At 38.0% G+C, this 72,089-nt stretch overlaps 1 protein-coding gene and 2 pseudogenes across 1 annotated transcript; 2 read left to right on the top strand and 1 right to left on the bottom strand.

Annotated features, from left to right (window-relative positions):
* Positions 1-13,828: 13,828 nt before the first annotated feature.
* On the bottom strand, positions 13,829-14,209 carry LOC138902195 (uncharacterized). The gene has a single exon (XM_070190034.1). The coding sequence runs from the start codon at positions 14,207-14,209 to the stop codon at positions 13,829-13,831; it is 381 nt and encodes a 126-aa protein (XP_070046135.1).
* A 10,359-nt stretch (positions 14,210-24,568) lies between these two features.
* LOC138902194 (uncharacterized) lies at positions 24,569-38,257 on the top strand (annotated as a pseudogene).
* Positions 38,258-52,870: 14,613 nt separating this feature from the next.
* LOC138903724 (viridiflorene synthase-like) lies at positions 52,871-55,702 on the top strand (annotated as a pseudogene).
* The last annotated feature ends 16,387 nt before the right edge of the window (positions 55,703-72,089 follow it).

Genomic DNA, 72,089 nt, shown 5'->3' with positions numbered 1-72,089 from the left:
TCGACTCCGAATCGATATCGAAATCTCAAAATTTCGTTTCTTTGAGATTTCTAATCGTTTTTCCAAATCTCTATTTCAAAACACTAATTAAATGGTGAAAACAATGATATATTCGTATAAATCCGAATTAGGATCACTTACCCCAATGTTTTTCCTTGATAATATATCAAATATCGCTTCTGCTCAAGCTCAAAATTGTTAAAATGGCGAAATGGACGAAGCCCCCCTGTTTTTATAACTTATAGATCTGTCGAGGGTGACCTCGATCGTGGGGGAGTCCGATCATGGTGAGTTCGATCATGGGTTGCCTCGATCTTGGGCTGCCATATCTTGGGCTACCTCGATCTTGGGCTGCCATATCTTGGGCCTCGAACGGGGCCTCGATCGTGACTTCGATCCTGGCCCTCGAGTCTAGGCCTCGATCGTGGCTTCGAGGCACAAACTCGAGCCTGGACCTCGGTCATGGCCTCAATTATGGCATCGAGCATGGTCATTCGATCATAGCCTCAATCATGGCATCGAGCTTGGTCCTTCAATAGTGACCCTCGATCTTGGGTCTCGATCCTGACCTTCGAGCCTTGCCTTCGATCATGGCCCTCGAGCTGGACCTTCGATCATGGCTTCGATACACAAGATCGAGCTTGAGCCTCGAGCCTGAACCTCGTCAACCCTGGGCTCGATACCTAGGCTCGATATCTGGACTCGATACCTGGGCTCGATCACAGGCCAAAATGTCCAAGAGAAGAGGAAAAATTGCAGCATCTTTTTAGTCCAACTTTTGATTCGTTAACCATCCGAAACTCACCCGAGGCCCTCGGGACCTCAACCAAATATACCAACAAGTCATAAAACATAATACGAACTTATTTTAAACCTCAAATCACATAAAACGACGCTAAAACCACGAATTATGCTCCCATTTAAGCTCAATGAAACATAAAATTTCCAACTCCTACATTCGATGTCGAAACCTATCAAATCAACTCCGATTGACCTCAAATTTTACACAAGTTATAAATGACATAACTGAGCTATAAATAATTTTGGAACTAAATTCCGACTCCGGTATCAAAAAGTGAACTCCTTGGTCAAACTTCCAAACTTAAATTCTTATTTTTAACCATTTCAAGCCTAATTTAACTATGGACTTCCAAATAAAATTTCAAACACGCTCCTAAGTCCAAAATCACCATACGGAGGTGTTGGAATCATCAAAATTCTATTCCGGGGTCATTTTTACATAATTAGACTTCCGGTCACTATTTGAACTTAAACATTTTTATTTTTATTCAAAATTCCATATCTCGGGCTAGGGACCTCGGAATTTGATTCCGGGCATACGCCCAAGTCCCAAATCAAGATACGGACCTACCGGAACTGTCGAAACACTGACCCAAGTCCGTTTGCTAAAAATGTTGACCAAAGTCAACTCAATTGAGTTTTAAAGCTCTAATCCATATTTTAATCCATTTTTTACATAAAAACTTTCCATAAATTTTTACGGATTGCGCGCAAGTCGAGGAATAATAAATAGTACTTTTCAAGGTCTTAGAACACATAATTAATTATTAAATTTAAAGATGCTATTTTGGGTCATCACATAAAATTTTGACCGCCATGACTACTATGACTCTCATTTTGGGATGGGCGTTTTTGGAGGTTAGGACAATGGTTCCTAATATAAAGGAACCCTCATTGACTTGATGAGCCTGAGAAGGTACCTTCTTTTTTTGAGCTTCTTTATATGGAGATCCCTTCATGTTGCATGGTGCAACCACTTTGGATTTCAAAGTAGGAGGTTTGTTCTCCTTGTTATTATCTTGAGGAGTGATCTCTAAAGGCACAATAGTGATTGGCCCAGCAAAAGTCACCAAAGATGCTAAATGATCTTCAAGAAAGCTCTCATGCACTCTTGTCCACCAGGATTTGTACTTTGACGAAAGTAGCTTTTTTGTCATACATATAGCTAGGGAAAGGTCGCCCTCGCGTTGGTGGAATTATGTGACACACAAATTTGCCAAAATCGGATTCCTTCTTATAATGAGTCACTACAAAGGTCAATTTCCAAAATACCAGGACTAGTCTTATATAACCCAAATTGACGGGTGAATTGATGTGGACTATATGGTTCAAGAATGAAAGAGTTTTCACACCTCAAAGGGAGATGATTAAAAAGGATACTCATAAAATAATTGACTTTCAGTTCCGATGCTTTATCATTATCCTCAAAATAGTAAGGTTCGGACCCCTCCGGCATGGTAGATGTCGAAGATGCATTATTTGCTTGATGGATGCATTTTCTTGCATTTGTATCATCCAAATACCTTGCAGTGTCTTCTCCGGAATACGCCACCATCAATGGAACATATGGTCCTTTTAGAATCCCATAGTGCGTCTTGAAGTAGTGAGCAAGCCAACCATATACATAATGAATAATGAATGGGAAAAGAGATTTTGATATGCTCGATCTACGAGGACTTGGAGATCTTGTTCAAACTATAGTAGATGCTCGCTGGAACTAGGATTGCAAGGATGAATTTACATCCATATGCCATCATGCTCGATTTTCTAAAGGTCTCAGGTCGAATGAAATCCCCATCTTGAGAGGGAAATACAAACGCACACAACCAACATGATAAGAATGCCGTCAGATACGTGCCTTTTCTCTTTTTATGTCGAACCCCAAGGTTAGAAAACATTGTCTCATCAACGCTAGACCATGGAACTACTTCTACTATAGCTCTAGTAGTATTGTGTGTTGACGTCAAACAAGTAGATCTTTTCTTCCTCCTTGCTGGAGCAATTTTATGTCTCAAGTATCTCTTGCACCAAAATTCAATACACTTGCTAAACGAGACCTTTGTATCATGAATCTCCCCTTCATGAAGATGATTAAAGGCGGTAAAAAGGTATCCACAAGCTCGAGAGGTAAATCTTTCATTCTTCTCATTGACATTTGTGAGCTCGATAACTTCGGGAACAACTTCTTCGTAGGGAGAACCTCCAATAGGTAAACCACCAATGGTATGTAAATCCCAAAGATATATTGATAGTTCTCCATTTGATGTAAGTAGGGTATTTGTTGTGGGACACCAAGCTTCAAGAAACACTTGCAAGATGTTTGAATTTCGATCATATGTAAATAAAGAAGCATATTCGGCATCATAAATTCTTGTTGTCTCCAAAGTCCGTTGACTTCTGCCAAGTATATCCTCAACCCATTCCCAATATCCTAGGATATGATGATATTCACCGTTAATTCTCAAAGTATCTCTTCAACATATCTCTCTTTGAATAATATGTCGTCCTAGGCAAGGAAGGGTACTTGCGATATTGAGTTTTCGCTGGTAAGGAATCTGAAGGGATCACAGTTTGGTTGGCTTTTGGTTGTGCTCTGAAGTCCAATATACCAATGGATGAAATTCTACAGAGTTCTCCACAAATTTGCATATCGACCAACTAGTGGAGGATAAGTCAATAGCTTGGTTATAACTCTTCCATGCTTAGCTTCAATTATGAGATACTTGCACTTAGAGGATGGAGATGTGTAGTCTCTGAAGTGAACCATCTCTTAAAACTGCATAAGCAAAAAAAAGAGATTGCTAGATATTAAGTCAATGACAATTGACAAAAGAAGGAGAAGATTCTAGTCCTTTGTGCTTTAGGAAAATTTCTATTTGCGATTAAGAATTTTTTCTTCTATAAGCTGTCATGGGTTTAATATTCTATGTGGTGATGTGAATTTGTTTGTCTATATGTTGATGTAGATTTTTTCGTCTATATATTGATATGGATTTGTCCGTCTATATAGTGATGTGGATTTATTCGTCTATATGGTGATGTAGATTTGTCCGTCTGTATGTTGATGTGAATTTTTTCGTCTATATATTGATGTGAATTTGTCTGTCTATATAGTGATGTGGATTTATCCGTCTATATGTTGATGTGAATTTGTTCGTATATATGGTGATGTGGATTTGTCCATCTATATGGTGATGTGGATTTGCTCGTCTATATAGTGATGTAGATTTATCCGTTTATATGGTGATGTAGATTTGTCCGTCTATATGGTGATGTGTATTTGTCCGTCTATATGTTGATGTGGATTTGTCCGTCTATATGATGATGTGGATTTGTCGTCTATGTATTGAAATGTATTTGTCTATCTATATGTTGAGAGGGATTTGGCCTTCTATATGTTGTTGATGATTTGATCATCTATATGACGTGGCGGACCCAGGATTTTGTGCAAGCGGGTTCAATCTTAAAAGTATATAAATTTAGTAGTAAAATAGTAGTTGTCAAGTGGATTCAAATAAAATATTTATGCAAAATTTACACAATTTTAATCCTAATTTATACATATACACAATATTATTTTTTTGTGAAGCGGGTTCAGTTGAACCCGCTAGCCGCTACTTGGGTCCGCCACTGTCTATATGCCATGATGAATTTATCCTTCTATGGTACGTCATGAAGTTGCCCGTCAACTTGGCACTCAACGACTCTTCTCTTCTTGACTTACAAAAAAAAGGAGACATAAACAACAACAAAAAATGTAAAAAAATAAAATAAAACAATATTCGCCTTCAGTGGTGCTCCACAATCGTCAAAACACCGTGAATTGGTGTTCAACGAAGGAAAAAAAATACACCACCTTATATAAATGATTAAGGATGGCTATGGGGAAGGCTTTTTCCATGTGGGACATTGCTACATATTGTTTCCTACAAGGATTTGGCTAGTGGAGGCGACGACAGTAAGTTAATTCAATGTAGGAGATCGCTATCAAAGATGTAACTATCTTGGAGTCTAAAGCAAATTAAATTATCAAAGTAGATGTCACGCGAATGCATTAAGGATACAACATGTGAATTTGACTTTTTCTAGCCTAACCACTACTTTTATACTATTTTGCTAATAAAGGAAAAAATGTAGATTTTTGGCACTGGTGGTTCAAGTGCCAAGAATTATTTGCCTAAGTAATTGGCATTTTTCTCATACTAATATGGATTTATATTCAAAGTCTCAAGGAATAAATTGTGGGCACGACCTCTAATTGACTTGAACCCCAAATTTAATGCTTCATTAATATTTCAAGTCTAGTCTTAAAAAAAAGGGTTTTAAAACTTCGACAAGGCTTGAAGTAGGGGGCATTTATAGACATGCAAAATTTATTAAATTTAAATTCAATAAAAAATTTGGACTATACTTTAAATATATTTTAGTCCAAGTAAATATTATTGGCCAATATGATTAGACTAATTATATTAGTCCAATATACATGGAATAAATAAATAAATTCAAATTTATTGGGCTAGCCAATTTAATTCGGCTAAGAGTGATAAGCCCACTTCATTAGGCCCAAGAGGTCCATCTTGGTGTCACATGTCAAATGACGTGGCACGTCCAGTAAAACTAAAGAGTCAATGGGTTCATGCTACGCGTTAAAATGATAAGGCATGACAAGTCAAATTGAAGGGCAAATGAAATTGCTCCACATGTGCAAGTGACATGTTCTGGCCAATCAAATGTGGCATTGTCACGCTTCAATCTGATTGATCGAAAAGAGTTTGTTCTAATCACAACTCTTCTATTCCACAACTATAAATAGGGGTCTTCATAATCCATAAAATGGATCATAAGTTATAACAAGAAGACGCAAGGGAGCTCGTGGATCAAATGCCACAATTCTTTGCAAACTGCAAGTGTTCAAGCATTCAAACACTTTAACATAAAGTTCAAGTATTCAAGATCAAGAACGAAGTCAAATTAAATACAAGGCATTCAAGATCAAGGCTACTTGTTCGCGATACAATTCGTGGCAACAATCAAAGGGTTCGCGACGGATAATCAAATTCAAATTCAAGATCAAGATCAATGGATCTTGAATTTATATTGGAAGAGTACCATCAGAGGAATCATAGAGATTGTAACACTCTAATTACTCGAAATCAAATACTACGATTGTTGCAATATGTTTTCGGTCTCGATTATTTTCTTGATAGCAATTTATTCTCTACAGTTGTATTTAAAGAATTTGAAGAGTACTTTGAGTAGCTAATGCACTAAATTCAGTAAATAATACATATATGAACTGTATTTATCTATTAAATGCATATATATATATATATATATATATATATGGTAAAATCCGGATATATATATATTATGGTAAAATCCGGAGATAAAATGACGTTTAGAGAGACCTTTTTTTACCATTACTTTCTTCCATCCAGTCCCCCTTAAATTCTTCTATAAAGTTTATGTTACATTCTTTAGCTTAATTAATTGTCATTTTTCTATTTAATATCCATCTTTACAGGAAATAATACTACACAAATCTCCAGAAACAAAAGAGAGGGTTTTGGGTGATTTCCTTCGAAAGAGAAGTCGAGATGGCGATGACATTAGTCTCAATTGCATCTCGCCTAATGTCTCTTAGATCTGCAGAAGTTTTCTACCGTTTTTCCTCATCAAATTATAGTACTTTATAAATTACATCTTTGTTGATTTATTTTTGTTCCGTTAATAGATATGTAAAGCAAAATCCGAGAAACCAATATTTATCATATGGTCGTTTTTCTTTCATAATATATGTTGGTTTCTTTACCTATAATATCTTATGGATTTTATTGCTTGTAATCTATCTTCGACAAGTTGCTACAACAAGAAAGTTGTCATGACCCAAAATCACACATGTCGTGATGGCGCATATCTCAATATTATTCAAGACAACAATCTCAATACACCACAATTTCTATAAGTTTGAAAACATCATACTTACATTCAATATAAAAATCTCACAAATACTAATATAAAATACTCCCAAAACCCGGTGTCACTGAGTACATGAATAATAACAAAGTCCGACTGATAAGAACAATGTCTGAAATATATAACATTACAATAACTGAAAGGAAAGAGAGTCAAGGTCTGCGAACGCCAAGCAACTACCTTGATAGTCTCTAACAGATAAATCTTCAAATCTGGCAACCACCGCATCCGGGAGTACCTGGATCTGCAGACGAGGTGCATGGTGTAGTATGAGTACAACCAACTCAATAAGTAACAAGTCTAACCTTTGGGATGAAAGTAGTGACGAGCTCAACATGTACAGTCTAATACAGAAATAACAGTATAAAAATGTAGGCATGCTTTCTAGTTCAACAGTTAAACTCAATACATGTAAAATAGATAAATTCTGCATGATATGAGTAATATAATATCTCTATATCTATATGCCAAAATATATGTTGTATGTGATGTACCACAATGGAAAACTCGTGTTCTCACACTCTCAAAATACTCAATCACTCCGTATTATATATGGCCAATCTATCCCAAGGAACTCCATCCCACATATATATGTATCAACTGGCAATCAGTCACTCAGTACTGTACAAGGCCAATCTAGTCTAGGGAACTGCATCACAAGTATAAGTAAAATTAAGGCATCTACATGCCGAGGGAATGCCATCCCAAATGTAAATAAATAACGCAACTTCGTGCCTAGGGAACTCCTTACCTAATATAAATAAATAAGGAAACTCCATGTCTAGGGAACTCCATCCCTAATATAAATAAATTGCGCTCACTGTGGGGGGGAGGGGTGCAGACTTCGGAGGGACTCTTTCAGCTCAAGCGTCATAATAAGCCATATCCAGGCATACATAAATAAAATATGCTGCGGCGTGCAACCCGATCCCATAAATATCACTCAAAATCTCTAGTCTCTCGGGGTCTCAATGACCATGAAAATCAACCCGACATGATGATATGATGTATCATTGAATGACAACAGAGACTGAGATATGATATGCAAATGATAGATGTGACTAAGTACACAATTACAATTTTAACAAATAATTTCACAGCAACACGATCCGTATGGGTCCCAAAAATATCAGCACGTAGCCTGAACATGATCTTCAATATTAGTCTCAGCTCAATTTCTCTAACACGTGGAGGATATGTGGATAATGATATTTATTTAATTATACAACTCCACAAATTCAATTAAACCATAATTCCTATGATGCACGCCCACATGTCCGTCAATTAACGTGTGTGTCGCCTCTAAACAATTGATATAACACAAAATTCAGGGATTCATACCCTAATCATCAAGTTTAGAAATGTTACTTACCTCAAACCGTATAATTCTTTATTCTAATATGCCCTTACCTTGCGAATTGTCCTTTGAACGCCTCTAATCTAGTCACAATTAATTTGATTCAGTCAATATCAATTATAGAAATTAATTCCATATGAAAATACTAATTTTCCAACAAAATCCGAAATTTCACTCAAAACTTTCCAATGGGGCCCACATCTCGGAACGCGATAAAAGTTATAAAATATGAACGTACATTCAACCACGAGTCCAACCATACAAAATTTATTAAATTTTGACATCAACTAGACCATCAAATCTTCAATTTAAATTTAAGGGTTTACACAATTTTTCAAACTTAAAACACCAATTAAATGCTAAAAATAGCAATAGATTCGGGTAATTTGACCAAACTCCCAAAAATCGCCTCTCCCCGAGCTCCAAATCGTTAAAATGGTAAATGGGATGAAGTCCCCTTTCATATTTTAAATCTGCTGCCGAGGGGTATGTTCTTCACGTTCGCGACTATCCTCCCGCATTCGCGATGAACAAATTCCTCAACGGCCATTTCCAAACTCAGACAGTCTCTAGTATAATGGTCATAACATTTTTTACAGAACTCCAAATGAAAAATGGTTTAACTTTATGAAAAATAGACATCAAGGTCCACAACTTTCATGTTTCGCTCATCTTCCAATTTCTTATAGATTTCGAGATATAAGCTTCCAAAGTCAGCCCTTCGCAGCAGAAATTTCTTTTTCGCGATTTCCAAACTCTTTAAATACAGCCTGTAGTTTATCCACTACAACATTTTGTACACAACTCCAAATGCCAAACGATTTGTTTTTCTGAATACTAGACACAAAGGACTATAACTTTTATTTTTGGATCATCTCCAAATTCCTTATAGATTGCAAGATATAAGCTTTCGAAGTCTGGTGACGGATAGTAAGAATTCGTTTTTCGCGAACGCGAAGAACAAAATCCCAGGAGCCAAATCCTTCTTCGCGAACGCGAGAGGCTCCCCGCGAACGCGAAGGACAATACTAGACATCATAAAACTAGCACCCAAGTAGCCCAAAATGATCCGATAACACCCAAAACATACCCGAAACACACCTGAGGCCTCCGGGACCCCAACCAAATTTATGAACAAGTCCTAAAATACGATACAAACTTAGTTGAGGCCTCAAATCACATCAAACAATGCTAAAACCACGAATCGCATCACAATTCAAGCCTAGTGAAAACTAACAAATTCCAACTTTTACATTCGATGCCGAAACCTATCGAAACAAGTCTGATTGACCTCAAATTTTGCACACAAGTCATAAATGACATAACAGACCTATGAAAATTTTCAGAACTGAATTCTGACTCCGATATCAAAAAGTCAACTCCCCGGACAAACTTCCAAATTTAAACTTCCTAATTTCGCCATTTCAAGCTTAATTTAACTACGGGCTTCCAAATAATTTTTCGGACATACTCCTAAGTCCAAAATCACTATACGGAGATATTGGAATCATCAAAACTCTATTCCGGGGTCGTTTTCACATAAATCAATATTTGACCAACAATTTTACACTTAACCTTTAATTCTTGGAACTAAGTGTTCCAATTCATTCTGAAATTTCCTCGACAAGTCACATAATTATAATTTGCAATAAATGAAGTAACGGGTTACAAAATTGTAATACTCGAAACGATCGCCGAGTCGTTAGAAAAGTGTCTTTGATTATGCGTTATATGCATGACTTTTCGCGGGTTGTTTCCTAGATTGTGTTGGTAGCTCGTATTAGTCAATTTTGGTAAATATTTGATATAATTGCTTGACTTTTCGTTCTTTTTTTAAAAGTGAAAGAAATTTAATACTGTTAGAAGAAAAATGTTCAAAGGACTGAGATGTGCCTTCCAAGAAGTTCAGTGAGCCAAAGCTACTGCAAAATGTGTGACCTTCTAGATTTTGCTTCAATAACTATGTGTTGATTTGTACAAAATATTTTTTGTTGTTGTCAAACTTTGCACTAGATAAGTGTTGAATGTCCGTAGTGTACGAATGAATGCAATTTATTTAATTTGGCATTTGAACAAGTTATATTAAAATTATGATATGGGAATTAATCAAAGAAGAAATAAAACCAATCATGATCGACTTTACAAATATAGTGATTATTAATTTACGTGTTTCGAGATTCAGTATTCACCAAAGATAACAACTTAACTACTTATTTCGTCCAAAAAAGTCAAATAATGAGTTTAGTTTTAATATATTAACATAAGATTTTTGCTATTTCATAATACTCTTAACAAACTACATGCAATTTTCTAAAATATATATATAGATAGGAATGGTAGAAAAGCGGCTATGTAAATAATAAAGAGTAGATAACGAATATTTAAATATCTTTGTCAGAAAATGAACCATATTTTTGTATTTTGCAACATTTTGTGACAATTCACGGGATACAGAGGCTAGTAGAACAAAATAGTGCACACATCAATTTCATAGTACTTCCTTTATGACCAAAAAAGAAAAATCATAGTACTAAGATTTTCTGTCATATATTGTCTTTTTTTAAGTTGAAACTTGAAAAGTTGGCCAAGGAAGCATTGGATCAAGACAGACGCCACTGAAGGAAATAAGACGGCAATAGGAATAGAAAGGGAAAAAGGCACGTTGCATCTATATATATATATATATATATATAAAGTTGGAACAATAGAAGATGACTTGACACATCTATTTGACCAAAGATCTTATTTATCTATTTTTCCTTTTTTGGACTTTTATTCATTTTGTCACGATCCAATTTCACCTATAAGTCGTGATGACGCTCAACGCTACAGCTAGGCAAGCCAACTAATAAATTAAGCATATATTGTTAAAAATTTAAACCCGAAAAATATAATAAAACCCAAACCAACCAATGTGTGTGCTAAGACCTGGTGTCACAAATGTATGAGCATTTAGTAGATTATACAAAATCTCAAATACTGTCTGAAATAAAAATAGACATAATAAAAAATACAAAGAGAGACACTAGTAGCTGCAGAACGGATCAGAGGAACAACTCACCACTATGCCTCGGGATGACGTGGATATGTGATGATAGGTCCTCCACTAGTACCTGTCTCAGATCCTGCACAAAAGCGCAGCAAGTGTAGTATGAGTACGTAAACAACGTGTACTCAGTAAGTATCAAGCCTAATCTCGAAGTGGTAGAGACGAGATGACCGACTTTGATACTCACTATAAGTCAATAATAATAATAATAATTGAAATAAAGCTAGAATATTTAAATCAACATGATTCATAGAATATAACAATAATTTATTTAACCAGTAGAAAATAATTAAATTCCTTCAAAATGCGACGATTCTCTCTCTCTCTCTCTCTCTCTCTCTATATATATATATATATATATATATATATTAAATCCTTCAATTTCAATAAAAATTCCAATTTATAGAATAGTTTTACAAAACTACAATTCAATTTCAATGAATTTCCAATTTATCAAATAGTTTTACAAGCTGCAACAAACCGTCAAAGTATCTTGTATTTATTATTATTATTATGCACGATTTCTGCTCAAGCTCCAAGTTGTTAAAAATGGCGAAATGGACGAACCCCCCAATTTTTATAACTTACAGATCTGTCCGGGGTGACCTTGATCATGGGGGAGTCCAATCATGGGGAGTCTGATCATGGTGAGTCCGATCATGGGTTGTCTCGATCTTGGGCTACCTCGATCTTGGGTTGGCTCATCTTGGGCCTCGAACGGGGCCTCGATCGTGACTTCGATCCTGGCCCTCGAGCCTAGGCCTCGATCTTGGCTTCGAGGCATAGGCTCGAGCCTGGACCTCGGTCATGGCCTCGATTATGCCATCGAGCATGGTCATTCGATCATAGCCTCAATCATGGCATCGAGCTTGGTCCTTCGATAGTGACCCTCGATCTTGGGTCTCGATCCTGGCCCTCGAGCCTTGCCTTCGATCATGGCCCTCGAGTTGTACCTTTGATCATCGCTTCGATACACAAGCTCGAGCCTGAGCCTTGTCAACCCTGGGCTCGATACTTGGGCTCGATCACAGCCCGAAATGTCCAAGAGAAGAGGAAAACTTACAGCAACCTTTTAGTCCAACTTTTGATCTGTTAACCATCCGAAACTCACCCGAGGCCCTCGGGACCTCAACCAAATATACCAACAAGTCCTAAAACATAATACGAGCTTATTTCAAACCTCAAATCACATAAAACGACGCTAAAACCACGAATTATGCTCCCATTCAAGTTCAATGAAACTTAAAATTTCCAACTCATACATTCGATGTCGAAACCTATCAAATCAACTCCGATTGACCTAACATTTTACACACAAGTCATAAATGACATAACGGAGCTATAAAAATTTTCGGAACTGGAATCCGACTCCGGTATCAAAAAGTCAACCCCTTGGTCAAACTTCCAAACTTAAATTCTTGTTTTAAACAATTTCAAGCGTAATTTAACTACGGACTTCCAAATAAAAATCCAAACACGCTCCTAAGTCCAAAATCACCATACAGAGGTGTTGGAATCATTAAAATTCTATTCCGGGATCGTTTTTATATAATTAGACATCCGATCATTATTTGAACTTAAACATTTTTATTTTTATTCAAAATTCTATATATTGGGCTAGGGACCTCGGAATTTGATTCCGGATATATGCCCAAGTCCCAAATCAAGATACGGACCTACCAGAACTGTCGAAATACTGATCCGAGTCTGTTTGCTAAAAATATTGACCAAAGTCAACTCAATTGAGTTTTAAAGCTCTAATCCATATTTTAATCCATTTTTTACATAAAAACTTTCCATAATTTTTTACGGATTACGCACGCAAGTCGAGGAATGATAAATAGTACTTTTTAAGGTCTTAGAACACATAATTAATTATTAAATTTAAATATGCCATTTTGGGTCATCATATTCTTCACCTCTTAAACAAACGTTCTTCCTCGAAAGGGTTGAGAATTATACCTGAAGTGCTGAATAAGTGTTGATATCTACTCCGAATGTTTTTCTCGGCCTCCCAAGTCGCTTCCTCGACTGGTTGGCCCCTCCATTGGACTTTTACTGCAGAAACCCTCTTGAACCTCAATTGGCAAACTTGTTTTTGAATAATGTCAATTGGCTCCTCTTCATAACCCAAGCTATTATCTAGTTGAACAGTGTTGAAGTCTAACATATGTGATAGGTCGGCATGATACTTTCGGAGCATAGATACATGAAAAACTGGATGAACTCACGATGGATTGGGTGGCAATGCAAGCTCATAAGCAACCTCCCCAACTTGTCTCAACACCTCAAATGGGCCTATAAACCTTGGGCTCAATTTCCCCTTTTCCCCAAATCTCATGATTCCCTTCATCGGCGAAACCTTCAAGAGAACTTTTTCACCTACCATAAATGATAAATCACGCGCTCTCTTATCCTCGTAACTTTTCTGCCCGGACTATGCTGTACGAAGTCGTTCCTGAATTAACTTTACCTTTTCCAAGGCATCCTTTACCAAATCAGTACCATATATCTTAACCTTACCGGGCTCAAACTTTTTCACCTACCATAAATAATGCTGCCTCAAGTCACGATACATCTTCGTAGCACCTGGATGAATAGAATATCGAGAACTGTGTGCCTCCTCCAAGATCTCTTTTCTTAGTTCATCCACAATAGGAACACACAGAGAAATCCTGGAGTAGCAGAACACCATCTGCACCAATAGTGACTTCCTTGGCACCACCTCGTAGTACCGTTTCACGAAGAACCTTCAGGTGTGGGTCATCATACTGGCGAGCCTTGATCTGCTTAAATAGTGAATATTGGGCCACAACACATGCAAGAACACGGCTGGGCTCGGAAATATCCAGCCTCACAAGTTTGTTAGCCAAGGACTGAATATCTGAGGCTAATGGCCTTTCCTCTGCTGACATGAAAGACAAATTACCCATAATCTCTGCCTTTCTGCTCAAGGCTGCTGCAACCACATTTACTTTACCTGGATGATACAGGATAGTAATATCATAATCTTTTAGTAACTCCATCCTTCTGCGCTGTGAACACCTAATTTTTGACCGCACCCAAATTCGATACTATTTTAGTGTAAAATATTTCTTTTAAGTCTAATCTTAATATTTTAAACTTTTATCTTACTCTTAATAGGTTTTATTTGAAAAAAAAAAAAAATATTAAAAACTAAAAAAAAAAATATTCACATTCTTAGGGTCTTAGAGAAAAGAAAATTTACAAAAAATAAATGGTTTCTTTTAATTAGAATTTGAATAAGTTGTGGTATTTATTTTAGTGTAATTAAATTATATATATATATATATATATATATATATATCTTTTGTTGTTAATCAGACTTAGTTAATTAATATTTTAATTGAATTTTAGTTCTAAAAGAAACAAAAAAGAAAAAGAAAAAATGAAGAAGAAGCAATTAAGTTCACGTAACTTTGCCAAAAGTTTAGTAATAAACTTTAACTTAAAAGAGATTTCACTCACCCCATGACTCTCATATACACCTCCATATTCACGTGATTTGCTCTCACAAAGATAAAAATATAACTAACTCCCTAATTCCCTCCCCCTTCACGTCAATCTACTCCAGCCCACACCTCACGTCTCAATTCTTTTCTGAACCTCAATCCCACGTCTTCACTTCAAATCCTTGGCAAAAGACTTGATAACTACAATTGTTCTTCTTTATAAAAGAAAAAACTGACGAAGAAAAAAAAGAGAAGATTGGAGAGGAATCGGATAAAAAAGAATCATCCATTAAAATACCAAACAGAAGGAACTCACTTTCTTCATGGGTGAGAGGACGAAAACAGTTAAGGAAATAGGTCTCCGATCGCGGTTCGGTTCTGCAATCACTGCTCAAGTTTCATACTGGCGATATTTTGAATTCTACGTTAAAGGTTCATTACTTGCTTTGCCTTTTAAATTTTGTCTCTTATACTCTTTTGAATATTGGATCCATATCTTAATCATTTCTATTCCATTTTCATGTGTTCGATTTGGATTATGTTATAAAGCATGAAATGAATTTGGCTTTATAATTCGGTTTATTTGTTTATATTGAAGGATAAGTTTTTGGAGATGAATTACTAAATGGGTTTAGAATGCATAATATTAAGGGGAATAATGATTGTCTATTTGCATGGTGGCATCTTTTGGTTTATAAAATATTGAATCTACTTCATGACCCATTATATTTGGGGTTTGAATTTTTTAGTTATTTTAAACCAATGAAAATATCTGTGATTTGATCTATCTGCTCTCATGTTGGTATTTAGATTACCATACGGTTTGAAATTTTGAAAAATTGGTGAACAAACAAGATGGGATGTTGGGGGTTTTAGCAAGATCTGGAACGAATTTGACCTTTGAAGTATTCTGTCATATGCATATTATTTGAGTGAGCTCATATCAAACTACTGTTTGTTTCATTACCATGTCTGTCGTTTAACTTCAAGAAAAGTATGATTTATTTTGTTAGATCATCTAATAAACTTTTAAATAATTCAAATTTAGATAATTTTTGTAGAGCTAAGAGGAATTTTGAGAGTTTAGATTTAATTTTTTGGGCCTCATACGAGCCCACCATTTCGGTATTAGATTGATTCTTATCATGTTACTTTGCTGCAATAGAGAGCAGACGAACTTTTCCTAACCCATTTCCTCTAGTATCCATATGGCGGCCCAATAGTGAATAAATAATGCTAACCCATTTTTTTTCATAGATAATAAATGTTCATACTTGCTCTAAACTATTAGTCCACTTAACCCCCTCAAAAGTACTTCATTCATCAAACTAATTCCATATGCGTTCGTGTGACATAATTATGATTCCCAAAATTAAAACTAAGGTATGCGTTCGCGGAACTTTGGGCAAAATAATCTTAAAAATAATAAAGTGTTATTAATTATGTACACGTACGCGTGACATGATTCATGACACACCAAACAAAACGAGTACATGTACGCGTGACTCATTTCAAGATAATTCCACAATTATGAATAATCAAGCAATCTAAAAGCGGTAAAACGTAAAATGCACATAGGTTCTAAAATAAGTAATTAAAATAATTAATTAGGCCATGTATGATTAAAGCGACCATGCTAAAACCACGGAATTCGAGAGTGCCTCACACCTTCTCTCGGGTTAAGAGAATTCCTTATCCGGTCTTCTGTGTTCACGGACCGTAAAACAGAGTCAAATTTCCTCGATTTGGGGTTTAAAATAAACCGGTGACTTGGGACACCAAATTTATCCCAAGTGGCGACTCTTTAAAATATAATAAATTCTATTTTTGATTAATGTCACTTAAATTGGAAAAACTTCCTATCCCCTAGGGGAAAAGGGGAGGTGTGACAGCTCTGGCGACTCTGCTGGGGAGAAGAACCCAGAACTTCTGGTTCGGGGTTCAGAATTCGATCTTATAAGATGATTTATACTTGGCTTTATTGATTTGATGTTATTAATGTATTTTTGGGTCTAATGTGCTAATTGTCACTTATTTACCACTTTGATATTATTTGAACGGTATTAAATTGTCTTCTTATGCCTCCCTTCTGAGTCTTCTGAATTTATGGTGCACACGTGCGCGTGGCCCAATTTTCTGTTAGAAGTCATACCAATTAGAACGAGGTTGGGTCAGTAACTAGGCCGGGTAGACTTTTGTGCTCCCGGTACATTACCCCCACGTCGGCTCGAGCTGTCCGCTTGGGTAAGCCAGGTCTAAAACACTCCCCTTAGGATTTAAACCTAGAATAACATAGCCTCATGTCGGATCCCTAGTAGGAACGCTTGTTTGCATCATGTGCATTTGACTTTGGGGACTCACACAGGGGTTGGGTCCGTCTAGGACAGGTGTACCCCAAATTACAAGACCATCCTGATGCATCTTATGTCCTACTTGTGCATTATGTTTGATTTGGCTTGTGCATGTTGACCGGTTTTTAAAATAAAATAAAAATATAAAAATATTGAGGGAAAACCAGAAAGAAGAAAATATGAGGGAGAAAATTTACCCGATTTTCGAAAATTTCAGTATTTACAACACCCCCCCCCCCAAAAAAAAGCCAGATTTTTAAAAAAAAAAAGTGTCATCCTATTCCTGAAATTTTTACGAACTACGCGGGTCTGATTCTCATTGGATGTGAGATACGTAGGCAACCTTCATAGGGTTCGGCCCCATTTTTATAAAATAACTAAAAAAAAGAAATGTGTCTAGTGTTTTTTTTTTAAATAAAAAAAAAACAAATAAACAGACCCATCTTCGGTTAATCCCAAATCGTTCCTGTCAGAATAGACTTAGAACATCTTCAAAATTGTTGAAGGGCTGTTCTCGCAAGAACGGACGTGTCTGTCAATTGGGAATCACTTTGACCATAATGCCCTTCCCCGACCCTAAAGCTATCCTTGAAAGTAAGAAGGGGCCATAGTTGCAAAAATAGCCACCCTTTCTTCGGTCACAATTGCAAAAATAGCCCCCCTTCTCGTTAATTTTTCTTAAAATTGAGTTATTTACAAAAGATTGTTTGCAAAATGAGTGCATTGGTTCTGTCTCTTGAGACTAGTGTCAACCCTAACCTTAACCACCCACAAGTACAAAATGAGCACTGTCCAGAACACACCGTTCACAGTTGTAGACGAGGCTCCACTTCAGCTTCAGATGTGGTGGTATGATTTAGGAGAAGATGGTCAGAAATGGGTCACCAAGCACCTGGGAGCCCTCACAGATATTATGAAAATTAAACCACGGGACGATTTGATTAAGGCACTAGTGCTTTTTTGGGACCATGTTCACAATGTTTTTTGCTTCTCCGATTTTGAGCTAACTCCCACTTTAGAAGAGATAGCTGGATATTCCGGGTTTGGCAGGGATTTGAGAAACCAGGAGCTCATATTCCCAAGGGCTCTTTCTGTACACCGATTCTTTGATCTTCTGAAGATCAGTAAGCAAATTAGAAAGACCAACGTAGTCGAAGGGTGTTTTCTTTCTACTTCTTGTATTCTAGGTTCGGGCAGCCAAATGGGTTTGAAATGTATGAAAAGGGCCTTAACAACAAGCAGAACAATGACACATGGCACATTCATCGTCGCTTCGCCTTCATAGTGGCGTTTCGGGAAATTATGGTCTTCCCAAACGAGAAGCGGACAATTGATACCCTCATAGCCAGGGTTGTACAGGTCCTCACTACCAAAGAACATCACACTCTTGCCCCGATCATTCTATCAGACATTTATCGGGGGTTGACTTTGTGCAAGTCTGGGGCAAAATTCTTCGAAGGGTGCAATATTTTGTTACAAATGTGGTTGATTAAGCATCTCCGACATCACCCCAAGTTCATGAGCTATGGTCCGAACAAGGACAATTTCATTGAGAGTTACGAAGAAAGAGTAAAATATTACAACGCTCCAGAAGGGGTGAAAGCCTGGATATCCCACCTAAGATCTTTAAATGCAAGTCAAATTGAGTGGACTTTGGGATGGCTCCCGCTAAGAGAGGTGATACACATGTCGGCCCTAAAAAGTTATTTTCTATTGTTGGGTTTGAGAAGTGTCCAGCCGTATGCACCACACAGAGTTCTAAGACACCTAGGAAGGTACCAAGTAGTACCTAAGGATGAAGATTTGAGTGTGCAAGTTATTGAGCTACACCCCAAAGCCCCACTCCCCGAAGCTTTAATCCAACAAATTTGGAATGGTTGTTGCTACTTGAAATATGATACTCAGGTGCCAGATCCTGCGAGAGGTGAGGTAGATCTGGGTTATGCTATATGGTTTGGGAAGAGGTCTCACGTGGATGATGTGCCAGAGCCCAAAAGGCCCCTAAAAAGGCCGCATGTTCAAGCCTTTGATGATAAAATCCAAGAACGATTGGCTTGGGGTGAACGGGAAAAGGGATACAAAACAACTATTCATGCCTTAGAAGAAAGGCTAAGAAACCTCAATTTTGAGAAAGACTTGCAAGAACAAGAAGCCGAAGGGGAAAATAAGAGTCTAATCTGCAAAAATGAAGCCCTTCGTGTTCAACTTCAACAGATGAAGAAAGCCTTTGAAGTGCGATTGAGAAGTTGGAAAGACCAGAGAACCATTGCCAATCTGATGGAAAAAGTGCAAGATTATGATTCCCTCTTGGCAAAGACTGAAAAGTCGTTGGACAAAGCCAATGAAAAGATCGTACAGCTAAATGAGAAGGCCGAATCAAGTAAGGATCGCCAAGTAACACAATTTGAAGAAAATAGGGCTCAATTCGAGAGAGAGAAGGCCCATTGGGTACGTTCAGAAGCTCAGCTCCATGCACAGTTGGAAGAAATGAGAAGGTACAATAGAGAATACCGGCATGCAAATTTTGATAGGGAGATGGCTCAGGCGAAACTCGAGCAGGCTAGACTTCGGGCTCAGTTGGAGTCAGCCTTAGATCGTGAGGGCCACATAAGGGAGATAGCCACCACTCGCCAGCAGCAGTTACAAGATCGAGACCAAAATTTCCAGCACTTCAAAGAGCAAGTTCATAATTTGGCTGTTTACACCGCTCAAAGTTATGTGAACTGCCAAGGGATGGATTATGAGAAGTTTTTGGAGCATGCACCTACTCTTTCCCATCATCTTGCAGCAGAGTTAGAAAGGATGTACCGTACATTAGGGGGTCAACCAGGGCAAGCCCCACCATGAGCAGATGTTCCAGTGTTTGAAAGCCATAAGATTGTGGAGTTGAATTATAGTCGTAGTTGTTAGAACTTTTTATGTAGTAGTTATGTTTTAGTTTGAGTCATTGTTGAATCTTTAAAATCGCTGTCTTTTAGTCTTGTCAGAGTCTGGTAAGTCATTTTCAATATAATGTCCTTTCTGTTATTGTATTATTTCGTTTTGTTAAAAAAAAAAAACTATTATTGTTTTCCCCTGAACTACGTAATGGTCTGATTCATGCGGCGTCATGATACGTCGGCAATCCTCATCGGATGCGATCATAACCATAATTAATCTATAAAATATGATAAAAAAAAACCCGTTAAATTCAAGATGAAAATAAACCAATAAATCAATAAGCCGGGATGAAACATAAAGCCTTACAAGATCATTTTAGAAATGACAATGGCATTAGGTGCATAACATATAATGTGTGATTAATATCTGCAAAATGCCTAACTCTAACACGTTTGTTGTTTGTCATTTTAAAAGATAAAGTAAAATAGAGGTGGTTGGTTTGTGGTTTAAACTGGCGACTCACCCTTTCAACACGAGATTAAAAGGAAAAAGTAGAATGGCAAACAACAGTGAGAATGAGTCAGATAATGATGATGTCCATGGACAATTGGTTGAACAAAGTTCAGGACTGGTTGAAGAAGTAAGAGTGTTGAAGCAACAATTGGCAGAGATGTACCAAGCTTGGATGAATGGACAAGCACCGCCCTCATTACCCATAGGGCCTTCGGACAATCTTCATAATGTGTCAGTTTCCACTCAAGTGCCTATCTCCATAACAAGTAACCCATTGTACCAACCTGGATTCAGTCCGAGCTTTAACCTTCCCACTATCCCCAGTACCTCCATTCCACGTCCTCCAATCGCACCCCTCAGAAATGACCTACCTACTATACCCATTGTCCATACTTTCACTGTCCCTCAACCAGATCTTACTCAAAAGTCCAATAATGATCCACAGCTGGATGCTCATGATGCCCAACATTACTCTCCAGAATTGAATTTAAAGGTTCCAGATTCATACAAGCACACTCCTCATAACGTGTTCCCAATTGAGATCGAAAATCCAGAAAAGAATGTGGAACAAGAGGAAATGACCAGAAAAATGAAGAGCTTAGAACAAACCATGAGAAACATACAGGGTTTGGGGGGCCACAAGAGTGTTTCGTTTAACGATCTATGCATGTTTCCCCATGTTCATTTGCCACCTGGCTTTAAGACCCCCAAGTTTGACAAGTATGATGGGCATGGTGATCCCGTTGCCCATTTGAAGAGGTATTGTAACCAACTAAGGGGATCGGGAGGCAAAGAAGAATTGCTCATGGCTTATTTTGGGGAACGTTTGACAGGAATTGCTTTAGAGTGGTTCATAGATCAAGACATCTCTCACTGGCACATTTGGAATGACATGGCTCAAGATTTTGACCAGCAGTTTCAGTACAATATTGATATAGTACCAGACCGCTCCTCTCTCGTCAACGTAAAGAAGAAACCAACAGAAAGCTTCAGAGAATATGCAATCAAGTGGAGAGAGCAGGCTGCTAGGGTCAAACCACCAATGAAAGAGGCAGAAATGATTGACTATTTTCTCCAAGCTCAGGATCCAGATTACCTCCATTACATGTTGGCCGCCATCGGTAAACCTTTTGCTGAGGTGATTAAGATTGGTGAAATAGTTGAGAATGGCATGAAGTCAGGCAAAATTGTGAGTCAGGCAGCCCTTAAGGCAACCACACAAGCAATTCAAAGCGGGTCGGGCAATTTCGGAAATCGGAAAATGAAGGAGGAAGGATCCTTGATGGCATCTGGGTTCGGGGGAGTTCAAAGAGGAATAGCTCCTTCTTACGTGCAATTTCAACAAGGACTATCCAATTTTCTTCAACATTATTATCCGCCTCAAGGTCCCTGATACTCAGTTCCCCTGCAACAATACACAATGTTTAATGCTCAGGCTTATGCTACGCCATCTAATCACCAACAATGGCGGGCACCGATTCCACAAGGCTCCCGTCAACTCCGGCCGAATCTTTAGGCACCATATAATCCTCGTCCCCGACAAGAATATGTGAGAGAACAGGAGCCAAAGAAAGAGTTCACCCCAATTGGAGAATCGTATACAAGCCTATTTCAAAAGTTGATGCAGTTGAAGTTGATTGAACCTATTATGCCGCTTATGTGAATCCAAATTCAAAAGGTTTTGACTCAAATGCAAGATGTGAGTATCACTCTAACACCCAAGGGCATAGTACTGAAAACTGTTGGACATTAAAGAAAGCCATTGAAAATTTGATTGAAGAAAAGGCAATTGTGGTAACAAACAATAAGGATACTCCTAATATCACAAACAATCCGCTCCCAACTCATGATAATACACATTTTATTGGGATGATTTGTGATGATCGGGATTATAAGCAGTCTGGCAAGACAGAGATGGTTGTTAGAACCATAGGACCAGAACCAAAAGTGATAGTGAGCCCGCCGCAATTGGCACCATTGATGGTAAAAGGTGCGAATTCTAGTTTGAACTTGGCATGTTCTGAAAAAACGATTCTCTATGTTCCTGGAAGCACAAAAAAGGTTGAGGTTCAATTGGGTGGGCCAAAACTTTACATCCCTGGAGGCATTCAAAAGATCATTCCGAATAATGGTTTGAGGAATATAACAGAGCCAGTCGTGATCCGACCTGTTGCCCAACTTCTAGTGACAAACACAAAAGTTATTCCCTGGAATTATAACAAGACTGTCATGACATACAAAGGAAAAAAGATAGTTGAAGAAACAGGTTAAATAGGGGGCTTGACCCGCTCTGGAAGGTGTTATTCACCAGAGGAATTGAGAAAAGCTAAGCAAGCCAGGGAAAGTCACTTGCCAGTGAAAGAACCCATTGCAGAAAAAGAAGCGGAGGAATTCTTTAAGAAGATGAAATTGCAAAACTACTCAATCATTGACCAACTAAGGAAAACTCCGGCTCAGATATCTTTGTTATCTCTGCTTTTGCATTCAGAAGAGCATCATCGTGTGTTGATCAAAACTCTGAACGGGGCATATGTCTCAGAAAAGACAACGGTGAATCAGCTAGAAAAAATGGCTGAAAGATTCTTTGAAGTAAATAGAATTACTTTCAGCGATGATGATTTGCCTGAGGAAGGGTGTGGCCACAATAGAGCTTTTCATCTTATGGTCAAATGTGAAGGGCACTACGTAAAAGAAGTCATGATTGACGGAGGCTCAAGTGTAGATGTGTGTCCTCTTTCTACTCTACAATAGCTGAACATCGACAATAACAGAATTCGAACCAGTGATGTCAGCATCAAAGCTTTTGATGGTTCAAAAAGAGACACTATTTTTTTTAACATTGTCTTTCAAGTGTTAGATATGGAAACTTCCTATAATTTTTTTTTGGAAGGCCGTTGATACATATTGCCAGAGCTGTACCATCCACCCTACATCAAATGGTCAAATTTGAGTGTGACGGGCAAGAAATTATTGTTCATGGGGAGGACGACTCATCCGTCTATAAAGACCCGTCCATTCCATATATAGAGGCCAACGGAGGATGTGAATCCATCAAATATCAAGCATTTGAGGTGATTGAGGTGGACCAAGTGGAAGAAGGAAAACCAATTATGCATCCCTGTCTTTCAGCCACATCTATGATGGTAGCTTCGCTGATGTTGAGGAACGGCTATGAACCAGGAAAAGGATTGGGATCCTCTATGCAAGGAATTGTGAACCCCATTGCTCCATTTTCGAAGAAAAATACCTTTGGCTTGGGCTTTAAACTAACATCAGCTGACATAGACAGAGCCAAGGCCCGCAAAAAGAATGGTTGGAATCTGTCCAAACCAATCCCTCACATTGCCTACTCTTTTGTCAAGCCACAATTTGAAGAAGTCCAAAATCCTTCTACTTAGGATGACATTGACGGAGTTTGCCAGGGTCTCAAGGAGATGTTCTATGAGATCAATATGGTTCAAGTTGGGGAGGGCCCTAGCCGTGCAAGTGTTCAACTGATTGGTCCAGATACCTCGCTCAGCAACTGGGAAGCAACTCCTCTTCCCATCAGGAAGGAGTCTTGGTAGCCTGTTTTGTTGTTTTTTCTGTATTTGGATTATTTTAAGGGTTGTAATCCAGATATTTTAGTTTAATTGCTTTGCTGTGATGTTAACCCTTCTATCCTTTCAAATTCAATGAAATGAAGTTCCATTTTCGTAGTAAAATTCTATCTTTTTATTTTCCTAATTTTTGTTAATTTCTTATCATTTTCAGTTTCGATAGTGCTGGCTTTAAAAACATGACATGCACGCGGAATTCATGCCCAGATCTTAAAAAGCTGTCTAATCTTGAAATAATGAATCAAGAAGTTGAGTATGACGAAGATGAGGCTTTTAGAGAAATGAAAAGGCAATTGGATCAATTTGAGAATAAGCCTAAGCCTAACTTAAATGAAACTGAGGCAATTAACCTGGGAAGTCTTGAAGAAACTAGAGAAACACAAATAAGCATTCATACTGAACAAAAGACGAGAGATGCCATAATTCAAGTTTTGTTCGAGTACAGAGATGTATTTGCTTGGTCGTATGATGACATGCCGGGTTTGAGTGCCGATCTAGTGGTCCATAAGCTTCCCACACATTCTAATTTTCCACCAATCCAGCAAAAACAAAGGAAGTTTAAGACAAACATGAGTGATAAGATTAAAGTAGAAATCACGAAGCAACTAAGTGCAAATGTGATCAGGGTCGTCCGATACACTACATCGTTAGCAGATGTTGTGCCAGTGCTAAAGAAGGATGGGAAAATCAGAGTTTGTGTTGACTATAGGGATTTAAATAAAGCAAGTCCAAAGGACAACTTTCCCTTACCCAACATTCATATCCATGTTGATAATTGTGCTAAATATGAAATCCAATCTTTTGTGGATTGTTATGCCGGATATCACCAAATTCTGATGGATAAAGAAGATGCAGAAAAGACCGCCTTCACAACTCCATGGGGAACTTATTGTTATAGGGTCTTGCCATTCGGTTTGAAGAATGCAGGGGCAACTTACATGAGAGCCATGACTACCATATTCCATGACATGATGCATAAAGAGATTGAAGTGTACGTTGATGATGTGATCATTAAGTCGAGAACACAAGCTTACCATGTGCAAGACTTGAAAAAGTTCTTTGAAAGGCTACGAAGGTACAATCTCAAACTCAATCTAGCCAAATGTGCATTTGGAGTTCCTTATGGGAAGCTTTTGGGTTTTATAGTTAGTCGAAGAGGCATTGAGTTAGATCCCTCCAAGATAAAGACCATTCGAGAGCTGCCTCCCCCGAAGAACAAAACAGAAGTCATGAGTTTACTCGGGAGGTTGAATTACATTAGCAGGTTCATCTCGCAGCTTACAACCACATGTGAGCCTATTTTAAAGTTGTTGAAAAATAACGCCGCTATCAAGTGGACAGATGAGTGCCAAGAATCTTTTGATAAGATCAAGGAATATTTGTCAAATCCCTCTCTTTTGGTCCCGCCGGAACCTGATAGTCCTCTATTTTTATATCTATCAGTAATGGATAGTTCCTTTGGTTGTGTTCTGGGTCAACATGATGCCACATGCAAAAGGGAACAAGCAATATATTATTTGAGCAAAAAGTTCACCACTTATGAGGCCAAATACACTCTTTTGGAAAGAACATGTTGCGCTTTAACCTGGGTCGCCCAGAAGCTTAGGCATTATCTTTTGGCCTATACAACTTACCTCATATCCCGAATGGATCCCCTGAAGTACATCTTTCAGAAGCCGATGCCAACTGGCAAATTAGCAAAATGGCAAATCTTGCTCACAGAGTTTGATATTGTTTATGTCACTCGCACTGCCATGAAGGCACAAGCTTTGGCTGATCATCTGGCAGAAAACCCGGTTGATGATGAGAATGAATCTTTGAACACATATTTCCCAGATGAAGAGGTTAATTTAGTTGAAGAAATAGTCCAAGATGACAGTCAAATTTGGTAACTATACTTTGATGGGGCTGTCAACATCAAAGGCATAAGGATTGGGACAATTCTGGTATCACCTACTGGGCAACATTACCTTGCTACGGCGCGACTTCATTTTTTCTATACAAACAACACAGCAGAATATGAAGCTTGCATCATGGGTCTGAACCTGGCAATAAACCTAAATGTGCATGAATTATTGGTGATGGGAGATTCAGATTTGTTTATTCGGCAGGCTCAAGGTGATTGGGAGACTCGAGACATCAAGCTCATTCCATATAGACAATGTGTGGAAGATCTTAGCAAAAGGTTCAAGTCCATCGAATTCAGGTACATTCCCAGGTTTCACAATGAATTAGCTGATGCCTTGGCCACCCTGGCCTCAATGATTCCATATCCGGGTAATACTCACATTGACCCATTAGAAATTCAAAAGATTTTCTAATGGTTTCTTTTTGAGTGGGGAAATCCTATACAAAAGAACTCTGGATTTGAATTTGTTGAGATGTGTGGATGCCAAAGAAGCTGAAATGATTATGAATGAGGTGCATTCGGGAGTTTGTGGTCCGCATATGAATGGATATGTTCTAGCAAAGAAAATCCTTCGGGCAGGATATTATTGGCTTACTATGGAACGAGATTGCTTTCATTTTGTTCGCAAGTGCCACAAGTGTCAGATTCACAGTGATTTGATTCACTCGCCTCCTTCAGAGTTGTATCCTATGTCGGCTCCTTGGCCTTTTGTTGCTTGGGGAATGGACGTCATTGGCCCAATTGAGCCAAAAGCTTCAAATGGGCACAGATTCATCTTGGTTGCAATTGATTACTTCACCAAATGGGTGGAAGCTATTACATTGAAAGCAGTTACCAAGAAAGCAGTAGTAGACTTTGTTCACTCCAACATTATCTGTCGTTTCGGTATTCCAAAAACCATTATTATAGATAATGCTGCTAATTTGAATAGTCATCTGATGAAAGAGGTATGTGAACAATTTAAAATTGAGCATTGCAATTCTACTCCTTACCGTCCCAAAGCTAATGGAGCTGTTGAAGTTGCGAATAAGAACATTAAGAAGATTCTTAGGAAGATGATCCAAGGGTCTAGACAATGGCACGAGAAACTGCCTTTTGCTCTTTTGGGATACCGGACAACTGTCCGTACATTAGTTGGCGTAACGCCCTACTTATTGGTTTATGGAACTGAAGTGGTCATACCTGCTGAAATTGAGATTCCCTCTCCAAATCATTGTTGAAGCAGGTATTGAGGACACTGAATGGGTGAAGTCCCGATTAGAACAGTTGAATTTGATTGATGAAAAGCGTTTGGCGGCAGTTTGTTTTGGTCAGTTATACCAACAAAGAATGGCACGCGCTTACAATAAGAAAGTGCGCCCAAGAAAATTCAAGGTAGGACAACTTGTTTTGAAACGTATCTTTCCGCACCAGGAAGAAGCAAAAGGAAAGTTCGCACCGAATTGGCAAGGTCCTTACCTCGTCAAGAAAGTATTGTCAAAAGGAGCTCTACATTTTGTAGATATAGAAGGAAAGGTGACTGATATATCCATCAACGCAGATGCGGTCAAGAGATACTATGTATGACATGGCTATGTTGAGGCATTCTTATATTTAGCATTCTCAAGTTGGGATGACGAAAGGCTATCATTCTCGCTACCCAAACACTGGTCAACCCTAGTTATCCCTTTGAAGCCTTGTTTATATTTCTTTGTTTTTCCCTCTTTTGGAACCAATGTACTTATTATAAAAAAAAATAAAAATAAAATAAAAACCATCAAAACAAGTTCATGTTCATTGAACTACGTTCAACCTGATTCCGAAAGGATACGTAGGCAGCCTCACTCTGGGGTTCGGTCACACCAAAACAAAAATCCACATGTCCCCAGTATTCAAATAAACTGGGGCATGGTTTTATTTTATTTTCGATGGTTGTTCCATCAAAATGGGTCCAAAAGTTGTAATTCAGTTGAGTATTTATTTTTACCTTTCCTTGCTAAGACCTTCTGATCAACTTTCGAGAATGCTAAGTCAGTATACTACGGGTGATGCCTCAGTCATTGTAAAGAGAGAAAAATAAATGAGAGAGTCTTATTGGTGAAAACCCTCACGGGCACTATAAGGCAATGGTGAGTTGAGAGAAAGACAAATGAGAGAGGTCAATTGGTGAAAACCCACAAAGGGCATCATTGATCGATTTAGGTCTTTATATATCTTGCCACAAGCATGGTTAAGACAAAGAACTCAGTTTCAAAGTGAAGTTTACAACAGATTTTGAGAATTAGACGGTTCAAACAGATTGGGCATCCAGTCGAAAGTGCATGTCATGTTCATTGAAGTCAGCATATTTCCTCCAGATAAGTCCTTTCTTATTCTTTCCTCTGAAAGGGACACTTCTTGATTAAGTTATAATACCTATTAGTTCACCTTCTTATTTTCTTTCGCATTACTTTTTTGAGTCCCTTTCAATCTAATTTTGTCAAAGCAAAGCAAAGAAAAGGCCGCAAAACTGGTTACAGTTTCCCCGTTATATAAAGCAAAGATTGCTGGGCATAAACCGTATGGGCAAAGGCATAAAGCCATCTGTGATTTTTCCTGACAAACAAAAATCTTGAAGGATTGAACAATGTTTCAAGGGTCAACAAAAGTTACTTAGGTAAAAGTTATTTTGGGAGAAAGGTTGTTTGCACCATGAACCGAAATGGTGATAGGCGCAAAATGGTTAGGTTTTGATGTTGAGAAAGAAGATCTCTAGAAAGAAAAGACAGAATCTCCCGACAATTTGTACAATCATCGACGGAGTCAGTTTTTCTAACAAGTGTAATGGACGCAAGGTCAAGTCGCCCAAGAAATCAAGGCCATAAACTGACCACCATTTTAAAACTAATGAATCTTTTTTTGTTTAGAACAGGAACATAACAATTTTAGGAAACAGTTCGTGAAAAGACGAACACCACCAAGTGAAGTCCTCAAATCCTTGATTTTCTTCAAATATACATGTAATCATGTTATTTCTAGTTTCATTATAGGGAATCAATACATTATCTTCAACACAGGGTACTACATCCCCTGGCTGCATTACTTTCCACCTACATAGGGTACGACATTCCCTAGTAGCATTCCAGATTGTCGAGAGCTTCACCTTATTACCAACACAGGGTACTACATCCCCTGGCTGGATTACTTGTTGCCAACATAGGGTACGACATTTCCTAGTAACATCTCAGAGCGCCGCGAGCCTCATTTTATTGCCAACATAGGGTACGACATTCCCTAGTAGCATCCTAGAGTGCCACGAGCCTTATCTTATTGCTAACACAGGGTACTACATCCCCTGGGCTGCATTACTTTCTACCAACATAGGGTACGACATTCCCTAGTAGCATCTTAGAGTGCCACAAGCCTCATTTTATTTCCAACATAGGGTACGACATTCCCTAGTAGCATCCCAGAGTACCACGAGCCTTATATTATCACAAACACAGGGTACTACATCCCCTAGTTGCATTTTAGTGCCAACATAGGGTACGGCATTCCCTAGTAGCATCTCAGAGAGCCACGAACCTCATCTTATTGCCCAACACAGGGTACTACATCCCCTGGTTATATTTTAGTGCCAACATAGGGTACGACATTCCCTAGCAGCATCTTAGAGTGCCACGAGCCTCATCTTATTGCCAACACAAGGTACTACACCCCCTGGCTACATTGGGTACGACATTCCCTAGTAGCATCTCAGAGAGACACGAACCTCATCTTATTTCCAAACACATGGTACTACATCCCCTGGTTACATTTTAGTGCCAACATATGATACGACATTCCCTAGTAGCATCTGAGAGTGCCACCAACTTCATCTTATTGCCAGCATAGTACATCCCTTGGTGGCCATCCATCCTATTAACATAGGGTACGACATTCCCTATTATAAAAAAAAAGAAAAACAAAGAAGGCCTTTCTCAATTCTTTATTCTGCAATAGCAAAGATAGTTTAATGTATTTTCAATAACTCACAAAAATTTCCTAGTGCAAACTGGGGCAGAAAATATTTGCTCGTTTTGTTTGTTTGTGATGGCTTATAGGTTTTTCTGCAAAGCACGGATTGGATGTGCAAAAATAAGATTCCAACTCTTGCCAAAAGAAAGTGGAACCTTTGATCTCAACACCAGCCGCAACCAACTTCGACATAATGCATGCGAAGACATAGGGTCTCAATATCCATCTTCTCATCATCAGATCAAGAAACAAGCTTGTGAGAATATTTCATAGTCTGTTGGATCGAGAGCATCAAGTTTCAGTCTAAAGTCAATGAGATAAGCAACTCAAGAATCAAGACCAGACTCCAAATAATTTTTAGATAGGAATTTTATAACTCTTAGACTTCAAGAGTAAGTAATTTTCTATTCATTTTCCTGTAATAGTTGGGACCGCAGACCGGAACCTCAATGGAACTTTGCTCGATTCTCCATCTAAGCATACTCCATCACTCTTCTTCCATTTGAACTACACGTGACATGATTCCCTTATAACCCGGGATATGTAGGCTGCCTAAAATCAAGGCTCGGTCACATCTCTTTCTTTTAACTTCTTTTCCCTTTTAAATAATAGTGAGGTCAAAAATCAGTCACATTGTTCATTTTCTTTGCCTGAAAATTCTTTATGTTTCCAAGCAAAGAGGGGCATGCTGTGAACACCTAATTTTTGACCGCACCCAAATTCGATACTATTTTAGTGTAAAATATTTCTTTTAGGTCTAATCTTAATATTTTAAACTTTTATCTTACTCTTAATAGGTTTTATTTAAAAAAAAAAAATATTAAAAACTAAAAAAAAAATATTCACATTCTTAGGGTCTAAGTTTATTTCTATTTACAAGAGAAAAGAAAATTTACAAAAAATAAATGGTTTCTTTTAATTAGAATTTGAATAAGTTGTGGTATTTATTTTGGTGTAATTAAATTATATATATATATATATATATATATATATATATATATATATCTTTTTTGTTGTTAATCAGACTTAGTTAATTAATATTTTAATTGAATTTTAGTTCTAAAAGAAACAAAAAAGAAAAAGAAAAAATGAAGAAGAAGCAATTAAGTTCACGTAACTTTGCCAAAAGTTTAGTAATAAACTTTAACTTAAAAGAGATTTCACTCACCCCATGACTCTCATATACACCTCCATATTCACGTGATTTGCTCTCACAAAGATAAAAATATAACTAACTCCCTAATTCCCTCCCCCTTCACGTCAATCTACTCCAGCCCACACCTCACGTCTCAATTCTTTTCTGAACCTCAATCCCACGTCTTCACTTCAAATCCTTGGCAAAAGACTTGATAACTACAATTGTTCTTCTTTATAAAAGAAAAAACTGACGAAGAAAAAAAAGAGAAGATTGGAGAGGAATCGGATAAAAAAGAATCATCCATTAAAATACCAAACAGAAGGAACTCACTTTCTTCATGGGTGAGAGGACGAAAACAGTTAAGGAAATAGGTCTCCGATCGCGGTTCGGTTCTGCAATCACTGCTCAAGTTTCATACTGGCGATATTTTGAATTCTACGTTAAAGGTTCATTACTTGCTTTGCCTTTTAAATTTTGTCTCTTATACTCTTTTGAATATTGGATCCATATCTTAATCATTTCTATTCCATTTTCATGTGTTCGATTTGGATTATGTTATAAAGCATGAAATGAATTTGGCTTTATAATTCGGTTTATTTGTTTATATTGAAGGATAAGTTTTTGGAGATGAATTACTAAATGGGTTTAGAATGCATAATATTAAGGGGAATAATGATTGTCTATTTGCATGGTGGCATCTTTTGGTTTATAAAATATTGAATCTACTTCATGACCCATTATATTTGGGGTTTGAATTTTTTAGTTATTTTAAACCAATGAAAATATCTGTGATTTGATCTATCTGCTCTCATGTTGGTATTTAGATTACCATACGGTTTGAAATTTTGAAAAATTGGTGAACAAACAAGATGGGATGTTGGGGGTTTTAGCAAGATCTGGAACGAATTTGACCTTTGAAGTATTCTGTCATATGCATATTATTTGAGTGAGCTCATATCAAACTACTGTTTGTTTCATTACCATGTCTGTCGTTTAACTTCAAGAAAAGTATGATTTATTTTGTTAGATCATCTAATAAACTTTTAAATAATTCAAATTTAGATAATTTTTGTAGAGCTAAGAGGAATTTTGAGAGTTTAGATTTAATTTTTTGGGCCTCATACGAGCCCACCATTTCGGTATTAGATTGATTCTTATCATGTTACTTTGCTGCAATAGAGAGCAGACGAACTTTTCCTAACCCATTTCCTCTAGTATCCATATGGCGGCCCAATAGTGAATAAATAATGCTAACCCATTTTTTTTCATAGATAATAAATGTTCATACTTGCTCTAAACTATTAGTCCACTTAACCCCCTCAAAAGTACTTCATTCATCAAACTAATTCCATATGCGTTCGTGTGACATAATTATGATTCCCAAAATTAAAACTAAGGTATGCGTTCGCGGAACTTTGGGCAAAATAATCTTAAAAATAATAAAGTGTTATTAATTATGTACACGTACGCGTGACATGATTCATGACACACCAAACAAAACGAGTACATGTACGCGTGACTCATTTCAAGATAATTCCACAATTATGAATAATCAAGCAATCTAAAAGCGGTAAAACGTAAAATGCACATAGGTTCTAAAATAAGTAATTAAAATAATTAATTAGGCCATGTATGATTAAAGCGACCATGCTAAAACCACGGAATTCGAGAGTGCCTCACACCTTCTCTCGGGTTAAGAGAATTCCTTATCCGGTCTTCTGTGTTCACGGACCGTAAAACAGAGTCAAATTTCCTCGATTTGGGGTTTAAAATAAACCGGTGACTTGGGACACCAAATTTATCCCAAGTGGCGACTCTTTAAAATATAATAAATTCTATTTTTGATTAATGTCACTTAAATTGGAAAAACTTCCTATCCCCTAGGGGAAAAGGGGAGGTGTGACAGCTCTGGCGACTCTGCTGGGGAGAAGAACCCAGAACTTCTGGTTCGGGGTTCAGAATTCGATCTTATAAGATGATTTATACTTGGCTTTATTGATTTGATGTTATTAATGTATTTTTGGGTCTAATGTGCTAATTGTCACTTATTTACCACTTTGATATTATTTGAACGGTATTAAATTGTCTTCTTATGCCTCCCTTCTGAGTCTTCTGAATTTATGGTGCACACGTGCGCGTGGCCCAATTTTCTGTTAGAAGTCATACCAATTAGAACGAGGTTGGGTCAGTAACTAGGCCGGGTAGACTTTTGTGCTCCCGGTACATTACCCCCACGTCGGCTCGAGCTGTCCGCTTGGGTAAGCCAGGTCTAAAACACTCCCCTTAGGATTTAAACCTAGAATAACATAGCCTCATGTCGGATCCCTAGTAGGAACGCTTGTTTGCATCATGTGCATTTGACTTTGGGGACTCACACAGGGGTTGGGTCCGTCTAGGACAGGTGTACCCCAAATTACAAGACCATCCTGATGCATCTTATGTCCTACTTGTGCATTATGTTTGATTTGGCTTGTGCATGTTAACCGGTTTTTAAAATAAAATAAAAATATAAAAATATTGAGGGAAAACCAGAAAGAAGAAAATATGAGGGAGAAAATTTACCCGATTTTCGAAAATTTCAGTATTTACAACACCCCCCCCCCCAAAAAAAAGCCAGATGATTTTTAAAAAAAAAAAGTGTCATCCTATTCCTGAAATTTTTACGAACTACGCGGGTCTGATTCTCACTGGATGTGAGATACGTAGGCAACCTTCATAGGGTTCGGCCCCATTTTTATAAAATAACTAAAAAAAAGAAATGTGTCTAGTGTTTTTTTTTAAATAAAAAAAAAAATAAACAGACCCATCTTCGGTTAATCCCAAATCGTTCCTGTCAGAATAGCCTTAGAACATCTTCAAAATTGTTAAAGGGCTGTTCTCGCAAGATTTGACGTGTCTGTCAATTGGGAATCACTTTGACCATAATGCCCTTCCCCCGACCCTAAAGCTATCCTTGAAAGTAAGAAGGGGCCATAGTTGCAAAAATAGCCACCCTTTCTTCGGTCACAATTGCAAAAATAGCCCCCCTTCTCGTTGATTTTTCTTAAAATTGAGTTATTTACAAAAGATTGTTTGCAAAATGAGTGCATTGGTTCTGTCTCTTGAGACTAGTGTCAACCCTAACCTTAACCACCCACAGGTACAAAATGAGCACTGTCCAGAACACACCGTTCACAGTTGTAGACGAGGCTCCACTTCAGCTTCAGATGTGGTGGTATGATTTAGGAGAAGATGGTCAGAAATGGGTCACCAAGCACCTGGGAGCCCTCACGGATATTATGAAAATTAAACCACGGGACGATTTGATTGAGGCACTAGTGCTTTTTTGGGACCCTGTTCACAATGTTTTTCGCTTCTCCGATTTTGAGCTAACTCCCACTTTAGAAGAGATTGCTGGATATTCCGGGTTTGGCAGGGATTTGAGAAACCAGGAGCTCATATTTCCAAGGGCTCTTTCTGTACACCGATTCTTTGATCTTCTGAACATCAGTAAGCAAATTAGAAAGACCAACGTAGTCGAAGGGTGTTGTTCTTTCTACTTCTTGTACTCTAGGTTCGGGCAGCCAAATGGGTTTGAAATGCATGAAAAGGGCCTTAACAACAAGCAGAACAAAGACACATGGCAGATTCATCGTCGCTTCGCCTTCATAGTGGCGTTTCTGGGAATTATGGTCTTCCCAAACGAGAAGCGGACAATTGATACCCGCATAGCCAGGGTTGTACAGGTCCTCACTACCAAAGAACATCACACTCTTGCCCCGATCATTCTATCAGACATTTATCGGGGGTTGACTTTGTGCAAGTCTGGGGCAAAATTCTTCGAAGGGTGTAATATTTTGTTAAAAATGTGGTTGATTGAGCATCTCCGACATCACCCCAAGTTCATGAGCTATGGTCCGAACAAGGACAATTTCATTGAGAGTTATGAAGAAAGAGTAAAAGATTACAACTCTCCAGAAGGGGTGAAAGCCTGGATATCCCACCTAAGATCTTTAAATACAAGTCAAATTGAGTGGACTTTGGGATGGCTCCCGCTAAGAGAGGTGATACACATGTCGGCCCTAAAAAGTTATTTGCTATTGTTGGGTTTGAGAAGTGTCCAGCCGTATGCAACACAGAGTTCTAAGACAGCTAGGAAGGTACCAAGTAGTACCTAAGGATGAAGATTTGAGTGTGCAAGTTATTGAGCTACACCCCGAAGCCCCACTCCCCGAAGCTTTAATCCAGCAAATTTGGAATGGTTGTCGCTACTTGAAATATGATACTCAAGTGCCAGATCCTGCAAGAGGTGAGGTAGATCCAGGTTATGCTATATGGTTTGGGAAGAGGTCTCACGTGGATGATGTGCCAGAGCCCAAAAGGCCCCTAAAAAGGCCGCATGTTCAAGCCTTTTATGATAAAATCCAAGAACGATTGGCTTGGGGTCAACGGGAAAAGGGATACAAAACAACTATTCATGCCTTAGAAGAAAGGCTAAGAAACCTCAATTTTGAGAAAGACTTGCAAGAACAAGAAGCCGAAGGGGAAAATAAGAGTCTAATCTGCAAAAATGAAGCCCTTCGTGTTCAACTTCAACAGATGAAGAAATCCTTTGAAGTGCGAGTGAGAAGTTGGAAAGACCAGAGAACCATTGCTAATCTGATGGAAAAAGTGCAAGATTATGATTCCCTCTTGGCAAAGACTGAAAAGTCGTTGGACAAAGCCAATGAAAAGATCGTACAGCTAAATTAGAAGGCCGAATCAAGTAAGGATCGCCAAGTAACACAATTTGAAGAAAAGAGGGCTCAATTCGAGAGAGAGAAGGCCCATTGGGTACGTTCAGAAGCTCAACTCCATGCACAGTTGGAAGAAATGAGAAGGTACAATAGAGAATACCAGCATGCAAATTTTGATAGGGAGATGGCTCAGGCGAGACTCTAGGAGGCTAGACTTCGGGCTCAGTTGGAGTCAGCCTTAGATCGTGAGGGCCATATAAGGGAGATAGCCACCACTCGCCAGTAGCAGTTACAAGATCGAGACTAAAATTTCCAGCACTTCAAAGAGCAAGTTCATAATTTGGCTGTTTACACCGCTCAAAGTTATGTGAACTGCCAAGGGATGGATTATGAGAAGTTTTTGGAGCATGCACCTACTTTTTCCCGTCATCTTGCAGCAGAGTTAGAAAGGATGTACCGTACAATAGGGGGTCAACCAGGGCAAGCCCCACATGAGCAGATGTTCCAGTGTTTGAAAGCCAGAAGATTGTGGAGTTGAATTATAGTCGTAGTTGTTAGAACTTTTTATGTAGTAGTTATGTTTTAGTTTGAGTCATTGTTGAATCTTTAAAATCGCTGTCTTTTAGTCTTGTCAGAGTCTGGTAAGTCATTTTCAATATAATGTCCTTTCTGTTATTATATTATTTCGTTTTGTTAAAAAAAACTATTATTGTTTTCCCCTGAACTACGTAATGGTCTGATTCATGCGGCGTCATGATACGTAGGCAATCCTCATCGTATGCGATCATAACCATAATTAATCTATAAAATATGATATAAAAAAAACGTTAAATTCAAGATGAAAATAAACCAATAAATCAATAAGCCGGGATGAAACATAAAGCCTTCCAAGATCATTTTAGAAATGACAATGGCATTAGGTGCATAACATATAATGTGTGATTAATATCTACAAAATGCCTAACTCTAACACGTTTGTTGTTTGTCATTTTAAAAGATAAAGTAAAACAGAGGTGGTTGGTTTGTGGTTTAAACTGGCGACTCACCCTTACAACACGAGATCAAAAGGAAAAAAAAAATGGCAAACAACAGTGAGAATGAGTCAGATAATGATGATGTCCATGGACAATTTGTTGAACAAGGTTCAGGACTGGTTGAAGAAGTAAAAGTGTTGAAGCAACAATTGGCAGAGATGTACCAAGCTTGGGTGAATGGACAAGCACCGCCCTCATTACCCATAGGGCCTTCGGACAATCTTCATAATGTGTCAGTTTCCACTCAAGTGCCTATCTCCATAACAAGTAACCCATTGTACCAACCTGGATTCAGTCCGAGCTTTAACCTTCCCACTATCCCCAGTACCTCCATTCCACGTCCTCCAATCGCACCCCTCATAAATGACCTACCTACTATACCCATTGTCCATACTTTCTCTGTCCCTCAACCGGATCTTACTCAAAAGTCCAATAATGATCCATAGCTGGATGCTCATGATGCCCAACATTACTCTCCAGAACTGACTTTAAAGGTTCCAAATTCATACAAGCGCACTCCTCATAACGTGTTCCCAATTGAGATCGAAAAGCCCGAAAAGAATATGGAACAAGAGGAAATGACCAGAAAAATGAAGAGCTTAGAACAAACCATGAGAAACATACAGGGTTTGGGGGGTCATAAGAGTGTTTCGTTTAACGATCTATGCATGTTTCCCCATGTTCATTTTCCACCTGGCTTTAAGACCCCCAAGTTTGACAAGTATGATGGGCATGGTGATCCCGTTGCCCATTTGAAGAGGTATTGTAACCAACTAAGGGGAGCGGGAGGCAAAGAAGAATTGCTCATGGCTTATTTTGGGGAAAGTTTGACAGGAATTGCTTCAGAGTGGTTCATAGATCAAGACATCTCTCACTGGCACGTTTGGAATGACATGGCTCAAGATTTTGTCCAACAGTTTCAGTACAATATTGATATAGTGCCAGACCGCTCCTCTCTCGTCAACATAAAGAAGAAACCAACAGAAAGCTTCAGAGAATATGCAATCAAGTGGAGAGAGCAGGCTGCTAGGGTCAAACCACGAATGAAAGAGGCAGAAATGATTGACTATTTTCTCCAAGCTCAGGATCCAGATTACCTCCATTACATGTTGGCTGCCATCGGTAAACATTTTGCTGAGGCGATTAAGATTGGTGAAATAGTTGAGAATGGCATGAAGTCAGGCAAAATTGTGAGTCAGGCAGCCCTTAAGGCAACCACACAAGCAATTCAAAGCGGGTCGGGCAATTTCGGAAATCGGAAAATGAAGGAGGAAGGATCCTTGATGGCATCTGGGTTCGGGGGAGTTCAAAGAGGAATAGCTCCTTCTTACGTGCAATTTCAACAAGGACTATCCAATTCTCTTCAACATTATTATCCGCCTCAAGGTCCCCGATACTCAGTTCCCCTGCAACAATACACAGTGTTTAATGCTCAGGCTTATGCTACGCCTCCTAATCACCAACAATGGCGGGCACCGATTCCATAAGGCTCCCGTCAACTCCGGCCGAATCTTCAGGCACCATATAATCCTCGTCCCCGACAAGAATATGTGAGAGAACAGGAGCCAAAGAAAGAGTTCACCCCAATTGGAGAATCGTATACAAGCCTATTTCGAAAGTTGATGCAGTTGAAGTTGATTAAACCTATTATGCCGCGTTATGTGAATCCAAATTCAAAAGGTTTTGACTCAAATGCAAGATGTGAGTATCACTCTAACACCCAAGGGCATAGTACTGAATACTGCTGGACATTAAAGAAAGCCATTGAAAATTTGATTGAAGAAAAGGCAATTGTGGTAACAAACAATGAGGATACTCCTAATATCACAAACAATCCGCTCCCAACTCATGATAATACACATTTTATTGGGATGATTTGTGATGATCGGGATTATAAGCAGTCTGGCAAGACAGAGATGGTTGTTAGAACCATAGGACCAGAACCAAAAGTGATAGTGAGCTCGCCGCAATTGGCACTATTGATGGTAAAAGGTGCGAATTCTAGTTTGAACTTGGCATGTTCTGAAAAAATGATTCTCTATGTTTCTAGAAGCACAAAAAAGGTTGAGGTTCAATTGGGTGGGCCAAAACTTTACATCCCCGGAGGCATTCAAAAGATTATTCCGAATAATGGTTTGAGGAATATAACAGAGCCAGTCGTGATCCGACCTGTTGCCCAACTCCTAGTGACAAACACAAAAGTTATTCCCTGGAATTATAACAAGACTGTCATGACATATAAAGGAAAAGAGATAGTTGAAGAAACAGGTTAAATAGGGGGCTTGACCCGCTCTGGAAGGTGTTATTCACCAGAGGAATTGAGAAAAGATAAGCAAGCCAGGGAAAGTCACTTGCCAGTGAAAGAACCCGTTGCAGAAAAAGAAGCGGAGGAATTCTTTAAGAAGATGAAATTGCAAGACTACTCAATCATTGACCAACTAAGGAAAACTCCTGCTCAGATATCTTTGTTATCTCTGCTTTTGCATTCAGAAGAGCATCGTCATGTGTTGATCAAAACTCTGAACGAGGCATATGTCTCAGAAAAGACGACGGTGAATCAGCTAGAAAAAATGGCTGAAAGATTCTTTGAAGTAAATAGAATTACTTTCAGCGATGATGATTTGCCTGAGGAAGGGTGTGGCCACAATAGAGCTTTGCATCTTATGGTCAAATGTGAAGGGGACTACGTAAAAGGAGTCATGATTAACGGAGGCTCAAGTGTAGATGTGTGTCCTCTTTCTACTCTACAACAGCTGAACATCGACAATAACAAAATTCGAACCAGTAATGTCAGCATGAGAGCTTTTGATGGTTCAAAAAGAGACACTATTCGGGAAATCGAACTCACCATGACAATCGGCACGGTTGATTTTAACATTGTCTTTCAAGTGTTAGATATGGAAACTTCCTATAATTTTCTTTTGGGAAGGCTGTGGATCCATATGGCCAGAGCTGTACCATCCACCCTACATCATATGGTCAAATTTGAGTGTGAAGGGCAAGAAATTATTGTTCATGGGGAGGACGACTCATCCGTCTATAAAGATCCGTCCATTCCATATATAGAGGCCAACGAAGGATGTGAATCCATCATATATCAAGCATTTGAGGTGATTGAGATGGACCAAGTGGAAGAAGGAAAACCAATTCTGCATCCCCGTCCTTCAGCCACATCTATGATGGTAGCTTCGCTGATGTTGAGGAACGGCTATGAACCAGGAAAAGGATTGGGATCCTCTTTGCAAGGAATTGTGATCCCCATTGCTCCATTTTCGAAGAAAAATACCTTTGGCTTGGGCTTTAAACCAACATCAGCTGACATAGACAGAGCCAAGACCCGCAAAAAGAATGGTTGGAATCTGTCCAAACCAATCCCTCACATTGCCTACTCTTTTGTCAAGCCACAATTTGAAGAAGTCCAAAATCCTTCTACTCAGGATGACATTGACGGAGTTTGCCAGGGTCTCAAGGAGATATTCTATGAGATCAATATGGTTCAAGTTGGGGAGGGCCCTAGCCGTGCAAGTGTTCAACTGATTGGTCCAGATACCTCGCTCAGCAACTGGGAAGCAACTCCTCTTCCCATCAGGAAGGAGTCTTGGTAGCCTGTTTTGTTGTTTTTTATGTATTTGGATTATTTTAAGGGTTGTAATCCAGATATTTTAGTTTAATTGCTTTGTTGTGATGTTAACCCTTCTATCCTTTCAAATTCAATGAAATGAAGTTCCATTTTTGTAGTAAAATTCTATCTTTTTATTTTCCTAATTTTTGTTAATTTCTTATCATTTTCAGTTTCGATAGTGCTGGCTTTAAAAACATGACATGCACGCGGAATTCATGCCCAGATCTTAAAAAGCTGTCTAATCTTGAAATAATGAATCAAGAAGTTGAGTATGATGAAGATGAGGATTTTAGAGAAATGAAAAGGCAATTGGATCAATTTGAGAATAAGACTAAGCCTAACTTAAATGAAACTAAGGCAATTAACCTGGGAAGTCCTGAAGAAACTAGAGAAACAAAAATAAGCATTCATACTGAACAAAAGACGAGAGATGCCATAATTCAAGTTTTGTTCAAGTACAGAGATGTATTTGCTTGGTCGTATGATGACATGCCGAGTTTGAGTGCCGATCTAGTGGTCCATAAGCTTCCCACACATTCTAATTTTCCACCAATCCAGCAAAAACAAAGGAAGTTTAAGACAGACATGAGTGATAAGATTAAAGAAGAAATCACGAAGCAACTAAGTGCAAATGTGACCAGGGTCGTCCGATACACTACATGGTTAGCAAATGTTGTGCCAGTGCCAAAGAAGGATGGGAAAATCAGAGTTTGTATTGACTATATGGATTTAAACAAAGCAAGTCCAAAGGACAACTTTCCCTTACCCAACATTCATATCCTTGTTGATAATTGTGCAAAACATGAAATCCAATCTTTTGTGGATTGTTATGCCGGATATCACCAAATTCTGATGGATAAAGAAAATGCAGAAACGACCGCCTTCACAAGTCCATGGGGAACTTATTGTAGCCATACGATACAGTGAGATAGATATAGGTTGAGAATCTGGAGCCAAGTCAATACAGAAATCAATATCACGATAAGGTGGCATACTTGGAAGATCTGAAGGAAATACATCGGAGAACTCCCGAACTACAGGCACTAAATCAATAACCGAAGTCGCTGCAGTAGTATCCCGAACATAAGCTAGATAAGCCAAATAACCCTTCTCAACCATGTGTTGAGCCTTTATAAAAGAAATAACTCGATTAAACGAACTAACATGTCAACCCTTCCACTCCAACTTAGGCAATGCTGGAATAGCCAAGGTAACAGTCTTGGCATGACAATCTAGAATATCATGATATGGAGACAACCAGTCAATGCCCAGAATAATTTCAAAATCAGTCATCTCAAGCAATAGGAGATATGCTCTAGTTTCATAACTGTAGAATGTAATAATACAGGATCGGTAGATCTGGTTCACAATAACAAAATCGCCCACCGGAGTGGACACATAAACATGAGTACTTAAGGACTCACGAGAAACACCCAGGAATAGAGCAAATAGAGATGACACATATGAATACGTAGATCCTGGATCAAATAATACTGAGGCATCTTTTCCACAAACAAAAATAATACTTATAATCACGGCATATGAGGCCTCTACATCTGGTCTAGCCGGAAAAGCATAGAACCGAGCTGGAGCGCCAACTGGCTGGCCTCCGCCTGACTAACCTCCACCCTTAGGATGGCCCCTACCCACATGTCCTCCACCTCTTGGTGGTCAGACTACTGGTGGAGCAACTAGTCCGGTAAGCATAGGCTGCTGACCCTGCTGTATTGGTCTACCCCGAAGCCTGGGGCAAAGCCTCCGCATGTGACTGGGATCCCCGCACTCGTAACAAATCTTTGGTGCAATGGGATGCTGACTAAGTGCCTGGCCCTGGGGACCTGAATACCCACGGGAAGAACCCTGAATAGCTGGTGGGCGATAAGAGCTCTCTAGTATAACACTGAAATAAGGTCGTACTTGAGAACCCCGAGGAGGCGGTGGTGATAAATATGGGGGCCTGCTGGACTGCTCTCTCACGAACTGACCTCTGCCCCCAGAAGGATCACCTCTGAACTCTCCAGAATACCTGAACCGCTTATCTCTCATACCCTGCTCTCGGCTCCGCTGACGTACACCCTCAATCCCGCGGGCTATCTCCACGACTAGCTCATAAGAAGTACCCATCTCAACCTCTCGAGCCATAGTGGCCTGAATGCCAGTAGGTAAACCCGCAACAATCCTACGCACTCTCTCCACCTCAGTAGGGAGTATCATAAGTGCATGGCGAGATAACTCATAAAACCTCGCCTCATAATCAGTCACTGACATCTAACCCTACTGGAGCTGCTCAAACTGAAACCTCAACTCTTCCCTCTGGAGGGTGGAATATACATGTCCAGAAGGATACGGGTGAACCTGTCCCAAGTTATGGGAGGAGAATTTGCTGGTCTGCCAAGAACATAAGACTACCACCATCTACGGGTTGTGCCCTCTAGCTGAAAAGTAGCCAAGTCTGCCCCATGAGACTCCAATATCCTCATATTGTGTAGTCTGTCCCTGCAACGATCAATGAAGTCATGTGGATCCTCGTGTCGCTCACCCCCAAAGACAGGAGGATGTAGTCTAGTCCACCGGTCCAATAATTTTTTAGGATCGGCAGCTACATCTGGCCTGGGCTCAGGTGTAGTTGTTGTCACTGGCTGGGCTCCTCCCACAGGTAGTGCACCCTGGGTTTGATATACAGCAGCTGCCTGTACATGGGCCTATGCGGTAGGGGTCTGTGCTCCCCTACCCGCCTGAGATGTGGTTGGGTCTGCCGGAAATAAACCGGCCTGAGTCATATTGTCCATGAACCGCAACATACGACCCATGACATCTTGAAATCCTAGTGTAGATATGAAATCCACCGGAGTTGGCCCTGCCACAGGCACCTCACCCTGTTCCTCAATACTGGGATTTTTTGCTGGGGCATAACTGGAGCAGTCCTGGGACGTCCTCGCCCTCTACCACGGGCTGGAGCCCTCCCTCGTCCTTGGCCTCTAGCAACTGGGAGAGTAGCTCTTCACTGGTCTCGAACCTCATTTGAGCGCGTTCTCACCATCTGTGAGAGAATAAGATAAGGATATTTAGTATTACATTAATTGCACGATGGAATATGGAGAAAGGTAGTTTCATAACACCCTATAGCCTCTCGAAGATAAGTATAGACGTCTTTGTACCGATCCGCACGACTCTATTAGGTCTGCTCATAACTTGTGAGACCTACGTGAACCTAGTGCTCGGATACCATGTTATCACGACCCAATTTTACCTATAAGTCGTGATGGAGCCCAATGCTACAGCTAGGCAAGCCAACTAATAAATTAAGCATATATTGTTAAACATTTAAACCCGGAAAATATAATAAAACCCAAACCAACCAATGTGTGTGCCAAGACCTGGTGTCACAAGTGTATGGGCATCTAGTAGATTATACAAAACCTCAAATATTGTCTGAAATAAAAATAAACATAATGAAAAATACAAAGAGAGACACTAGTAGCTGCACAACGGATCAGAGGAACAACTTACCACTATGCCTCGGGATGGCGTGGATATGTGATGATAGGTCATCCACTAGTACCTGTCTCAGATCCTGCACAAAAGTACAGCAAGTGTAGTATGAGTATGTAAACAACGTGTACTCAGTAAGTATCAAGCCTAATCTCGAAGTGGTAGAGACGATATTGCCGACTTTAATACTCACTATGGCTCAATAATAATAATAATAATTGAAATAAAGATAGAATATTTAAATCAGCATGATTCATAGAATATAACAATAATTTATTTAACCAGTAGAAAATAATTAAATTCCTTCAAAATGCGACAATTCTCAATATATATATATATATATATATATATATATATATATATATATATATTAAATCCTTGAATTTCAATAAAAATTTCAATTTATCAAATAGTTTTACAAAACTGCAATTCAATTTCAATGAATTTCTAATTTATCAAATAGCTTTACAAGCAGCAATAAACCGTCAAAGTATCGTGTAATTATTATTATTATTAAGCACGATTTCTGCTCAAGGTCCAAGTTGTTAAAAATGGCGAAATGGACGAATCACCCCTCTCTTTATAACTTACAGATCTGTCGAGGGTGACCTCGATCATGAAGGAGTCCGATCATAGGGAGTACTATCATGGTGAGTCCGATCATGGAGTCCGATCATGGGTTGCCTAGATCTTGGGCTGCCTCGATCTTGGGCTACCTTGATCTTGGGCTGCCTCATCTTGGGCCTCGAGCGGGGCCTCAATCGTGGCTTCGATCATGGCCCTCGAGCCTAGGCCTCGATCGTGGCTTCGAGGCACAGGCTCAAGACTGGACCTCGATCATGGCCTCGATTATGGCATCGAGCATGGTCCTTCGATCATAGCCTCAATCATGGCATCGAGCTTGGTCCTTCAATAGTGACTCTCGATCTTGGGTCTCGATCCTGGCCCTCGAGCCTTGCCTTCGATCATGGCTCTCGAGCTGGACCTTCGATCATGGATTCGATACACAAGCTCGAGCCTGAGCCTTTTCAACCCTGGGCTCGATATCTAGGCTCGATACCTGGGCTCGATCACAGCCCAGAATATCCAACATAAGAGAAAAAATTGCAGCAGCTTTTTAAGTCCAATTTTTAATATGTTAACCATCCGAAACTCACCTGAGGCCCTCGGGACCTCAACCAAATATACCAACAAGTCCTAAAACATCATACGAACTTATTTGAAACCTCAAATCACATAAAACGACGCTAAAACCGTGAATTATGCTCCTATTCAAGCTCAATGAAACTTAAAATTTCCAAATCCTACATTCGATGTCGAAACCTATCAAATCAACTTCGATTGACCTCAAATTTTACACACAAGTCATAAATGATATAACGGAGCTATAAAAAATTTCGGAACTGAATTCCAACTCCGGTATCAAAAAGTCAAATCCTTGGTCAAACTTCCAAACATAAATTCTTAGAAGACAATTGTTTTCTTGTTATATCCACAATATTTATTTCTCTTTTCAAATCCTTTTCTCAAATCCAATAAAATATGCATCAATTAATATGGGTATCATGATAAATTATGCACTTCATTTATCATTTCTTAAGTGGCGTAAAAAGTCAAAGTGTCAAGTAAAAGTGAATGGAGTGAGTATATGATAATGATAATATATGTTAAGAATGATAAAGTGAAGATGTAGATCTTTAAGGATGATAATTTGATAGTGAAGAAACTCGAAGAGCAAATGAAGATCAACAAGAGGTGTCTACTCTTTTTTTGCTTTATGAATTTCTGTTTGAATTTACGAGTTAATGATAAGTTTAGTTTGCGACACCATTATTTATCTATTACTTTGATGACTTTGTGGTTAGTTATCTTTGAAGTTTAGCTTGGATTATCGTTCCAAGCTCTCAAGGTAATTTTTTTGCTCTTTATCTTTCTTTCAATTTTTATTTTGTAATTATATGTTATATTAAGGCTTTTTCCGATTTAAAATACTAATCTGTCTATAATATAGTTAATCGTCAAACTGTTGCCTCACGAATATGAGAACAATAATAAATGCATAGATAAACTCTATATCAATAATCCAGTTAGTGCCTATGTCATATGTGTTGCTAAATTCATATGATTACAAAGTTCAAAACTTACCTATGACTCGTCAATTTACAAGATCAATCCCACTTTTCTCACCCTTGTCTTCAATCATTGATATGTATTAGGTGCCATTTACTTTTGTCCTAGAATTTGTTTTCGTTTGTTTGTCAAATTTCTTTTAATCTTAGAAATTTTGTTTCCTGAAATAATTTTAGAAATTATCCTTGCGTTCCTGCGTTTTCTAACTTATCTTTTCGTTTTGATTTTTCGGTACATTGCTTAGAAGCTAATTTATCTTTCTTAATAAAATAATAGAATAAAATTGATATGTGTTATGAATATATTATATTATGGATGTTCATTTAGTACTCCATTGTAAATAAGCTTCCTGAAGAAGTTTATCTATATGAGACTCCGCCGTAAATATGTTTATCTATTTAGTACTCTATTGGAAATAAACCTCCTAAAGAAGCTTATCCTTTCGGTACTCCGTTATGGATAAATATTAACTGTGATAGAAGATTATCTATATCTGGCACAACAACTTAGAGTAGCAGCTTACACAACAGCTTACACAGCAGCTTGCAGTAGCAACTTACACAGCAACTTCCTTTCTTCTATAAATAGAAGAGAATTCAGTTCATTATGTACAGAAGTTTGAAAGTTGAATAAAATATCAATCTCCCTCTATATTTGTCTTCAGTTTATTTCTTTTATAGTCTTTATTTTATAACACATTATCAGCACGAGACTCTGCCATCTCGAGAAAATACTTTGAAGGTATCATAGGTACGAACTTTATTTTTTCTAAATAATGTCAAATCTTTCTAAACTTGAGTTTGTAGCCCTGGATATATCGGGCAAAAGCTACATGTCTTGGGTGCTTGATGCTGAAATTCATCTTGATGTGATGGGTCTGACAGACACCATCAAAGATAAAAATCAGGCATCAAACCAAGACCGTGCCAAAGCAATGATATTCCTACGCCATCACCTTGATGAGGGCCTGAAAATGAAATATCTTACTGTTAAAGATCCAGTCATACTGTGAAATAATTTGAAAGATAGATATGACCACATGAAGATGGTCGTTCTTCCACAGGCATGTTATGATTGGACTCATCTAAGGCTACAAGATTTTAAATCTATTAGTGAGTATAATTCTGCTATGTTCAGAATTATTTCCCAATTGAAACTATGTGGTGATAATATTATTGATCATGATATGTTGGAGAAAACTTTCACCACCTTTTCATGCCTCGAATATGCTCCTGCAGCAGCAATATCGAGAGATGAGATTCAAAAAGTATTCTGAACTTATCTCGCATCTTCTTGTAGCCGAGCAACATAATGGGCTATTAATAAAAAATCATGAAAGTCGACCTACTGGTTCTTGTCCATTCCCTGAAGTGAATGAGACGAACTTCCACCAAGCTAAGCATGAAAGAGGACGTGGCCCTAGTCTTGGTCATGGTCGTAGTCGGGGAGGAAACTCTAATCATGGTAATAACAATGCACCAAAGAACCCTCCTCACCACCAGCAGTGGAAAAGGAAGGAACAAAAGCATGAAGCGGTGTAAGCAACAAAGCCAGAAAATGCATGCTATAGATGTGGAGGAAAAGGGCACTGGTCATGTACATGTCGTACGCCAAAGCACCTAGTTGAGTTGTATCATGCCTCCTTGAAGAAGACAGAGAAAATTGCTGAAGCAAATTTTATTTCTGAAGATAATTTAGACTTCATGCATTTGAATGTAGCTGATTATTTTGTACTCCCAGAAGGAGAAACAAGTCATGTGATCGGTAGTGAATCTGTAGAAATGTAAATATTTTAATTTTTTTTATTTGTAGTAGATAGTATGGTTATGTAATTGTTGTACATAAATAAAAGTTATGCTTTGAAAATGATGTTTACTATCATATTTATTTTGTTTATGTCATTTTGAAGAATATGGATAATCCTCAAATTATGTTTGGATCAAAGACCAATCATGAAGATATTTGTGTAATTAATAGTGGAACAACTCATGCCATATTCAAAGATCATAAATACTTTTCTTATTTGCATAAGGAAAAAGCAAATGTTTCTACAATTTATGGTAATATAAGTTTGATTGAAGGCTCCGGAAGAGCTACTATATTTCTGTCTAAGGTAACAAAACTTATAATATACAATGTATTATTCTCCTCCAAGTCCCGAAGAAACTTGTTGAGTTTTATAGCTATCCGCCGAAATGGGTATCATGTTGAGACAATAGATGAAATGAACGTGGAATATCTTTGTATTACCAAGAATATTTTTGGTCAGAAATGCATTGTAGAAAAGTTACCAACTCTATCTTCTGGCTTATACTATTTAAAGATTAGTACAGTTGAAGCACACTCTATCGTAAACTGGAAGTTTACTGATTCAAATCCTTTTTTCCTTTGGCATGGCCGTTTGGGCCATCCTGGATCAATAATGATGAGACAAATTACTGAAAATTCGAGTGGGCATCCATTAAAGAACCTGAAGATTCTTACAAATGATGAATTTTCTTGTGATGCTTGTTATCAAGGAAAAATGATCACTAGAACATCACCCTGCCTTTTTAGAATGTATACATGGGGATATATGTGGACCTATTCACCCACCAAGTGGGCTGTTTAGATATTTTATGGTCCTAATAGATGCATCTTCAAGATGGTCTCATGTGTGCCTACTATCATCTCGCAACCTGGCGTTTGCAAAGTTATTAGCCCAAATAATTCGATTAAGGGCACATTCCCAGATTATCCTATAAAGGCTATTCGCCTTGATAATGCTGGAGAATTCTCATCTCAAGCTTTTGATGATTACTGTCTATCAGTTGGGACAAAAGTTGAACATCCTGTAGCTTATGTTCATACTAAAATGGACTTACAGAGTCATTTATTAAACGACTACAATTGATAGCAAGGCCACTACTTATGAAAACAAAATTGCCCACTACTGTTTGGGGCCATGCTATCTTGCACGTCACATCACTTATCCGTCTCAGACCAACACATCATAATAAATACTCTCCGTCATAATTAGTTTTTGGTCATGAACCAAATATTGCCCATCTACGAATTTTTGGATGTGCTGTATATGTGCCAGTAGCACCACCACAACGCAGTAAGATGGGCCCCCAAAAAAGGATAGGAATATATATTGGGTTTGAATCACCCTCTATTATTCTCAATCTTGAACCATTGACGGGAGATTTATTTACTGCTCGATTTGCAGATTGTCGATTTGATGAAACAAATTTCCCACAATTAGGGGGAGAGAAAAAGGAAATCAAAAGAGAAATTGTGTGGAAAGTTTCATCATTATCTCACTTTGATCTAAGTACCCTTATGTGTAATTAGGAGGTCCAGAAGATCATCCATTTACAGAATATAGAAAATAAAATGCCATACGCATTTACTGATTTGAAAAGGATAACTAAGTCGCATATCCCTGTAGAGAATGTGCCTATCCAAATTAATGTTCCAGCAGGACCATCTACTAGCATGAGAGCTAGTGAACCTAAAGCACGCCTGAAGTGTGGTAGACCTTTGGGTTCTAAGGACCGAAATCCTAGAAAAAGAAAATCGACAAATGATCAAAATGATATTATGAAGGGATCTCCTGAAGAGACCCAAGATTTGATTAGTTCTGAGATTCATGAAGAAATCAATGAACCCGAGACTCAAGTGAGTGAGGAACTTTTATTAAGTTCTACTGGTGATGGGATTAATTTTAATCGATCTGAAATAATGGTGGATAATATTTTTGCTTATAATATTGCACTTAACATTATACAAGATAGTGAGGATTTTGAACCCCGATCTGTCGTAGAATGTCGACAAAGATCTGATTGGCCCAAATGGTAAAAGTCAATTCAATCGGAATTGAAGTCACTTGCTAAAAGAGAGGTCTTTGGACCAGTAGTCCAAACACTTGCTGGTATAAAGCCAGTTGGTCATAAATGGGGTTTTGTGCGAAAAAGGAATGATAAAAATGAAGTTGAAAGATACAAGGCTCACCTTGTTGCACAAGGATTCTCACAACGACCTGGAGTCGATTATGAAGAAACATATTCACCAGTTATGGATGCCATAACATTTCTATATCTCATCAGTTTAGCCTTACGTGAAAGGCTTGAGATACATCTAATGGATGTGGTTATAGCTTATCTGTATGGGTCACTTGATAATGAGATTTATACGAAAATACCTGAAGGATTTAAAATGCCTGAAGCATATTCAAAATCTCTGGAAATGTACTCAATCAGATTACAAAGATCTTTGTACGGTTTAAAACAATCTGGGCGCATGTGGTATAATCGCCCCAGCGAATATTTGCTGAAAGAGGATTACATAAATGATGTTATTTGTCCATGTAGTTTTATAAAGAAAATGGCTTCCGAATTTGTTATACTTGCTGTTTATGTTGATGACATAAATCTTGTTGGAACTTCAGAAGAGCTCCAAAAGGCAATTGAATATCTTAAAAAAGAATTTGAGATGAAAGATCTTGGAAAGACAAAACTTTGTCTTGGTCTGCAAATTGAATATTTAGCAGACGAAATCTTTATCCATCAATCTGCTTATACATAAATGGTCTTAAAATGCTTTTACATGGACAAAGCGCACCCATTGAGTACACCAATGGTTGTTCGATCACTTGAAGTGAATAAAGATTTGTTCCGACCTCCAGAAGAGGATGAGGAACTCCTTGGTCCCGAAGTACCCTATCTCAGTGCAATTGGTGCACTAATATATCTTGCTAATGCTACAAGGCCTGACATAGCATTTTCTGTTGATATACTAGCAAGATATAGTTCTTCTCCTACACAGAGACATTGGAACGAGATTAAGCATATATTGCAATATTTAAAGGGAACTCTTGATATGGTTTTTTTATGCTAATAAAGATAGTGCATATCTTGTTGGTTATGCAGATGCAGGTTATTTATCTGATCCCCATAAAGCTAGATCTCAACTCGGGTACGTTTTTACATGTGGAGGTACTATCATATCATGGCGCTCCACAAAATAATCTATTGTTGCTACTTCTTCAAATCACACTGAAATAATAGCTATTCACGAAGCAAGTAGGGAATGCGTATGGTTGAGATCAATAATTCATTTTATTCGAGAAAAATATGGTTTGAAATGTGAGAAAAGTCCCACAATTTTATACGAAGACAATGCTGCATGCATAGCCCAAATGAAGGGAGGATTTATAAAAGGATATAGAACGAAACACATTTCACCAAAATTATTCTACACACACGATCTTCAGAAAAATGGTGACATTGATGTGCAACAAATCCGTTCAAGTGACAATCTGGCAGATTTATTTACTAAATCTTTACCAACTTCAACTTTTGAGAATATACAAGATTGGAATGCAGAGACTTAAATATTTGAAACAAGGTTTTCATCAGGGGGAGTAAAATACGCTATGTACTCTTTTTTTCTTTACTAAGGTTTTTTCCCACAGGGTTTTCCTTATAAGATTTTTAATGAGGCAACTAGCAATACGTATTACTAAATATGTGTACTCTTTTTCCTTCACTAGGAATTTTTCCCACAGGGTTTTTCCTAGTAAGGTTTTAACGAGGCACATTATCTTTTAATGAACATCCAAGGGAGAGTGTTATGAATATATTATATTATGGATGTTCATTTAGTACTCCGTTGTAAATAAGCTTCTTGAAGAATTTTATCCATATGAGACTCCGCCGTAAATATGTTTATCTATTTAGTACTCTATTGGAAATAAGTCTCCTGAAGAAGCTTATCCTTTCGGTACTCCGTTATGGATAAATATTACCGTGATAGAAGATTATCTATATTTGGCACAACAACTTAGAGTAGCAGCTTACAAGCAGCTTACACAGCAACTTACACAGCAGCTTGTAGGAGCAACTTACACATCAGCTTCCTTTCTTCTATAAATATAGGAGAATTCAGTTCATTATGTACAGAAGTTTGAAAGTTGAATAAAATATCAATCTCCCTCTATATTTGTCTTCAGTTTATTTCTTTTATAGTCTTTATTTTATAACAATATGTACTTACTTTAAAGTAAAGGAACCGGTTCATATTTCGTTTGATGGAGTTTGGTTTTATTTGCATCATATTTCACATCTCATATTCCGGTTAATATTTTTGCTTTCTTAAACAAAAGAAATCGGACGTTGTTCTAAACATAGAATACACTCCGTATATGACCTTTTAGAATAACGATAATGTATTAATCATCTTTAAATATTAGAAACTTTCTCATTCAATAAGAAGTTTCTTCAACGGCCTGTTCAAATATTTATTTCTATAAATTAAAGAGATGAAAATTCTTGATTCTTTTCTTACTTTACATGCTTATTAAAAAAAATAAAAAATAGTTTCACCTATATTAATCTATTAGAATTTGAAGAATTAATCAAAAATAATAAGTAAGATTTTTTGAAATATTTTACTATTTATTTTAAAATGCAATAATGTGTTTTATTAGTTTATATTATAAGCTTGGAAATTTTTTGACACTATCATATTAAGTTGACTAACTTTTTATAATAAGCCTCATCCAGTGAGCTGAAAAAATAGAGTAATAACTTAAACCAATAGTATATACTGTTTCTTTTTGTTTTTTACACTGATATTTACTCTCCCATGACTAGTAAAAAAAGAAGAAGTTTTCAAGTGCTCTATAGTCAAGTAAGGCAACAGAGGATACCTGCTGCAACAAGAATTTCAAAAGAGAAATAATTAATTAAGGATGTTTGCATACTACTGAAAAAGACTCTCGTCAGTATAAATACCCATACATTCTTTTCCATTTCGATCATCACTTAGCTTGTTCAGTTCTCTGCGCCAAGAAATAAAAGATAAAAGCAAAACAAAGGAAAAAAAAAACTCTTTAACTTGCATTTAATTTCCACTAGCTTATATCCAGTTTTCTAGAAATGGCCCAAGCTGCCCTCATTAACAACGATGAGCAGATTGTTCGTCCAGTTGCCAATTTCTCTCCAAGTCTTTGGGGTGACAGTTTCCATTCATTCTCTGTTGACAATCAGGTATTTATAAAATCTTCTCTATTAGTTTTGAAGTAACTCCTTGGAAATATTTGGTATAAATCATAGGCGGAGCCAAGATTTGAAGCTTATAGGTTCAGGATTCAAGTTCTTTTAAGTTACTGGGTTCTAACTTAATAATTTGTGTATATTCAATGAATTTCTTAAAACAAATATAAGGTTTGAACAAAAACTACTGAGTTCGGCTGAATTCGTAGCGAAAAAGCTGGCTCCTCCCCTGGCTGACATACGTACCTTTCATTTGAAATAAGTACTGCCAGCTAAATTTTTTTTTTTTGGGTATTAAAATGATGGCGCTTTTTGATTTTTAAGACTCGAACAATTATCTTAACAAGACAATATTAAGATACTTGTAAACGAAAGAAGTACTATGCAACTTGTGGAACTAGTTTGAAATTTCCAAGATATTAGTTTAAAATGAAAAATTTAGTGGGCGTTTGGACATAAGAATGGTAAAATTGCGAAAAGATGTGGAAAAAAAAAATTCTAAACGAAAATAATATTTGAATATTAAAGTTATGTTTGAATATACATAGTCTTTTTTAAGTTGAACATATATGAATGAAGTTAATAAATACATTTACAGGTGGCAGAAAAATATGGTCAAGAGATTGAAACATTGAAGGAGGAAACAAAGAGTATGTTGGCAGCAGCTTGTGAAAGATCATTGGCTGAAAAGCTGAATCTGATAGACACTGTTGAGCGACTTGGCTTAGCTTATCATTTTGAGAAACAAATAGATGACAGGTTGGATCAGATTTATAAAGAAGATCCAAACTTTGAAGGTCATGAGTACATTAATGATTTGTACACTTGTGCCCTTCAATTTCGAATGTTGAGACAACATGGTTACAATATCTCCCCAAGTAGGTCCATTACATATTCTTACACCAATGTTTCAACTTTTGCTGCATGAAAACTAATCTTTTGTTTTTTATTCATGATCCAGAAATTTTCAGCAGATTCCAAGACGCAAACGGCAAATTCAAGGAGTCTCTTAGTCTTAGTAAAGATGCAAAGGGTCTATTGAGCTTATACGAAGCTTCACATGTACGGACACATGGAGAGGATATTTTGGAAGAGGCATTTGCTTTTGCCACTGCTCATCTTGAATCTGCAACTCCACATTTGAAGTCACCTCTGAGTAAGCAAGTGATGCATGCCCTTGAGCAATCTCTGCATAAAAGCATTCCAAGAGTGGAGACGCGTTACTTCATCTCTATCTACGAAGAGGAGGAACTGAAAAATGATGTGCTACTTCGATTTGCTAAATTGGATTACAACTTACTTCAGATGTTGCATAAACAAGAACTTAGCCAAGTATCAAGGTACAATGATATGTTTTACGTAAAAAACATATAAATTATTTGTTAATAATAATTTCTCATATTCTAAGGTTATTTTGTAGGTGGTGGAAAGATTTGAATTTTGTGACAACACTTCCATATGCTAGGGATAGAGCTGTTGAATGCTACTTTTGGACGATGGGGGTGTATGCTGAACCTCAATATTCTCAGGCTCGTGTCATGCTTGCTAAGACTATAGCAATGATTTCGATAGTAGATGACACATTCGATGCTTATGGCATTGTAAAAGAACTTGAGGTCTACACTGATGCCATACAGAGGTATAAACTTGTGTTTCCACAGTTTATGAATTTATTAGATGTTTTCTTAAATGGGAAACTTACTATATGTTAAATTTTTTAATGTATTAGGTGGGATATTAGTCAAATTGATCGACTCCCAGACTACATGAAAATCAGTTTTAAGGCTCTTATAGACCTTTATGAAGATTATGAAAAGGAATTGTCAACGGATGGCAGATCCTATGTTGTCCACTACGCGAAAGAAAGAGTATGACTCACTGATTTATATATAACAAATCACCTGTATTTACCTTATTTTTCTTTATGATGTATAGATTAATTTTTGAATGTCGTCTTTGTTTGTGTAAAATAGATGAAGGAAATTGTGAGAAATTATTTTGTTGAAGCAAAGTGGTTCATTGAGGGATATATGCCACCTGTTTCTGAGTATCTTAACAATGCATTAGCTACTAGCACATATTACTTGCTAACTACAACATCCTACTTGGGAATGAAATCAGCTGCCAGGGATGATTTTGAGTGGTTGGATACGAACCCTAAAATTTTGGAAGCCAATGTAACATTATGTCGAGTTGTAGATGACATTGCCACATATGAGGTACACATCAATCGCATTACATTAAATTGAAGCATCTTATATGATTGTTGCACTTAAAAATATATAAGTCGATTTTGTACTTATACTACGTACATTGTAATTGCTATTTTAGGTTGAGAAGGGTAGGGGCCAAATTGCAACAGGAATTGAGTGCTATATGGGGGATTATGGCGTATCAACAGAAGTAGCAATGGAAAAATTCCAAGAAATGGCTGAGATTGCATGAAAGGATGTGAATGAAGGATTTCTTCGACCAACTCCTGTTTCTACAGAAATTCTCACTCCTATTCTCAATCTCGCTCGTATTATAGATGTCACTTACAAGCACAATCAAGATGGATACACTCATCCAGAAAAGGTTCTAAAACCTCACATCATCGCTTTACTGGTGGACTCCATTAAAATCTAAATCATTGAGTGATTTTTTCATCTCGGTTATCGTTTTTTTTATTTTTAAATAAGCAACGTGAATCTCCTAGTTTTGTTCAAACCATGTGTTGTTCTTGACGTTTGAATAATAGTATAATGTTTTTTGCCTAACTTGGTTCTTCTGTTTGTTAAATTAACTGTTGGTTGCTGCTGAAAAAAGTAAACGTAAAATATGTGATACAATACTTAAGCGCCACATATAATTAGCTCGTGTATCAGCAGCAAAAGAAAACCCGAAATCACTTTTTAGATAATTATAGTTTTTTCAGGATAATTTGTGAGTGTTTTGTCAGTGAAAGATGTCACTTATTAGAAACACACACTTAAACCACTTCTTCAACAAATAGCTTTTCGAAAGAAAAATATTTACAAAAACTTCTTGAGGAAACTCAAACAAACACATTTTTAGAAAAAATCTTTGCAATATATCAAAGAATTTTCCATGAACAAAACGCCACAAATCGTCACATAATGCACTAGTTTTCCTATCCTAATTATTTATTTGGTTTATTTAGCTTGCTAGGTCTATCCGTTTGATCATGAGAAATTGTGAAATTAATGAGAGAAATGTGAGCTCCAATAGAGTAATCAGAGGATGTAAAGGAAAGAGAGAATGAGTGAAGCTTCTAGAAAGGGGAGCTGAGCTCTTAATTAATCAACTCAAAAATAAAATGTACAATCTGACTTCTTACTTATAAAATGTGCTAACACCTAGTCTAACCCACTAACTCATTACGGCTGTTATTTACCATGTGACATCCCACTAACTATATTCCACCAACTACTGTACAAGTGATTAACAAAGGAATAAATACAATACAATGAGTAATCTCAACACCCCCATCAAGTTGGAGGTGGGGCTCACTGCCAACTTGCCAAGGAGTGTGGAATGTTTGATCCTTATCAAAGATTTGGTAAAGATATCAGCTAACTGGTCATTTGTAGAGATGTGGTGTAAGGAGATCAATCCTTCCTGCAATTGGTCTCGTACAAAATGGCAATCAACTTCAATGTGTTTTGTACGCTTATGAAACATGAGATTCTTTACTATATGTAGGGCAGCTTGACTGTCGCAAAATATGGGAATTGGTAAGGATAGTGGAACAATGAGCTCAGTAAGAAGCCTGGCAAGCCGGAGAAGTTCTCCAACAACCATTCTAGTTGATCTGTACTCAGCTTCTGCAGATGATAAGGAAATAGTAGACTGCTTCTTAGGTTTCCAACTAATGTGGCTGTCTCCAAGTAATACAATGTAACCACTCACTGATTTTTTGGATTGGGGACAGGTTGCCCAATCTGAGTCACAGAAGGCTTTCACTCTGTAGTCTGCATCATTAGTAAGGAAAATTTCCAAGGCTGAGTCAACTTTCAAGTACCTTAGAACATGATATGCAACCTTCAAGTGTGGCTCCCTGGGACTCTTCATGAACTGACTAAGATGTTATACACTATAAGCAATTTCTAGCCTGGTATTAGTAAGGAAGTTAAGTTTCCCAATTAGCTTCCTATAATATGAAGGGTCTGTCAACAGGGCTCTTTCATTAGCTTTCAGCTTCATAGATGAGTCTAGAGGAGAAGATATAGGGGGACAATCCATGCAACCAAACTTTTTCAAAAGATCCATAGTGAACTTCTTCTGTGACATCAAAACTTGTTTGTCTGTGTATTGAACCTCTAAGCCTAGGAAGTAATGAAGCCTACCCAGGTCTTTTATCTTGAATGTGTTGTGCAAAAAATCTTTCAAGGACTCAATCTCTTGCAGGTGAGTACCTATGATAAGAACATCATCTACATAGACAACCACAAACACTACTAATCCTTCAGTCTTTTTATAAAACATAGAGTAATCAAGAATTAAATGAGTATATCCCATAGAACATAATGCTTCGGCTACTTTCTCATACGAGTGTCTGCTTTCTTGTTTGAGTCCATACAAGAACTTGTTTAGTTTACACACTAAGCCTACCCTTTCCACAACTAGCCCTGGTGGCACCTCCATGTATATTTCTTCATGGAGATATCCATGGAGAAATGCATTGTTGACATTCAACTGCAAAACTTGCCATCCTTTCTTGACTACTGTTGCTATCAAAGCTCTCACAGTTGTCATTTTCACTACTGGTGAGAAGGTCTCTATATAATATATCATAGCCTGCTGTGTGTAACCCTTTACCACTAATCTTGCTTTAAATCTTTCTATACTTCCATCTGTTTTATGCTTGATTTTATACACCCACTTACACCATATTGCCTTCTTTCCAACTGGAAGGGAAACTAAGTCCCAGGTCTTATTTGCATATAGTGCTTGGAACTCCTAATTCATTGCTGCTTGCCAAGCAGGTTTCACAGCAGTTTCCTCATATGAACTAGGTTCACATTCATGTGAGGCAAGTTCCATCAAATGCTGACTTGTGTAATTTAGAGCATTGAAGGGATTATGATGAAGTCTGGGTGCAGAGGTGATAAAAGAAAAATGATGATGTAATTTGGATGTCATTAAAAGAAGGGGACTGGTCTTGGTGAGTATGATGTAATTTAGGAATTGTGTATTCATAGTCTTTAAGGTAAGTAGGGATTTTCAAGGTTCTTGAAGGTCTACTTTGATCTGCCACTGAAATGTTTTGATCTTGAGTTGAGACAGTTGGACTATCAGCAACATGGAAGACTCCTGATGTCTGACTTCTCAAAGGTCACTGAGAAAATATTGAATCATTATCAAAAGAAAGGGGCTGAGGTGATATTGGATCTGATTCAGACAATTGTTCATTCCTGGACAAAGTCCTTGGTGACACTTCATGGTGATTTTCAGTCACTAAATGTGGAGTGCTCTTTATGTCATTGGAATTAAAGAATTCATCTGATAAGTATGATTTCATTTGAGGGAATGAAGGGAATACCTTACTAGTACTAGATGACAAGGCAAATGGGAATACATTTTCATAGAATACTACATCTCTTGAAACAATTATTTTCTTTGTGGCCAGATTTAGTACCTTGTACAAAAGGGCATCCCACAAAAATATGGGGAGTGGATCTTGGTTCAAATTTGTCTTTATGGGTTTTGAGAGTAGTAGGAAAGCATAATCACCCAAAGCTTCTAAGGTGGGAATAAATTGGTTTCTTCAGGTACAATAGTTCAAATGGACATTTAGCTTTGAGTGATGATGAAGGTAATCTATTTATCAAATAGGTAGATGTCAAGATACACTCTCCCTAATATTGCATGGGAAATAAAGACTGATACAAGAGTGCCCTGGCTATTTATAGTAGGTATTTGTGTTTTCTTTCCACCACACCATTTTGTTGTGGTGTATATGGGCATGTTTTCTGATGTATGATGCCTTTTGATTGGAAAAATGAGATGGTTTCAATACTGGTTAACTCAAGGCCATTGTCAGTCCTTATAGTTTTGATACTGGTGTTGAATTGGTTCTCTACCATGGCAGAGAAAGACTTGATAGTATTAATGGCATTACTTTTACAGCTTAACAAATGAGTCCATGTGGACCTGCTGTAATCATCCACAAGTGTGATGAAGTACTTATATTTGTTGTGTATTGTAACATGATAGGGACCCCATAGATCAATGTGTAACAACTCAAAGATCTTAGTGGTTAATATTATTTTTTCTGGGAAAGGCAATCTGGTTTGTTTTTCCATTGGATAAATAGGCAACGGAAAGGTTGTTTAGGTGCAAAGGTAACAGGTATAGAAGAAATTCCCTTCATTTTGACAAAAGGTACATGTCCTAATATGTTATGCCACAATATATCAAGCAAATTCTTAGTATTTGAGGAGACATCAGTCAAACAAGAATCACTTTTATTGCTTGAATTATTTACAGAATGATGCAGATGTGGAAAAGAACTACTCTTATTACTGCCGTGAGATACAACACGAGTAAATGCAACAGGGATGGTAGACTGTGTCTTAAAAGAAAATGAACTAGATATGTTAACTGCAAAATATACCTCATCTTTATTAGTAGAATGACATGGATAAGATGCATTAGAAAAATTAGGGGAAACAAAACCAGTGTTGTTGTTGTTGTTGTCTGAACAATGGAAGTACAGACCCGTCTTGGCTTTACCAATCTCCAGTGGCCTCTTCAGTGAAGGGCCCTGTAGAAGGATGCACACAAACTTGGTAAATATTACAATACAATCAAGTTGGAATGTCAAGGAATGGACTAATATCAAATTGAACTTGAAACTAGGCACAAAAAGGACCTTTCTGAGAACTTAGGACTAAGGATTACATCACCAATTAGTGTCACCTTTACTTTGTAATCATTAGGTAGGGTAACTAGGTAGGGATAAGTTAAATGTCACGACCCAAACTAACCCCTCTCGTGAAGGCGCCTATCGTGAAACTAGGCAAGCCGGCTCATTTCCAAAACAAACCGATATTTTCATTTTTCAATGTTATTTACATAAAAAACTTCGTAAAGAAGTTCAAATCAAAATAATAGTGTGGAAGGAAAAGCCCGACATCGGGGTGTCACTAGTCATGAGCATCTACTACAATCTGTCTAACATTATCAAGGCTAACTCAGCTTGAAAAATAGCTAAATACAACTAGAGTAAGATAAGAGGGAGAAGAGCAGGGGCTACGATCACCAAGCAGCTACCTTGCTATCTCCGAGGAAAAATCTGCAACTAGAATAATCAACAACCGCTACCGTGTCCAGCTACACCTGGATCTGCACACAAGGTGCAGGGAGTAACGTGAGTACGCCAACTCATTAAGTAACAATAATAAATAAATACTGAGCAGTAGTAACAAGCAATCAAGCATATAACGTTCATATCAGAAAAATCTCAATATAATCTCATACTTTTAAAATCAGGATTTGAATCAAAACATCTTGTTTAAACACAGTTCCAATAAAATCATTTAAAGATATTGTTTAACAGTTTTCAACAGAGGAAAAATGCAAATGTGAGAAAAATGATGAAATCATAAACAACCCCTCGGGCAAACCTCACAGTCACTCGTGCCACTCGGGCATACCTCACAATCACTCTTGCCACTCGGGCATACCTCACAACCACTCATTCCTCCCAGTTACTCAATACTCGGCACTCGCACGCAGTAGGTACCTGCGATCACTAGGGGTGTGTATAGGCTCCGGAGGGGCTCCTTCAGCCCAAGCGCTAATAATATGCACGGACAACTCACATGATGCACGGACAACTCATGTACTATAATAATAAAGTATGCTGCAGGCGAGAAGCCACGATCCACACTCATCCTCACAAATCAGGCCCTAGGACTCACTAAGTCATAAACCTCTAAAGCGACTCGGGTATTTCAGTAAAACAGGACATTCGGCCCAAAATATTTATACGCATCAAAATAGAGTCATAAAATTAAATTATGCGGTAAACAAGTATAACGTGACTAAGTATAGATTTTCAATCGAAAACAATGAGAATATGGTAAGAAACAGCCCCTAAGGGTCCAAACAACATTGGAGCAAGGCCCAAACGTGTCATTCAACCCAATTTACAGAAATTCTTTCTATAACATATAAGTATCATATAGTTTCAACAAAGTATGCAACTTTACAGTTGCTACGGGACGGGCCAAGTCACAATCCCCCATAGTGCATGCCCACACGCCCGTCACCTAGCATGTGCGTCACTCAAAATAGTAGAATGATACAAAACCTCCAAATGCTTAGGACTAGATTTACAATCGTTACTTACTTCAAACTGGTCAAATCTCTACCCCGCAATGCTCTTGCCTCTGGACTCGGCCTCCAAATGCTCCAAATCTATTTACAATCAGTACAATACCATCAATATATGCTAATGGAATGAATTCCACAAGAAAAACTATTAAATTAGACCAAAACCTGAAATTGGCTAAAACTCGGCCCCCGGGCCCATATCTCGAAATCTGACAAAATTTACAAAACTAGAAAGCTCATTCACTGACGAGTCTAACCATGTCAAATTCATCAAAATACGACATCGTTTGGTCCCTCAAATCCTTAAATTAAACTCTTACAAATTTCAAATCCTAACCCCCCACTTTCACTCCAAAATCCTACTAATTAAATGATGAACAAAGCCATAGATTCACGAAATTTATACCATTATGGCTTATAATCACTTACCCCAATGTTGATCCTTGAAAACCTTCAAAAACATTCCTCTCTCCCGAGTTTCTCAAATCAAAAAATTGAAAATGAAGACAAAACCATGAGCTGGGGCTTTTCTGCCCAGCACAATCGCACATGTGGCCTCTTTTTCCACTTCTGCGATGCTGCACCTGTGGAAATTTCCATTGCAGGTGCGGAATTCACTAAAAAGCCCATATTCCGCATCTGCGTCCCAAAGCGCACGCCTGCGCTTGCGCACCTGCGCGTTACTCTTCGCATCTGCGAAGCTAGCCCAAAATTCTCCTCTCCGCATCTGCTCTCAAGACCTCGCACCTGCGGGCTCGCAGATGCGGCCAATTCTTCGCACCTGCGTTCCCCATCCTTGGCCTTCCATTTCCGCATCTGCGGCTTCCCCAAATGCACCAGCGACCTCACACCTGTGACTCTTCCTTCGGCAGGTGCGGAAATAGCAGTAGCAACAGCTTCAGCTACATTTTCCAACTTCGATAAATCCGTTAACCACCCGGAATAACCCCGAGGCCATCAGTACCTCAACCAAAAATACCAACAAGTCATATATCAATATACAAACTTAGTCTAACCTTCGAATCACTCAAAACAATATCCAAACACCAAATTACCCTCGGATTCAAGCCTAAGAACTTCTAAATTTTCAAATTCGGCAATCGATACCGAAACCAACCAAACCACGTCCGAATGTCCTCAAATTTTTCACACACATCACAAATGACACTACGAACCTACTCTAACCTCCAGAATTCTATTTCGACCCCGATATCAATTTTTCCACTGCCGACCGAAATCGCGGAATTTCCAACTTTCGCCAATTCAAGCATAATTCTACCACAATAACCCAGTATAATCCCACTAGTGGGGTCTGGGTAGGGTAGTGTATATGCAGACTTTACCCCTACCATGAAGTAGAGAGATTGTTTCCAATAGACCTTCGGCATCCTTCCCTTCAAGAACTCCCCACCTAGCTCTTGGGGTGACTCGAACTCACAACCTGTTGGTTGGAAGTGGAGGTTGCTTACCATAAGAGCAACCCCTCTTGTCGCGAGCCTTCAAATTACATTCGGGTCGTGCTCCTAAGTACAAAATCACCTAACAAAGCTAATGGAACCATCAGAATTCCAATCTCAGGTCAAATGCTAAAGAGTCAAATTTTGGTCAACTCTCCCAATTTAAAGCTTCAACAATGAAATTCTTTCTTCCAATTCGATTCCGAAATACTTGCAACCCAAAACCGATGATTCACACAAGTCAAGTACATCATACAGAGCTACTCATGCCCTCAAACAACCGAGTGAAATGCAAATGTTCAAAACAACTGGTCTGGTCGTTACATCCTCTCCCACTTATACATACTTGCGTCCTCGAACATGTGTAGAGTTGTTCCAAAAGCTATCAAATCGCTGTGTAACTTTCCCATGCACATACACGGGGGTAATCCCACGTCACCATATCCCATACAGGTCTGATAGCACAACATAACTGAAATTTCTCAATTTAACCTAGCCCACAAGCCTTCGAATCAAGTTTCCAACATCCGAAATTTCCTATAAGATGAGAAGTTTGCATCTACATACCGTATAATTCTGAACAGTCTGTACCAAAAGCCGTAACCATAACTCAAATACTAAATTTTAATACCGCATAGCTTGAATGCTCAAAGCAATGATTTTTAATCACAATATCGACTCAAATCAACTCAGTGCTGGTAATAAGCTCATATCAGAAAAAACCTCATTTTCAAAACCTTTGTACAATGCCGATGATGAAAGAAACATACCAAATTCATAGCCATTCATTATACCAACAAGTCATGGAGATCCCGTTCCCTCTACAAGAACTATAGCCAATTTCAAAGCCGACATCAGATATTATCCTCCCAATTATAAAACAATCAAATTCGATAGCATCCATTCTAGGCCGAATGACCTCGTCCCATCCGACACGACCATTCTAGTGACATGACACATCACTACAATCTAAAGCCACAACTTGTGCAATCTGTGCACCAGCTAGCAACATTCCAAGTGTACCTAAACAGGAGAACCGTTCCACAAGCTCAACGGGTACCACCCCGACTCAATGCTAAGAACCTATCACACACCGCAGAACCATTACACACGAATCTTACACAAAGGATTATATTTCCACATAACTCTGCTGCAATACGCGACCCTATCCAAATGCTGGTCCATATGAAACACCTCAAGCCATCCTGCTAAAATCAATAACCCTGCTTAATTCGACATCAAGTACCCAAAGTGCAACCACAGAGAAGCAAACGACACCATGCCACACAAAACCTTAAAGAACATGACCAATACACCATCAACTAAGCAATATCCAATACTATTCTCGCTCAATTTCCGCTATAAGGCCACAATAGAACCGCACCATATATGCATTTAACCAACGAATCACAACTCTTCGTAGCATAGAAGAGTAACTCACGGATCATTCCAGAACACGAATAAGCTTCATATCAACCGAATGGCACATCCTTCAACAATAGTAGTATGGACCCAATTAATCCAGCTCGGTGTAGAATACACATCCTAATTGGGCATACCATTGGGCCCCAAATCAACTCTGGTCAGCCACAAATATATAAATAACCTCTGAAAGTCCACAATGATTGAATCATAACACATTATATCATCTGGCTAGCTCTAGTCACAACTTTATAGTCCACACCCATGAAACAATCTGCTCATGAGAACTCTCAATCTCCAATTCCATAGGACACACGAATCACCATATTTAATTGCACCTTTACCGCCCTAATGTCTAACACCTCTCTCATACACAATCATACCACGAGAAATACTTTAAAAACAATTCTTCCGTGCCACATGGCAAAAATTTGAATATCAAGTGTGATGTATTTTGGGCTAACCAATGACCTAGCAATATTTATGCACTTGATGAATAGTGTATTCCATCTATATCTTGATTCATTTGTCGTAGTATTCGTTGATGATATCCTATATCTTGATTCATTTGTTATAGTATTCATTGATGATATCCTGGTGTACTCACGTAGCCAGGAAGAGCATGCACAACACTTGGGTATTGTATTACAAAGATTGAGAGATGAGAGACTTTATGCCACTCTAAGTGTGAGTTCTGGCTTAGTTCGGTGGCATTCTTGGGACACATAGTGTCTGGTGAAGGGATTAAGGTGGATCCGAAGAAAATAGAGGCAGTTCAGAGTTGGCCCAGGTCATCTTCAGTTACTAAGATTCAGAGTTTTCTCGGCTTGGCCGGTTAATATCGTCGCTTAGTGGACGGTTTTTCATCTATTGCATCGCCTATGACTAAATTGACCTCGAAAGGTGCTCCGTTTAGGTGGTCAGATGAATGTGAAGAGAGCTTTTAGAAGCTCAAAACAACTTTGACTGCAGCTCCAGAATTGGTGTTGCCTACTGGATGAGAGTCTTATATTGTGTATTATGACGCATTGCGTATTGGTCTCGGCGTAGTGCTGATGCAAGACGGTAGGGTGATTGCCTATGCGTCCAGATAGTTAAATATACACGAGAAGAATTATCCATTCCACTACCTTGAGTTAGCAGCTATTGTTCCTTCCTTGAAGATTTGACGACACTATTTGTAAGATGCCCATTGTGAGGTTTATGCCGATCACCGGAGTCTACAACATCTGTTCAAACAGAAAGATCTTAATTTGCGGCAGCGGGGGTGGTTAGAGTTGCTTAAGGACTATGACATCACCATTATCTATCATCCTAGAAAGGCCAATATAATGGCTGATGCCTTGATTCGTAAGGCGAAGAATTTTGGCAGCTTAACATACTTACCGATAACAGAGATACCTTTAGCCTTGGATGTTCAGGACTTGGCTAATCAATTTTTTAGATTGGATATTTCCGAGCCGAATCGAGTTTTGGCTTATGTGGTTTCTCGGTCTTCTTTATATGATCGTATCAGAGAGTGCCAGTATGATGATCCACATCTGCTTGTCCTTAAGGACACAGTTCAGCACGGTGATACCAAGGAAGTCATTATTGGAGATGATGGTGTTTTACGGATGCATGGCAGGCTATGTGTGCCTAATGTAGATGGTTTGCATGAGTTGATTCTCCAAGAAGCTCACAGTTTGCGGTATTCCATTCATCCAGGTGCCGCGAAAATGTATCAGGATTTTAGGAAACATTATTGGTGGAGGCGAATGAAGAAATATATAGTTGGATTTGTAGCTTGATGTTTAAATTGTCAACAGGTAAAGTACGAGCATCATAGACCAAGAGGATTACTTTAGAGGCTTGCAATTCCGGAGTGGAAACGAGAGCGTATTACCATGGACTTCGTAGTTGGGCTTCCACGGACTTTGAGGAAGTTTGATGCGGTTTGGGTGATTGTAGATCAGTTGACTAAGTCCGCGCATTTTATTCCAGTTGGTGCCAATTATTCTTCGGAGTGGTTAGCTGAGATTTATATCCGCGATATTTTTTGCCCACACGGTGTGCCAGTGTCTATCATTTCAGATTGGGGAACACAATTTACATCACAATTTTGGAGAGTAGTACAAAGAGAATTGGGCACACAGGTTAAGCTGAGTACAACATTTCATCCTCATATGGACGGGCAGTCCGAGTGCACTATTCAGATATTAAAGGATATGCAACGCGCTTGTGTCATTGATTTTGGGGGTTCTTGGGATCAATTTCTGCCACTCACGAAGTTTGCTTATAATAATAGCTACCAGTCAATCATTCAGATGGCTACGTATGAGACTTTGTATGGGAGACGGTGCCGGTCCCCGGTGGGTTGCTTTGAGCCGGATGAGGCTAGGCTATTGGGTACTGACTTGGTTCAGGATGCTTTAGAGAAGGTCAAAATGATTTAGGAACGGCTTCGCACGGCATAGTTTAGACTAAGGGTATTTAACGGGTGGGCTGGGACGGGCTGGGCACAAAAACAAATCAGCCCGTCCGTTTAACGTTGCGGGCTGTACTTTTTCGAGTTTTATTTTGTCCGTCCGGGTTCGGGATTAGCGGGTTGTTAGCGAGCAGTGAATTTTTTTTTTTAAAGTAAATTTTGTTTTTCTTATTCAATGTTATTGATACTTAAGTGTTTGCAAACTTTTAAGGCTTAGAATTAAACTTTGAAGTTTAAAATTTGAATTTTTTAATTTTAAAATTGAAATTTGAAAATAAGTGGCTACAAAAAATTATTTAATAAGACCAATAGGCAATATGTAAGGATCAAGCTCCGAAGACTTTCATTTGATATTTTTATTGAATAATATATAATATTTCAAATTAAGTTGCAAGTTCTTTTTTGATTTTGTTATTTTTGAACTTGCAAATTAAAATTTTACAACAATTATAAAAAAAAGAATTAGTACATCACATGATATGCATCATTTTTGTAAGTTCATCCATGTCAACATGAAGTTCTTGGTTTCCGGCATTGGTTGAATCAGAACCATAAATTATTATATCTCCAATTTCTTAGTCCTCCGCTTCATCTACCTCGTCATGCCCTTGATTTCGTCATTCTGATCTTATCCAAAATCTGAAGCACACTAGAATTTCCAAAGCGTTGCTATCCAATGAATGGCTGGTATCTCCTAGTTCATGCCTTGCTTGGCTAAATGCGCTCTCTGATGCGACTGTTGAAATCGGCACATTTAGCACGTCTCGAGCCATGGCCGAAAGAACAGGAAATTGATTTGAGTTGCTCCTCCACCAACCAAGTGGTAGAAATTCCTTTGTGCGGGGCTCTGCTGACTTTTTCAAGTAGAATTGAAGTTCTTCAATATTCCTGCTACTGGTTTGTTGATGCTCCCTTTTTGTAGACCAAATCAAATAATCTTCAACACCATCAGTATCATCCAAATCACTGGTCCTAGATGCTAAAACTGAACTTGAAGGAATATTTGCATCTACAGAAGAAGAAGCATCAGTAATATTAGCATAATAATTATATAATGTTTCTAAATATTTGTGTAGATCAGAAATATAAGTGTCAATATCAGGAATTTCAGTTGTTCCAATATCCATATAAGAATATAAAGCAGTGATTAATTGGCGACAAGTGGACATTTTGATATAAGGGTTTTAAAATAGCACCAATTAGGTAAATAGGGGGAATTGGGTATAATTTTTTTAACTTATCTAGCATAGATTCAACAACAGAAGTATATCCTTCTTTCTTCTTCAAATTGTGTAGTAAAAGAGAAATTTAAGTAATATGAACTAAACCATTTGCAATAGTAGGATAATAAGCTCTAGAAAACTCAAGTGTAGCCACATAAAACTTTTGTAAAAACTTTACAACATCTTCAATGACATCCCAAGTTCTAGATGTTAACCGACGGCTAGGATCGGTACAATGAGAATTAGCAACTTCAGTTATAGGCATTCTATATTTATTACAATATTTTAAGAATAAATAAGTATAATTCCACCTAGTAACTATTTCTTCAAGCATGAGTCTTGGTTTTAGTCCATAGTGTAGACATTTTTCTTTAAATGTATTTAATCTAGCACTTCTATTATTTCTTTGAATTACACCAACAACTCTTCTAACTAAAGTGATATCATCTCTAAATACATCAAGGCCACTCTTAACAATCAAATTATAAATATGACATGCACATCTAACATGAAATATTTTAGGAAGTGGTGGGTGTAGATGCAATTTTAATATTGTAATAGCAGCATTGTTGTTAGAAGTTTTATCAAATGACACACAAAACGTTTTCTACAAGATTATAAAATATAGCAACTTCATGGATAGTATTACTTATAAATATACCAGTATGACTTTGATCTTCATCATATTTCAAAGAAATTATACGTTTTTGCATACAAAAATTACCATATATCAAATGGCATGTAACAATCAAATAATCATTACCATTTACAGCACGATCAATATCAGAAGTAAGAGAAATTCTACAAGAAAGACTGGCGAACAAATAACGTTTATATGTCTGATATTGTCCAAAACTCCTAAAGATATCAGCTCTACAAGTACTTATAGGAATACTTTTAAACAAAAGGGTTATAAATTCTTTGAATATAAGTAACAAGATATAGTGAAGCAGCAAAACTAAAAGGTAAACAACCTAAAACAATCATTTTAGCTAATTCTTCCCGATCTTTCTTAATATCGTATTTACCCATTAACCCTCCAGTATTCTGGTTAAGTTTTTGTTGCCCATCTTCCTCATCTACTCCCCAATCAAGAGGGTGGTTGTCTACCATGTGTCTACGAAATTGACCCGTTCCCCCTCCCTTACCGGTCTCATGTTTATAAATACCTTACAAATTCTACATCTTACATAATTTTTATCTTCTTCTAGTCTGTCAAAAAAATTCCAGCACTTACTTCTTAATCTTCGATTCTTCTTAATAGAGAGGGGAGGCCTCCTTGTTTTACCACGACTTTCACCCCTAATATTTTGAGTTTGACTAGCATTACCAGGTATAGCTGGTGGTATTTCAAGATTATCAGGTGATGAAAATGGAATATCATCTAAGTTATCATCTAAATCATCATCTATACCATAATTTTCTTGAAGTCCATCATAATCTACATTTACATTTTTACGCGAACTTTCAGAAATGTGTAAAGCTACTAGAAGAACAAGCAACACCTCTTGATCTTTTGGAGGTTTTCTTACTACCACCTCTACTAGTGCATGCTTTTTTGGCTGATATAAATATATCCATTATGTAAATTAAATTAATAATTGTAAATAATAAAATGAATGTACACCAAAGAAGAGAAAGATATAGAACGAGTGTACCGGAATTCCGGATGCCGCACTAAATTTGATATCAAAAACCAAACTTTAATTGATAGATCGATACTTGATAGTTGATACCACACTTCACTTGAATACTTCATATTTGATAATAATAATTTTATAATGGCTAAACTAAATATTTGATGAAACTTGAAATAATAAGTAATTGAGAATTTAAGAACAATAATCAATAATATCAAGAGAGAATTAGAGTAGTAAGAGAGTGAATTGTGAGGAAAAATGAAGAAGAAGGAGGCTATTTATAGTTTTTATAAGGTTAAAATTGTAATTTATCAAATACTAGGGGTGTGAGGGCTATTTTCTTAAGGGGTAGGCCGAAATGGCCATTTCTGCAAAAAAGGGCCGTTGGCCAACGGTCATATTTGAATTTGACCGTTGGCAACGGTAAAAAAAAAGAAAAAAGTTAAAAATAAAAAAAAGTTTAAAATCGGGTTGAACTGGGCTGTAGCCCATTAACAACCCGTTAACGAGTTAACGGGCTTAGCGGGTTCCGGTGCACCGGTATCAAAAACCTGTTCGTTTAAAACCCGTTCCTCGCCCAACCCATCCCAGCCCGCCCCCACGCTACAATACCAGGCTGACCCGGGCTGAATTGGGTTGTAAACGGGTCAGCCCGGCCTAATTAACAGATATAGTCTAGACATAAGAGTTATGCCTACAAGAAGGTTCATGGTGTTGTTTACATTGTTGGGGAGAAGGTTTTGTTCGAGATTTCACCCATGAAGGGTGTGTTGAGGTTCGGGAAGAAGGGCAAGTTGAGCCCTCAGTATATTGGGGAGGTGGCTTGTGAAATTGCTTTGACACCTAGTCTATTAAGTGTTCATCCAGTGTTCCGTGTATCTATGCTCCGAAAGTATGTCGGGGATTTATCTCATATTGGATTTTAGTACAATACATCTAGACGGTAATTTGACTTATGAAGTGGAGACGATGGCTATTTTAGACCGGCAGGTTCGAAAACTGAGATCAAAGAACATAGCATAAGTGAAGGTACAATGGAGAGGCCAGCCAATCTGAGAAGCTACTTGGGAGATTAAGCGAGAGATTCGTAGCAGATATCCACACCTATTTGAGACTCCAGGTATGATTCGAAACTCGTTCGAGGATGAACGTTTGTTTAAAAGAGGAAGAATGTAATGACCCGGCCGGTCGTTTTGAGTATTATAACCCTGCCCCCCCACACCACCATTTACTGCTCATTTTTTCTTTACATTTGTTTTATGACTTACCGGGTTAGTTGGTTCGGCTCCGGAAGGAATTCGGAGTGAAATGAGACACTTAGTCTCATAATTGAAAATTTTAAGTTAGAAAAGTTGACCGGATGTGGACTTATATGTAAACGAACTAGGATTTAAATTTTGATGATTCAAATAGCTCCGTATGATGATTTTGGACTTAGTAGTGTGTTCGGAAAATTATTTAGAGGTCCGTAGTGGAATTAGGCTTGAAATGACGAAAGTTGAATTTTTGGGAAGTTTGATGGGGGGGTTGACTTTTTGATATCGGGGCCAGAATTCAGTTATAAAATTTTTATAGCTTCGTTATGTCATTTATGACTTGTGTGAAAAATTTGAGGTCAATCAGACTTGATTTGATAGGTTCCGGCGTCGTTTGTAGAAATTGGATGTTTCAAAGTTTATTAGGCTTGAATTTATGTGTGATTCGTGGTTTTAGCGTCGTTTTATATGATTTGAGGTTTCAAATAAGTTCGTATGATGTTTAAGGACTTGTTTGAGGGCCATGATTGAAGGCCAAGATCGAGGCAGGACCGAGGGCTGCCTGGATAGTATACACGAATATATCATTATTTTCACCATTTAATTAGTGTTTTGAGATTGATATTTGGGAAAATTTTAGAAATCTCATAGAAATGAATTTTTGAGATTTCGGTGTTTGATTTGAGTGAAACTATTATGGTTGGACTCGTAATTGAATGATTTGTCGGATTTTATAACTTTTGTGGGGTTCCGAGACGTGGGCCCCACAAGTGATTTTTGAGCTAAATTTTGTATTTTTATGAAAAATTTATATTTTCTTTTAGAATTAATTCCAATGAATTTATTGACTGGATCGAATTATTTATGGATAGATTCGAGGCATTTGGAGGCCAATTCACGAGGCAAAGGCTTAGCGGAATAAGAATTTTACGATTTGAGGTAAGTAACCATTTTAAATCTGGTACTGAGGGTATGAAACCCCAGATTTTTTGTCATGTGATTATTTTGGAGGTAACGCAAATGCTAGGTGACGGGCGTGCGGGTGTGCGGGCGTGCACCGAGGGGATCATGACTTGGTCTGTCCCGTAAAACTGTAAAGTTGAATAACTTGTTATTATATATATGCTCTCTATGTGTTAAAGAAATTTAACTGTAAATCATTCTTAGGCTATGTGATAGTACTGTTGGGACCCACAAAGGTAGCGTACTTGTTGAATTATTCGCTAA

Source organism: Nicotiana tomentosiformis, chromosome 12 (assembly GCF_000390325.3).
Source record: "Nicotiana tomentosiformis chromosome 12, ASM39032v3, whole genome shotgun sequence".
Lineage (NCBI taxonomy): Eukaryota > Viridiplantae > Streptophyta > Magnoliopsida > Solanales > Solanaceae > Nicotiana > Nicotiana tomentosiformis.
Note: the sequence above shows the minus strand (reverse complement) of the source record. Positions and strands in the feature narration are given on the sequence as shown.

Coding starts and splice junctions, on each gene's coding strand:
- LOC138902195 (XM_070190034.1), bottom strand. CDS start 14,209: ATGGAGTTACTAAAAGATTATGATATTACTATCCTGTATCATCCAGGT.